Source organism: Ochotona curzoniae, unplaced genomic scaffold (genome assembly GCF_017591425.1).
Source record: "Ochotona curzoniae isolate NIBS_2020 unplaced genomic scaffold, NIBS_Ocur_1.0 contig_1, whole genome shotgun sequence".
Taxonomy (NCBI): Eukaryota; Metazoa; Chordata; class Mammalia; order Lagomorpha; family Ochotonidae; genus Ochotona; species Ochotona curzoniae.
Window position 1 is genome coordinate 35,498,817 of NW_024464918.1, and position 59,001 is coordinate 35,557,817.

At 48.3% G+C, this 59,001-nt stretch overlaps 1 protein-coding gene and 1 pseudogene across 5 annotated transcripts; both read left to right on the plus strand.

Moving 5' to 3' along the window:
* The first annotated feature begins 6,121 nt into the window (after positions 1-6,121).
* LOC121150501 (solute carrier family 22 member 4) lies at positions 6,122-45,336 on the plus strand. Of its 5 annotated transcripts, XM_040971454.1 has the most exons (11): positions 6,122-6,135; positions 6,368-6,370; positions 21,272-21,375; positions 22,352-22,506; positions 28,447-28,618; positions 33,287-33,413; positions 38,420-38,520; positions 41,061-41,275; positions 42,099-42,281; positions 44,101-44,236; positions 45,036-45,336. In XM_040971454.1, the coding sequence occupies exons 2-11, from the start codon at positions 6,368-6,370 to the stop codon at positions 45,109-45,111; spliced, it is 1,272 nt and encodes a 423-aa protein (XP_040827388.1). In that variant the 5' UTR covers positions 6,122-6,135; the 3' UTR covers positions 45,112-45,336. The 5 variants fall into 5 exon arrangements, with proteins under 5 accessions (XP_040827388.1, XP_040827371.1, XP_040827368.1 ...); XM_040971437.1 differs by lacking the exons at positions 6,122-6,135; positions 6,368-6,370 and adding an exon at positions 7,995-8,507 and having other exon boundaries at positions 33,287-33,407; XM_040971434.1 differs by lacking the exons at positions 6,122-6,135; positions 6,368-6,370 and adding an exon at positions 7,996-8,507.
* Positions 38,249-38,346, plus strand: LOC121154439 (annotated as a pseudogene).
* Positions 45,337-59,001: the final 13,665 nt, after the last annotated feature.

A 59,001-nucleotide genomic window follows, 5' to 3' on the forward strand; every position in this document is an offset into this window, starting at 1 on the left:
ACCCATCTCCGCTAACAGAGGTGTCTATGAGACTGCATTCCTGGTAGAGGGAACAGCAAACAAGGGCCCCGGCCTGGCATTGGGGGAGGACTGTGCATTCCGTGTCCCAAGAGGCTAGCAGCTTTGTTTTCTGAGACAGGTGGAAGAGAAATCCTTGTTGTTGTGCAAGAAAGTTTCAGACATGAGGCAGGGATTGGCAGTGAGCAAGGTAGCAAAATTTAATGAAGAGAGTGCATCTGGCAGTCAAGGCAGCAGACTGAAACCATTAAAGATAATCTTTCCCAACCCCCATTTCTCCTACCCCATTCTCATCTGGGATATTACTATGCAGAGTGTTTCCCAGATGCGGAAGCTATAAAATTCCTCTCAGGACTTTATCACTGTGGTATTATTGCACATGACAGCTCCTTGGCCCTGCATGGGAAAGGCTCCTTTAAGCTGCCTACCGGGCTGGGATCCACCTAGCAAGGTTATTGGACTCAGGTAGGACTTGTGGTATGCAAATGCTGGTCTGCTCCTGAGGTTGGCTTTTCTACTCTTCTCACATTATGCACCTGCACTGTAGCTAATATCTACCTTCCTGCCTCAGTAATGGATGAAGTGCAAGAGGTGTGGGGTCAGAAACTGGCCCTATCGACCCTGGAAACCATGGTAAGGACTTCAGCCTTTAATGTGCAAAGTCCGGGAGATGGCATGGTTTGGGCTTGGGTTTTAACCAGGATCGCTTCACCGGATCCATGGAGACAAGACAGCAAGGGGCAAAGGTGGAGGGAGGAAGACCTGTGAGCAGGAGAGACTGCCTCCTGGCAGCACTGGCCTCTGCCTTGGGCCAACTCCTGCTCAGGCTCCCCACAACCCTCTGACTGTGCAGTGTGACACCCTTGGCCTGGCTTTTGTCACCTGTCTGACCTTTCCATCCTTGATCCGTGGACAGCAAAGGGGGATTATAAAAATGCAAATCTGGGCCAGGCGCGATAGCCTGGTGGCTAAATTCCTTGCCTTCCCTGTGCCGAAATCCCATATAAGACTTGTTCATGTCCCGGTTGCTCCAATTCCTATCCAGTCATGTTTGTGGCCTGGGAAAGCAGTAGAAGATGGCCTGAAGCTTCAGTACACTGCACCCATGTGGGAGACCCAGAAGAAACTCCTGGCTTCAGATCAACTCAGTTCCAGCTATTGTTGCAACTTGGGGAGTGAACCAGCAGACAGAAGATCTTCCTTTCTGTCTCCTTCTCTCTGATATCTGCCTTTCCATTAAAAAAAAATTAAATCTTTAGAAAAATAGCAAATTAAAACCACAATTCTGTGTCCTGTGAAATTTTCCTAAATGCCTTCCTGCTCTTAGGACAAAGTTTAAACTCTCAGAGCCAGTTCACCAGGCCCAACGTGCTACAGCCCCTGCTGACCTCAGCTGGCCGCCCTTGCTCATGCCCCCCGCCCCACCCTGCACAGGTCGTGCTGCCTTGCCCTCTCCTCCAGCCTCCTGCAAGCATCCTTGACCTTCTATGGAAGTCAAAACAAGATGGACTCCATCCTTTGGCTTCTCCAGGTTACGAACTTTGTTATGCCCTATTCTTGTTCCTGAGAGTCAAAGAAAAGGGTACTTGCTGGAATAGCCTGGATGCTGCTGAGCCTAGCATCTACTCCTCAGCCAAGGACCCATACCATCTAGCAGGTGCACCAGCCTGGCCCTGGGCTGTGGGAACTAAGTTGGAGGAATGCCATGGTCACTCACATGGGGACAGCCAGCAGCATAGGCTAGGCTGCTTGACAGCCCCTTTGCCTGGCCATGTGAGATTCCTGCCTGCTGTCCACCTCCAGGGCTCCCCTGTCCTGTTTTTGCACACTTCAGCACTGTCCTGAACTGACCATTCCCACCCTCCTGATGTCTCTTCCTGGGGTGTAGAACTGGGGAAGCTGGGCTAAGATAAGATGACCCCTGAAGGGTGTATAACAGAAGTATAGTGGAGACTGACAGGTCCAGATGTGGAGACACAGAGCAGTATGTCTCTCATCCAGACCAAAGATGGACTCCCAGTGAAACTGTTGAATATATCCTGACAGTTGGAAGCTGGACTCTGACATTGTCCAAGCCTTCAATAGCAGGAAACACTTCAACAGCGGAATAACAGACTGATGGCTGTTCATAAAGGACCACCCATTGTACTACTAGAGGAGAAATCAGTAGTTGGGGGAACGGACTTGAGGAAGTGGATGGGAAATCCCAGAGCCTATGGAACTGTATCACAAACAAAATAAAAACACATGACCCCTGAAGCTTCGCGAGAGAACACAGAGAAGCCTGGGAGGGCTTGCTGACCATCTGCGCTCCTACTTGATTCGTTCCTGGAGCTGGATCACGGTCTCTGCTAAGTGGATGCACTAGCTCAGAAGGTGTCCAGTGGGGTTCTTGGTGCCAATGAGAGACGGGCTGGAGCAGTCCTTTCCCCCTCACCACGGAGGCCCAAGCTGCGTGCTCTGCTGACTTCTCTCTTTCTCTTTCTCAGAAGTGGACAAAGAAGGTTTGATAGATCCTCATCATTGAGTCATAAGAGAATGCCCCAAGGTTAATCAGTTCTCCCACAGGTTCCCCTTGCTCCAGCCAGAACACAGGACCTGTGATGGCTCCCGGGTGCTTCCTCTTCCCCAGAACGTCAGAATCTGCATCCCCACCCAGGCTGTGCTGATGTCTAACCATGCTTATTGGCCCAGAGGCAGTGGGGCTAGGGGAGCCAGAAGTATTTCTGTAGGGGAAAAAGGCTTCATCTTGGAGGCCTCTTGCTTTTGGTTGGCAGGACTCTGGGCAAGGGGAGGGTTTTTTCTCCTACAGTGAGGGGAGAACAGCTGTTTTTGCTGATCTTGAAGGCTTAGAGGCATCCAGGAATTCAAAATTCTTGCCCTAATCTACCCACATGTCTTTACTCTGTGTTCCAAGTTCCCACAAACCTTCTTGTCAGGGTCATGGCTTTGTGTTGTATATTCAACCTTTGCTTTCCCAAGTGACTGCAACAGCCGGACTTGAGCCGATCTGAAGCCAGGAGCCTGATCTCATCCTCAACTGCTTTTCCAGGCAGGGAAAATAAGCAGGGAACTGGATGGGAGGTGGAGTATCTGGGACACAAATCAGTGCCCATATGGGATTCCAGTGCTTGCAAGGTAAGGGCTTTAGCCACTAGGCTACTGCACCAGGCCCTAGCCTCCTACTCTTATCATTCAGTCTGGACATACTTTTCAATATAGTCTGCCCCAAGGCTGCAAGAGGTGAGGATTTCTTCTGGCCCAGGCTTTCACAGCCTGCCTTGCTTTATGAGGCTAACTTCAGATGCTTCCCTCCACCCCCTGCAAGGCTTTTAAAGCAGTTCATATATTCTAAGTGTTATAATCAAGCTTTCTTACTCTCACTGCTATTGTAACTTTGGATTGGAATTCTAAGCATTTTTTTTAAATCATGAGTGACTGCCTGTGTTCTTTTTTTTTCTTAAGATTTATTTTAATTTTTTTTAATTGGGGAGGCAGATACACAGAGACAAGAAGAGACAGAGAGAAAGAGAGAAAGATTCTCCATCTGCTGGTTCACTCCCCAAATGGCGGCCGCAACAGCTGCAGCTGAGCTAATCCAAAGCCAGAAGCCAAGAGCTTCTTCCGAGTCTCCCACGTGGGTGCAGGGTCCCATGACCTTGGGCCGTCCTCAACTGCTTTCCCAGGCCACCAGCAGGGAGCTGGATGGGAAGTGGAGCAACCAGGACACAAACTGGTGCCCATATGAGATCCTGGTGGATGCAAGACAAGGATTTAGCCACTAGGCTGCTATGCAGAGCCCGCCCTGTGCTTTTGAGTATGTTTAGCAGCACCTCAGGATCTGGCTGCATACTCTCCCAGCTGTGATTAAAAAAAAAAGTCTCCAGACATTGTCCAATTTCCTAAGGATAACAGTCTTCCTGGTTATAAACCACTTGAAATAACCAATATTTGACCCTGCCTTGTGTCTCCTTCTAACCCACCATTGATGAGTCTTAGTAAATGATGCTGCTGTATGCTAGGGTGGGAGATATTACAGCATGGTTCATCTACAGCAGTGCAGTCCATGGCTTTGTCCAAAAATGAGTGTTCTAGTTCTTGAATGCCTTCCTTGCAGATCTGCCTGCTAGGGACACCCTTGATGTCCACTGTCTTGGCCTGAGCTCTCCTCTGAATACAGAACCCAAGGCAAAGGTTTATGTGTTCACAGTTTATTTAAGAACTGGTCTGAGGAAATGAGATTGACTGGGGAAGAGTAAAGCATGGAAGATGAGAAACCAATTCAAAAGTGTAGCACAGGTTGCTTACCAAGCTGGTGGAATGGATCTTGCAAATGCCTACAGGTCAAAAGGAGGGACCACTTATGCATGCCTTGATTCCTGTCCCCTCTGGTCTTGGTAACCACAATCAGGTGCAGCTTTCCACACTTCCATGTGTGAGTTCCAGACAGGTATCTGTAGTGTTCCATGCCTAGTGTGAGAGAAGCCGAGAATACAACATGGCAACTAAGCCATGCAACCAAGGCAGAACACCTTGAACAAGGATAAACAGCACTTGCAGAGAGCGACAACAAGGATAGTGCGCTGTGGTACGCCCAGTCATCACACTCACACTTGGCTGGCAAGGCTACTCGTGAACACGAGGCAGGCAGTACTCTGTTCACCTCACCTCCTAGGTTCCATGCCTGCCTCCGCTTGCTCCAGCCAAGCAGGTCTGAGGTCCACACTGTGGGGCAGGAGGATGGCAGACTGCCTCCTGGCACTCCAACCATCTGGCCCAGACACTTGCCCCTCAGAATAATCAACCCGGGGTGGATGAGGGTGTGAGTGGAAGAATGAGTTTGGAAAGTCCAGCCCGGATCGTCTCATGCTTGGGCTTAGAAATTCTTTGATATCAAATGGCTTAGATTACATGAGGAATATAATGGGAGTCAGAGCATCACCTGAGACCTGATCTTTAGAAAGGTCCCTCTGCTGGCCAAGCTGGGGAATCCAGGGGAGGGAGCAAGCATGGAAGTAGAGGCAGCAAGAGACTTCTGCAGGTGTCCAAGCTGAGGTAATGGTGGTGACCAAGAAATAGATGGATTCCCTCACTGTAGGAGAAAAAACCCTCCCCTTGCCCAGAGTCCTGCCAACCAAAAGCAAGAGGCCTCCAAGATGAAGCCTTCCCCTACAGAAATACTTCTGGCTCCCCTAGCCCCACTGCCTCTGGGCCAATAAGCATGGTTAGACATCAGCACAGCCTGGGTGGGGATGCAGTTTCTGACGTTCTGGGGAAGAGGAAGCACCCGGGAGCCATCACAGGTCCTGTGTTCTGGCTGGAGCAAGGGTAACCTGTGGGAGAACTGATTAACCTTGGGGCATTCTCTTATGACTCAGTGACAGGATCTGAGCAAGGATGAATGAAGCCTTCTTTGCTTCTGAGATAACTCTTTGAAACGTGGCATACGGAAATGGAGGTGAAGAGGCCATGTCTTTCTTGGAAGAATCTAGAAGGACAGAGGCTCAAGGACATAAGATGATTGGGTTGTGGTTACCAGTTATCACAGACAACCAGAAAATACAAGCTCAAGGGAAGTCCAGAGCACGGCCCCTTCACCGTGGCAGCACAACAGGGCTCCCGTGTCAACAGGCGTGGGAGGATTCCAGAACAGCAAAGGTCAGAGTGTGAATTCCACAGATTGGACATATCACCACACAGAACAAAGATGGGAGAGCCTTTGGATCCACATTGTGATTGTGGCGATGGCTAATGGGACACTCCTGATGTCTGCAGGAGCTAAGTAAGTCAGTGGGCGTTACTGTGATGCTAGAACAGCCGCACTGCCAAAATCAGAATCTAGAGTGCAGAAGGCAGAGGACAGCTGCTACGGTGGAAATGATTGTTTCCTCAGGGATGTCTCAGCTCTTGGCCCGTTCTCGGAGCCTGGTGATTTCAAGGAAGGCAAACTCTCTGAAACCAACTCCCAGTGCTGCCAGAGGTGTATGTGAAAATTATTTCCCCACTAGGGCTGGGTTTTTTTGGATGGAGAAAGGAAAAGAACCAGATGTGCCAGGGGCTGTTGGGCATGGAGTACAAACTGGGATCAATGCCGACAAATGGCAAGCACCATGCTGAGTCCCCGGCGAAGTCAAGGGCTTTTACAAGCCAGGTGACATGTGGGGTTCTTGTGCAAACCGGCCCAGTGAGCCTGAAGATCCACAATGGAAGGCTTACCTGGTCCCTAAGCGAGTAACTGCAGTCGACCCACTCAGCAGCTGGCAGTCCAAGCAAGAGTTGGTATGGTAGGAAAGGCCAAATGGAGAAGGTTCTGGTACTTAGTCTACCTTTCTGACCAGTAGAAGCACAGATGGTCACAACATCAAAGACCTGCTTCTTGATAGCTCGAGAAAGGAGTGAGGGATGGTTCAGTGGGCCCCTGCACCTGCATGAGAGACCTGGAAGAAACACTTGGTTCCCAGGTTCAGATTGGCTCAGTTCTGGCCTTTGTGGCTCTCTGGGGAGTGAACCAGTGGATGTTTGCCTTTCCTTCTCTCTATGACTGTGCCATTCAAGTAATAAAAAAAAAATTAAATTTACAATTTATGCAAAAATTATTGATGAACACAATATGAAACAGGACCAAAGCTGGTATTTGTTCCTGTAGCCTCAAACTCTAGTTGGAGCCCCTGGTTTAGCATGGTTACTAATCAAGGAGTAGCTCAATTCTCCAGTCTTACACTGATTTTGCCTAGTTTCCTGTTCTCTATTTAAAATAACCCACCTCACACATGCGCTGGTCTCAAGCTTAACTTTATTATTCGGGGTGGAGGCAGAGGGATAAAATGCAAGCTCAGTCAGCGATGGTAAGATGTTCAAATAGAGTACTTGCGGACGTAAAGATAATTTGTTAATAATAAAGATAATTTCGTCGGATTAATAGGCATAAAGCAAAGCGTTCTGGAACATCAGGACAAGGTGGTCTCGCTTTAGGTGAAGAATCTAAGGCTCCAAGGCTGTGGGAAGCCAAATTAATTAAGAGCCGCGGTCAGACTGGAAGGCTCAGCAGGAAAGCACAGACGCCCCTCTGCGTTTTCATCCGGGAAGCTCTCTCTAGTGAAGAGCTCCAAAGTGGTGTCGGGGCCACCTGCCGCGGGCCCCAGGCAAGCTTGGGTCTGGGACACGGAGGGGGAGGTTTCAGGGGAGGGGGAGAAGTGGGCTGAGGTCTCTGCCAGATCCTAGCTTCAAGTGGGGCGTTCTCCTCCTCCCTCTGTTCCTGCACTGGGGGCAGGCCTTTTTGTCAACCGAGAACTGCCGGTCCAAGACAACTTGGCGGCCTGCCCGGATCTAACGCCCCGGGGGCCGTGCGGAGAGGAGCCGGGGCTTCGCACTCAGAAGTCTGGTGTGGCGGCAGCAGCTCTCCCCAACACCCCGCGGTCTTGCAGGAGGCCAGGCTTGATGTGCAAGGTTTCCCTCAGGGCGAGCAGGCAGCCCCTGTCAGAGGCCCCAGGCGCCTCAGACGCAGCGTGACTTTGCTCATTTCTGCCAGGCTCGGGGCCCGCGTCCTCTTTCCAAGGTGAGGCTCAGGCTGTCCCGAGGCCTCCCGGGTCGGTGAGTTAGCTAGCGCCTCGTAGGGTTGAGGCTGCCCGCAGCGAGGAGTTTCCTGGGCGCCCGGGGACTCCACCGCGGCCCACCGTGCCCTCGGTGCTCCAACTCGGGGGCCGGCACGTCGCAGAATCCGCGGCCCCTGGGCTGGGGCCTCTCCGAGACGGCGCTCGTCCGCCCCTGCTCCTCCCCTGCGCCCGCCCTCCCACGTGGGCCTGGGCCCGGCCGAGTCGCCTCTGCGGGGCTCGCCGGGGACGAGCGGGCGTCGGAAGCCGAGTGGCCCCTTCGGCGGAGCGGGGCTCGGGGCCGGAGCTGCGAGCCCGACCGCGCCCCGCCGCCGGCCCGGGGGTGTGGCCCGCGCGCCCTCTGGAGCATTCTCCGCGTCACTCACTTTGCCGAAGCCGACAAGTCCCCTCACATGCTCCGTCTCCCGGGAACGTTCTGACCTCAGGAGACGCCTTGCGGCCCCGACACCCCTGCCCCAGGACGCTGTGTCACCCACGACGGGAAGCATGCGGGACTACGAGGAGGTGACCGCCTTCCTGGGCGAGTGGGGGCCCTTCCAGCGCCTCATCTTTTTCCTGCTCAGCGCCAGCATCATCCCCAACGGCTTCAACGGGATGTCAGTGGTGTTCTTGGCGGGGACCCCGGAGCACCACTGCCGGGTGCCCGACTCGGCGAACCTGAGCAGCGCGTGGCGCAACCACAGCGTCCCGCTGCTGCTGCAGAACGGCCGCGAGGTGCCCCACAGCTGTCGCCGCTACCGGCTCGCCGCCATTGCCAACTTCTCGGCGCTGGGGCTGGAGCCTGGGCGCGACGTGGACCTGGAGCAGCTGGAGCAGGAGGGCTGCCTGGATGGCTGGGAGTACAGCCAGGACGTGTACCTGTCCACCATCGTGACCGAGGTGAGTACCACGTCCCGCCCCGGGGGTCTGAGGCGCAGAGACATCCCCCGCCTCACCGTCCCCGTCCCCAGGCTGGTATCATAGGATTCTACAGGTGCACAGGTTCCCAGAGATCTCGTGGCAGGGCCTGGAGTCAGCAGAGCGCCCTCCTCCTCACCCCTGCCTGGTGTGAGACTGGATTGTACTTCTGGGGACAGCGAGCAGGACACCCTCCCACGAGTCTCATTCTCACCCCTCCCATCGTTTCTGTCCAGTAGAAGCGATGGAGAGAACGTGGTCGCCAACTGTTCTTTTCCTTTCTGAGTTTCACAACAGATGGAGGTATTTCCTAAGAGCCTATGGTGCTGTGCTGGCCACAGGCTGCCTAAGATTCACAACCTGAGTCACCTTCCTTCCCCGGACTGGGAGGAGGGGTGTGGGGAACTCTACTGTACCCAGGTGCCCAGAGATGGGAGCTAGACTTTCTCCAAAAGCCACCGGGGGGGGGGGGGGGGGCGGAGAAGGGCTCCTGGTTGCATGGGGAGAACTGGAGGAGGCTCTGAACACTCCACTAACTGGGGGACAGGGGCTCCCCACTGTGCAGCCAGCCCCTTGGCATCCTGGCAGTTTCCTGAGTTGCCAGAGTCAGAATTCCTCCTGACACCTGGTGAGGGCCAGGAGCACGCTGGCTGTGTTCCAGAGAGGACTACTTCAACCCTGGGGAGAGCGATGGGATGCTGGCCACTGACTGCAAATCCTGGTACGTGTCCTGTATGACCCAGGATGTATAAACCACCTCTCTGTGGAATAGCAAGATGAGGAAACACTCCACCAAGGGATGTCAACGTGTAAGCTAGGTTTGGAAATAGGCATTAAATCCATCCAGGCACAGAGCAACGTGAGGTCCAGAATGGAACTGCCCCAGGTTAGGGTGGTTGGAGCCAGGGGGTACCAGCTAGGACCCTTCCAGCGGCTGGCTCCCAGTGGGCCATGCAGTTACAGTGAGGTGATGAGGACAGTGAGACCTGATTTGTGCCTTTCAAAGGAGTGTACTGTAGCTGCTGTGACAAGAAACAAGAACAGGGAGGCCGCTTGGGAGTGCCTTCTGCCAGAGCATGGTGGCAGCTAGCGGGGGCAGCTATGGGATCTCCAGGACCTCTAGAAAAGCAGGCTGAGCCCATGGGCCACCTTGGATATCCCCCGTGATAGCACCTGCCTTCTTTGGTGACCGTGTCTCTCTGGTTTTGATTTCCTAAGTGGGGGCTCTGGGTGCTCGTCCACTCGTGCAGCCCTGGAGGTCAGAAGCTCATCCCATCCACTCCCGCAGCATCTGCTGGGGAGGCAGGGCGCAGTGGCCACAGCCCTCCCTGTCAGCAGGGCTGACCTGCCTGTTTGCCACTTCCTTGCTGGTTTGGTGGATCTAAGGGTGTAAGAATAGGGATCTACTAGTCCTGAGTCCTTAGCTTGTAGCTTAGCTTTGGTTACCTGCTGTGATCTGTTCACATACACAGGCACCAGGATTAGGTTTCTTCAGTAGCCTTTCCCGTTCTTGCTTCCTTTATTGGGGATGGGCGGCAACAGCAGAATAAAATGCTCAGTTGGGCACTGGTAGCTGGGGAGGAGGAGTGAGGGAAGCAAGCCTGAGGGGAAGTGTGCAAGAGTTCTGGCGTCAGGCTGGCTGGAGTGCCAGTCTCACAGCACTGCCAAGCGCCTGGCTAACTTCGGGCAGTTTACCTTGGGTAGTGCTTGTTTCTGTACGTGTGAAGTGTGGCTCTAAGGTGCTTACCAAAAGTAACCATTAAGAAAATGCAAATCAAAGTCACAGTGAGATACTGCCTAGAGGCCACAGGAGGGCTAATACCAACAGCAGAAGAAAGAAAGGGAGGCAGGGGGAAAAGCAAGGCAGGGGGCGATGGTGGGAGTTGGTGAGGAAGTGGGGGCATTGGAGCCCTTGTCCGTTGCAGGTGGGGTGTCACATGATCGCAGCACTGTAGAAGCCAATTCAGCTGTCCCTCAAAACACCACACTTCTAAAGGTTTGTGGAAAATTCATATTATGAAAACACTGCATGGATTTCAAAACATTTTTTTGTGCCAAAACAGACTTATCTTTCACATCCACTTTTCCATGAGCCTTTTGAAATGCTCTCATATTTATAAGATAATTGAAAACAGATTCTCAAAGAAATATTTGTATCCTCATGAGTCATACTAAACAAGACATAAAAACAATGCTAACAGTGTTTGAATAGATTTTAAAAAAATGTGCTCTCAGGACTGGCGCCATGGCATAGCACGCTAAGCCTCAGCCCACGGTGCCAGCATTCCATATGGGCACCAATTTGTGACCTGGCTGCTTCTCTTTCAGTCCAGCTCTCTACTAGTGACCTGGGGAAGCAGTGGAGGCTGGTGCAAGGCCTTGGGCCCTGCACTCATGTGGGAGACCCGGAGGAAGCTCCAGGCTTTCAGATAAGCCCAACTCCCACCATTGCAACCATTTGGGAAGTAATCCAGTGGATGGAAGATCTTTCTTTATCTGTCTTTCCTTCTCTTGGTAACTCTGCCTTTCACAAATAGATATTAATGAATCTTTTTAAAAGGAAAAAAAAATGTTATGATTGAGGTTTGCAAAGGCAAGAAGAGCTGATACAGGCTACAATGTGTATGAACTTGAAACCATAATGCTTAGTGAGCTCAGCCAGGCACTGAAAGACAAATACTGTGTGATTTCATGATGTAGACAGTGAAGGGGGGTCCCACTCACAGGAGCTGACAGAGGCTGGGGAAGCGCCAGGACGGAAGGGTATTGTCTAGCAGATCCTGTGTTTTAGTTTTGTAAGACACAGAGAATGTTAGAGATGGCACAATGTGAACTCTATGAGCAGATAACATGGTAAATTTCCGGTTGCATGCATTTTATCACACTCTTTAAAATAAAGGATAATAAGTTGCCCATCTCATCTGAATTGGAGGGGGGCAGAATGGAGAGACTCGAAGAGTCTGTGCCCCAGGCTATATCCCTTGATGGCATACACAAAGTCAGGCACCAGCAAATGAACTGCTGGCTTTGGCCCCAAGCTTGTCTGTTCTGCCCATCAAACACCATTAGGTAGCCTTAACTCACTTGGCTCAAGGGAGCGGGAAACTGAGAAAGACATCTCTGAGCTGGTCACTACTCCTCCTGGACGCTAGATGCCCTGTCGGCTATGTGTGCTAAGCTGTGTGTTGGTGGCCACCAGTGGTGTGGGTTGGGTGTACCTGGTACCTTGTTTAGTTTTGTAGCTGACTGCATCCTCTAGAAGACCCAGAGTGGAGCTGCTGGTGGCTACCGACTCAAGTGTGAGAGGACCCAGGCATGGGCTCCTGGACACACTGGCTGAGCTACCTCTCTGGGACCTGGGTCAGAGTGTGAACAGCAGCCCCACTGGTTCTCCACCCACAGCCCAGAAGGGAGACCTGGGCAGAGAGGAACAAGGAGATCCAATCTCTTGTTAACAGAGAGCTTCAAGACGGCACTGGGGGTAGCAAGAAATAGTGAGATCGACTAAGCCTGTCATGTCTCTGGCACCTGTGTGGGACTTGCTACAGGAACCCAGAAGGATGTCCTTGCTCTAGCTAGGCAGCTCTAATAGAGGGGAACAGCTTGAGTGGCAAGCAGGTGGGTGGCGTTTCCTATTCCTCCAGTGTGCATACCGCCCCAACACTGCCGGCTGGCATGGAAACTGGCACGTTGGCTGTCATGACAACATTAATATTAACCGAATTGCCTCACCAGATCCACACTTAGATGTGCCCTTTGGCAGGCACCAAAATCAGGCTTCAGAAAGCATATTTGGCAGAAATACAATTGGAGGAGACTAGGGGCTGTCCCCAGTCCTGGTCCCAGAGTGCTTCCCTCTGATTATCAGAGGCCTTGCCCCACACTGTTTGTTGCTTCTCTACAATGTTTCTCTAACAACCAACACTAGGACCTCAGAATGTGGCTTTCTTTGCTCAGAGGTTGCTTTATTTGCACCTCCTGCCAACTTTCTGGATAAACAGACTGCCCATCCCTCCTGGTGAACAGCAGAATATTCAGACTCCCGGGTAGAGTTTGAGCAATAAAAAGGGAGGGGGTGGAGCATGGCAAGCTGCTCAAGAGGAGCTGCAGGTGCATCAACCCCCCTACCCCACCCCATCTTGTGACAAGCTACATCTGATTTATGTTTAAGGCTCAGGCAGCTGTCCTCTAAAGTCCTGGTGTGGTTTGGTTTTATTTCGTTTTACTGATGTTGTTCATTTTAATTTTGTTTGAGAGGCTGACAAAGATAGCTCCCCTCCTCTGGTTCACTCCTCAAAGATGCTTGACAAAAACTATGAGGCCAGAACTTGATCCAGGACTCCTTTGTGGGTGCTAGGAACTCAGTCACTTGAGCCATCGGCACTGCCTTCTAGAGCATGCAACAACAGTGAGCTAGAGTCAGAGTTGGTGTCAGGATATCCACAACTATTATTTTTCTTCTATTATTTATTTGAAAGACAGTTACAGCCAAAGAGAGAAATCTTCCACCTGCTGGGTCACTCCCCAAATAGGTACAATGGTTGGGACTGGGCTAGCCAGGAACTTAGTCTGAGTATCCCAAGTGGGTAGCAGGGAGAGTCCAAAGCACCTGTGGGTTCTGATACTTTCCCTACAGGAATTGATCACGGATCCCCTGGAAAGCTCTTGCAAACATTGGACACCACTGATGAGGACAGCTAATCTATCAGAAAAGAAAAACATACAGAGAGGTAGCTAAGTCCAGCCCTTCCAGAGTCAGAACAAACCACAAGGGCTTGCCTCAGAAGCAACTGCAAGGGATTTTGCCTTCACCTGGGGCAGAATGTGGGACAACTCATGAACCAGGAAATTGCCCAAAAGAGCAAACCAATCATGCAGCAAAGAGTAGGGGCTTAACAGCTGGATGTGATGCTAGCAGAAGCTGACAGCCTAATGGAAAAACAGGGGGATAGAGAATGCTCATGTTACCTCAGATGCCCCCTTTTAAACAAAGATTACAAGACATGCACAGAGACAAGAAATTATGATTCACCCATAGTGGTTAGGAGAGGGAGGTAGCAAGCAACAGAAAGTGCTTGACTTATGGAGACTAAAAAAAAAAAAAAAAAAAAATTACATGCAAGTTTCAAAGAGCTAAAGAAAGTCACACTTAAAGGCAAGACACAGTATGATGAAAAAATGTCATCAAACACCAACCAAGAGACACAAACCATATTAAAATGTCTGAACAGAAACCGTGGAGTAAAAACTTGCACCAACTACAATTAAAAATTTACTAGAGGGTTTTAATAGAAGATATGAACAGGCAGAAGAAAGAATCAGCAAATTTGATGAAGAGGATTAGAAATAGTGCATTCCAAAGAGAAAAAAAAAAAGAATGGGGAATAATTAACAGGGCCTCAGAGAAGCATGGTATGCCCTCAGGAGCATCAGCATATGCATAAGGGGAACACAAGAGAAAAATACTGAAGAAATGATGGTTGGCAGTTTCCCAAATTTGATGAAAAACATTAATCTACACCTCCAAGTAGGATAATCACAGAGAGATCCCTACCCCATTCCATCACAGTGAAACTGTTCAAAGTCAAAGCAGCACAAAAATGACCTGTCACCTGCAAGGGAAGTCAGATAAAATTAACATTTGAGGACATAGTACAGTAACTGAAAAGTGGAAACAATCCAGGGTTTGCCAATTGATGGATATACCCAGACTGTGGAATACTATTCAGCCACAAAAATGAGTGAAGTTTTGGCAGCTGCTACAACAGCATGCCTTTATCAGCACAGCGCTGAGGGAAAGAAGCCAGGCACAAAAGATTACATGAATGATTCATTTCACATGAAATATCCAGAATAGGAACATTCATGGAGACAGAAAGTGGGCTTGTGGCGACCAGGGCCCGAGGGAAGAAGAGAGTGGAGAGTGACTGCTATGAGTGGGAGACTTCTTTCTGCGGTGATAAATTAGGACTAATGATTGCAAAAACTCTGTGAATAATAATAACAAATATTGAATTTGACACTTTACAAGTGAATTTTATAGTGGATAACTTTTAGCTCAGTAAAGCTGCTATAAACAAAAGGAACCAGAGCTTTTTGGTTTTGTTTTATGTTGCTTTTACAGATGGTTCAGCAATTGCCAATTTTAAGCTAAAAAAGGAAATGGGGTGGATATAAATTGCTAACTAATTCTTACTTCTTACTTCCCTCCTAGAAGGAAGAATAACTAGGTTGTTGCTAATTTCTCATTCATAGTCATTTCTAGGATTAAGGTCTATTTGTAAAGGGATTTTTTACCTTATAAGAGAGGTCTTCCTTTGCAGTAATCTAGTGGAAGGAACTTGTTTCTAAGAATCTCTTTCATCTGGTCAGGTTTAAGTGTAACTTGCTTTGCTTATTAATCCAGGCTATGCTGTCATGATTTTAGGACAAAGGCATGATGAGGCCAAACAGAAAGAGAACCACCATTTAATGAGGTCTATGCTTTCAGTCTCAATACTGTCACCTCGTTTACAATGAAGACACAGGTGGGGAGAGGTGAATGAAGGGCCCCAAGTCATACAGAGAGAAGTGACAGAGCCTGAGGAAGCAGTGCTGCCTTCCGGAGGTTCTCTGCAGGTTGTGGGGGTTCACTTACTATTGTCCTTCATGGCTGTGGGAGAGGCTCAAACTGCCATCCTCTACTAATCAGGTCACAAGTAGAGAGCTAGAAGAGAAGTGGAGCAGCTGGGACATGAACCAGTGTCCATATGGGATCCCAGCACATGCAAGGTGAGGATTTAGCCACTGGGCCATCATGCCAGGCCCATTTTTTCACACTTTAAAACTCTGTCCCAATGGAGGATGATGGGGATGGTGGGAAAAGAGGCAAGCTACTTCCTTTCTTCTCCAGTCAAAGACCAAAAGCAGAGTGGCCCAGAACAGATCTGCCCTGTGCAGGATCCCTGGTTCATGCATGCACATGTGCATACCTGATGTGTCCTGTAAAGTATGCTTGACCTTGAGCTTGGTGAGGTGGGGACTGTGTCCTTGTGTGCTCAATGTCCATTGAATAAATGACTAAGCAATCCCTTTGGCAATTCCAGTAGAAACTAGGCTGGTCATGGCCTTGCTGACAGCTTTTAAGTCCTCCTTTGTAAAATGACCATGAGAAGGATACAGGTGTCACATGGCAAGCTTGAGGTCCCCTGGGATAATACAAGACATCCAGTAAGCACTCAGTACACTTGACAGTTCTCTAATTGTTACTTTTAGGAAGGGGCTGAAGCCTCTCCTTGATGCCAGGAGTCATTTCTCAACCATCCTATGATACTCTGTCCTGAATCTGTGTTTTCTGAAGCAAAGCTGAAAGCTCAGCTACACAGGTCTCATTGTCTCTATTGTGAGAACCTTGAGCTGAGCCCCTGGGGGCAGGGTGAGCACTGTAACCCTGGAAGGGCATCCCCAGTGCTCGCTGCCGTGCCCCATTCTCTGCCCAGAGGAGGCAGGCAGGCTGCTTTGGAAATGCTAGTGCTCTGCTATGATGTGGTCAGTTCCTCACCAGGACATTGACCATTATTAGCCACTGAGCTGGTCGTGTGCAGGTGGTTATATGTTGCACATGTGGGCACATGTGTGCCAGAACCCCTGTGGGGACAATTCTGTCCCCATCAAAGAAGACAATCCCTCAGCACCGCTACAGGGAGTAGACCCAGTCACTCTTAATCATAGGGTATTCTCTAAGCTCTGGCTACTCGGGCCTCCAAGACACACCCTTCAAGCTCTAAAGTGTTATGACATGGGACAGGCAAGGTCTGGCTTCTCAGATAACAGTCCTTTGGGCCAGAGGCTGATTTACTGGACTCCAGGAGCCCCAAATAAAACTTTGTCAGCCTCCTAAGCCGTGTTGTCAGGCCCTTACAACTCTCCCCAAAAAGGCCTTGGACATAGTAACCAAAGCAGAGCGCAGCCCCAGAGCTAACCATAGGCAGCCATGAACTCTGGCTGCCCTCCCTGCTGGTTGTAAGCACAATCTCCCACGACAGCCCCTGCCTAGGTCCTCCTCTGAGCTGTGTGACGCTGGCAGGGCACTTAGCCTCTCTTCAGGGAGGAACGTGGAACCTTGCATCACAGCTGCACAGCCACCAGAAGGAAGACCACTGAGGAGCTGGCCCTCATCTTCCCAGCATGCTAACTCAGGACTCTGCCATCTTCATGGGCCTGTACCCAGTGCACACACACAGAGCCTCAAGCTCAGGGCTCAGTGTCCTTTGACTCATGTCTTGAAATTTTGGCTAATTTTTTAACAAGGGTTCCTGCCTTTTCAGGGTGCACTGAACCTACAAATTGGGCAGCCATTCATGCCTACTCTCCATCCCGGGCCACTTTAGCTCACATGGTGCCTGGGCTCATATCTGGCAGCCTTCTGCCTTCCTTTCCGTCTCATAATCCTCTGTATCATATCCTAAGGCAAAATCCAGCAGAAAAACCTTGCAGAAAACCTCAAAGGGAAGCACATTACAAAAGGGTATGTCAAAAAGTGGGTGAAAAAAAGCAAGTGAAAGATATGCTTATTTTGGTACCAAAAACAGTTGGGCTCCATGCATAGTTTTCATAATGCATATTCTTTTGTGCATTTTCGGAAGGCTCTCCCCCCTATTTGGAGGATTTGGAGGAGTTTTTCCACTCAACTGCAGATGGAATGGTGAAGTTGGTAACGGGTATGTTAGCTCTTCCACAGAGTTTGAGATTTGCTTGGTTCTGTCCCAAATCAAGGCTGTGGTGGAGGCCTTCTACCCCTGGCCATGGGGTCACATTCCTTGTAGCAGTGCGGGGTATCTTACTTACAAAACTCATTTTGTCCTCCCTTTGGAGCGCATGTCCTGAGTAGGACTAGGGAAGAAGGTTGTGTTCTGAGACCCATGTTGGATCTAGCATGACAATTTGCTTACTGTGATTTCCATCTCAGGGTCTTGATTGTGACCCTCTGCAAAATGGGTCACATTCCTCATCATGAGGCATTGGGGCTTCAATCTTCCTCTCCATTGTGTCATCAGGGACAGATCCCAAGTTCTTTTCTAAAGCTTGAGCTCATTATTTTCTCTGGTAGATGCCAATAATTCATGCACATGTCTTGTCTACCATTTTTTAAAATAAAAATATTTATGTGTTGAAAGAGCTATACAGAGAGGGATAGAAGAAAGTTATTCCATCTGCTAGTTAATTCCCCAAGTGGCTGTGATGGCAGGAGGTGGGCCAGATCAAAGCCAGGAGCTTAAAAATTCATCCTGGTCTCTCACATGTGTGCAGGACCCAAAGTACTTGGGATATCACCTGCTGCTTTCCCAAGTGCGATGGCAGGGAGCTAGATTGGAAATAGAGTAGCTGAGTCTCAAACCAGCATTCCTATGGGATGCTGGCATTGCAGGTGTTTTTCTTTGAAAGGTGGATTTATAGAAAGAGGGAGAGTCAGAAAGACAAGTCTTTCAGCTGTTGGTTCACTCCCCAAATGCCTGCAATGGCCACATCTGAGTTGATCCAAAACCAGGAACTTCTTCCACATCTCCTGTGTGGGTCCAGGGGCCCAAGGACTTGGGCCATCCTCTGCTACCTTCCCGGGCCATAAGCAGAGAGCTAGATTGGAAGTGGGGCAGCTGGAACTAGAACCAGTGCCCATATGGGATGTTGGTGCTGCAAGGTAGAGGATTAGCCTGTTGAGCGACTGTGTCAGCCCCTGAATGTGGTATCTTAATTTACTCTGCCGTTGTACCGGCCCCCGCCTGCCACTTTTGACCTGTGGGCTGACAATGTGTATTTGATCTCATTCAGCGACCCCAGTTATCTCAGTTCATTTCCTGTCACTGTAACAGAGTCCTCAAGATTGGTAATATATATATATATATATATATAAAATTATTTATATATTATATATATATTATATAATATATATATTATTATAATTATATAATTATATATAATTGGTAATATTATATATTATATATATTATATATAATATATAATATATAATTATAATATAATAATATTATATATATAATATATATATATTATATATATCTATATATATCTCTCTGGCTCTCTTCCTCTCTCTCTATATATAATATATATATATATCTATACATACTATATATAAATATATATTATTTATTTATAATAAAAATAAATAAATCTGTAAATGGGTTTAACCATTGTGTGTGTGTTTTAAAAAAGATTTTTTTTTTAATTGCAAAGTTAGATATACAGAGAGGAAGAGAGACAGAGAGGAAGATCTTCCGTCCGATGATTCACTCCCCAAGGGGCCACAAAAGCCGCTGAGTTGAGCCGAGCTGAAGCCAGGAGCCAGGACCCTCTTCCAGGTCTTCCACATGGGTGCAGGGTCCCAAAGCTTTGTGCTGTCCTTGACTGCTTTCCCAGGCCACCAGCAGGGAGCTGGATGGGAAGTGGAGCAGCTGGGATTAGAACTGGCACCTATATGGGGTCCTGGCACATTTAAGGTGAGGACTTTAACAGCTAGGTGACCATTCCAGGCCCAAGATGGTAATTTTTAAAGAATAAAGGTTTGTTTAGTTCATAGTTTTAAGGGCAGAAAAGTTCCAGATGGGACAGCTGGTTCCTGAGAGAGCCTTGTTGCTATTAACAGTGTCCCAAGGCCACACAGGCCCTCCCATCGTGAGACCAAACTTGCCAACTAGAGTTGTCTTCCTCCAGTTTAGGGAGCCGCAGCTCCACTGGAAGTAAGGCTCTACTTATGGCCCCATTTTTAGTCCAATCACTGCCCTGGTCCACTATGCAAATGTCATCACTGGATTAAGTTGTTACGTTTGTCCTACTGTATAATGAGGATTTAATTTCAATGAGAGTGCTGGTGGGGACAAACCGCTGCAGCAACTGTGTCTCCAGCATCGACTTATTTTCGTCCTGGGATTGTCCTGGAGTGAGGTAGGGAGGGGCAGGCATGTCCCTCCATGTTTTTCCCTCTGCAGAATTGTGCTTGGGTGGCCACCTGCAGCCTGCACTGCTTGCACAGTGGCTTTTGTCCCAGGATACTTCATAGAGTGGTCTCTTTGGGGAAGTGTGTAGGGGAGGCTCACAGACTTCAGGATTCAGAAAAGTTGCTAATCCACCAAGAGCTCATTCGCTGGGAGACTGATCTTTCTGAGAGCTGACAACTCCCCCACCTCCCTGCCCCTGGGCAGGACAGCATGGGCTCAGGGCCACCCTGGCTTGGGTTATGCAACCCCTCCTCTCTTTCCCTCACATATGTCCTGATCCCCTGGGTTTAGCTGGGGACAGCAACTGCTGCTGAAAGTCTTGTTGGATGGGTGCACCAGCAGGGACTTGTTTAAGAAGACAGCAGCCCACAGGCCCTGGGTCATGGGAGGGACCCACAGCTTGGAAATGAGGGTGGAGGCATGGAAGGGGAGAGGAGCGCCCTGGCAGGCCCCTAGGCTGGTGTGTGTGTGTGTGTGTGTGTGTGTGTGTGTGTGTGTGTGTGTACCAGCGAGCATGGATTTTTCCAGAACAGTCTACTCAGAAAACAAAATCCCATGGCCCCAGGGAATGATGTGGGCAAATAAATATATATATTTTTTAAACTGAGGCTTTACCCTCCCACAGAGATAGAAGTACTAAGTGGAGGCCGGACTCCTAAGTGAACAGGAACATACTTTATTTAACAATGAAGGAATAAGTACCCAATCACATATGAGTGTGGGCTGCCTCTGCCCAAAGAAATTACCCAACAGCAGCCAACAGCAGCCAAAGGCCAGTAAGGGAAAAACACTGAAAACGGTAGTTGAAATTTGGAAGCTCCGTCCGAGATGGCTCCATGGCGGGAAAAGTAGTGGCGATGGCCCTCTTTTTTTTTTTTTTTTTAAGATTTATTTTTATTATGTTTTTATTGGGAAGGCGGATATACAGAGAGGAGAGACAGAGAGGAAGATCTTCCGTCCGATGATTCACTCCCCAAGTGAGCGCAACGGCTGATGCTATGCCGATCCAAAGCCAGGAGCCTCTTCCGGGTCTCCCACGCGGGTGCACGGTCCCAAAGCTTTGGGCCGTCCTCGACTGCTTTCCCGGGCCACAGGCAGGGAGCTGGAAGGGAAGTGGGGCTGCCGTTTAGAACCGGCACCCATATGGGATCCCGGGCGTGCAAGGCCAGGACGTTAACCACTTGCGCCACCGCGCCGGGCCCAAGATGGCCCTCTTTTTATACGGGGGTGATAACCCAATCGGCTAAACCCATGGGGTGGGGTTTCAGCCATCTGATGGTCCTGATTGGAACAAGTGCATCCTGGGAAAGTGGGTGGGTATATCAGACCCATGTTAAAGTGAGAGTCTTGTGGGGCGGAGAAGCTGGAGTTCCTACTCTCCTCAGCTCTGACAAGTTACCCCACACCAGACTCAGTCGGATTTTTCCTCGTGAGAGAGGGACGGGCCCGTGCCCTCCACCCGCCCTGCTGCTTTTCAAAGACTCCCGCCTTGCACCCGGCGGCCCCAGAAGCGGCGGGCGCCATTTTGCTTCTCAAGTGAGGGTGAGCTGGTGACGAGCTGGGCCCAGCTTCGCTTCCTGCTCTTCGGCCTGAGCATGCTGCAGAAGGGAGCAGAACGCCAGCGAGGGCAGGGCTGGGCCCTATGGTGGAGCACGGAGTCCTTGCCTATGCCCTGGGCCACCCACCGGCCCTGGGGAGCTGGGCCTTAGTGGGCGCCCGCCGCAGGGCCTGGCTCACCGTGCCATCTGCCCTCGACAGTGGAACCTGGTGTGCGAGAATGACTGGAAGACGCCGCTTACCACCTCGCTGTTCTTCGTGGGCGTTCTGTTCGGCTCCTTCGTGTCCGGTCAGCTGTCCGACAGGTAGGGGGCCGTCTGTGGGAGGACGGGGGAGGCAGGTGACCAGTCACTGTGCCCTCGCCGCTGCAGGGGCTGCAGAGCTGAGCCAGGCTGGAGGTGCAGGCGGAGACGGGCGCCACTGACCCGTGTTTTTCCCCCCCACAGACTGGAGCAGGAGGGGGGCAGGTAACTGGCAGTGATGGGAAGGCTCCCCAGAGCAGTCCCTGTCACACTTCCAATTCTGGGGACCTCGCGCCAAGGGCCTGGAACCTGGATTTTGGAAAATGGGTTAAGGGGGTGCTTGGCTCATAGTTGTACTGGGTTCTGCCCAGCGGTCGCTACTGGAATGTGACAGAAACCCAGCCTCACGGGCAGACATTGCTCAAGTGACAACTTCCCCTCAAGCAGTGGTTTCCAATTCTGCTTAGGTGTAACAGAGGCTTCCTCTGGTGATCTTGGGGCCGACAGGAGGGTGTGCCCCCTGCCTCTGTCCAGCCTCACCATTGTATGGTTAAAAAAATCACCAGGTCATCTCAAACCATTGTGAGCCTGGAACTGTCTGTGGTTTGTTTGTTTGTTTGTTTGTTTTTCCTTTCAGAGTACTGTAGGTGACTCCAAAGGCAGACAAGGTTAAAAACCACTGCTCTGGAGAGCCTCTTGGTTCTGGCATTCCAGAACGCCCACATCCCTACCAAAGAAGCACCATATCCACTCTGGAAACGCCCCGGCGGCTGCCGCCTGTGGCCCCTTCTCCAGAGCAGTTGGGTGCCTGGCCCTTGCAGGGGCTGCCCTGGGGCTCCTGAATACGGGGCTTGCACAGGGAGCTTAGATTGTCAGCAGGAGGAGCCTGGAGCCTGGCAGAAGAGAAAGATGGGAGGACTTGCCAGAAAATATGTCAGAGCCCTCAAAAAGAGAAAAAAAGACAAGTGTGCCATGAAGGCTGACTCAGCTTGCCCCACGCCCTGTGCGTCATGTGTTGTGTTCTGCTCTGTCCCTCTAGGTTTGGCAGGAAGAGCATTCTCTTCTCCACCATGGCTGTGCAGACCGGCTTCAGCTTCCTGCAGATCTTCTCTGTCAGCTGGGAGATGTTCACCGTGCTGTTTGTCATCGTGGGCATGGGCCAGATCTCCAACTATGTGGTGGCCTTCATACTGGGTAGGCCTGGCTTCCCCCAACCCTCTCAAAGGCCAGGGAAGGTGGGCGACCGGGGGTGTGCCTCTGCAGCTTGATAAACCTCCAGCTATGCTTGTGGCTGTTGGGGAAGGAGCCTGGAGGCCCTTACAGATGCTCAGGGGTTTTGGTGAGCCCAGCACAGGGTTAGGGTAGGCATGTGCCAGACAGGGGGAGTTTGGTCATGGCCTGCCAGGGTTGGGCAGATCTAGTGTGCTCTTAAGTCAAAACCCACCCCCTTAGCTATCACCTGTGCCTAGGCATGCCTCAAGCTCTGATAGCAGCCTTGTCTCAGACAGCAGCCCTGCTGCTGGGCATATCAGGCTGCAAAAGGAACAGTAAACAGTGACACAGCCATGGGAAGGCCTCCAGGCCCTTTAGCGCCTTTGGGGAAAACTGAGGTGAGCTCCAGGCAAGTTGATCAGAGCAGGTAGCAGGAGTTGTCCTCTGAGCTCCCCCTATGGACAGAGAAGAGAGCTATAGACAGCAAGCACATGTTCCTGGGTTCATGGCCAGCGTATCCCTGTGTCCCTGTAGTTCAGGCACAGCTATTCCTCTGTCTCCAGATGCTAAGCCTGGTCAGATGATCCTAAGTGCCTTTAATGACTCACTGGCCTTGGAGATGCCACATTCACTTAGTTGACATCCCGTTAGGCTGCCAGTCTGGCATTGTTCAAATTCCACTCCTTTAATTACAGGAGAAGCTTCTTACCCTGGGTCCAGCCTCAGTGGCTCCAGAGGCGGGGGAGATGGGGCATGCCCAAGGCACGTGGCCCCAGCCAGTGGAGCACCTCTCAGCAGACCTCAGTGGGAAAGGCCGTGCCCCCCCACTGCAGAGGAATAGGGAACAAGGTTTTCCAGAAGGTTGTTTGTGTAGAGGGCACAGAGAGCTTTAGGTTGGTAGATCACAAAACGGGAAAGTGGAGGGACTTAGGACAGAACTTGCAGCTTCTTAGCACAGTAAAAGAGGCAAGGCATAGGCTCTCACGGTCATGTTCTATGTCCTCGCAGTCCCCTCTTCCTTATGGTGACCCTTCCAGCCCTAAATCTGCTTGGGCCAGACTTACTGCAGAAAGCGTTGTATCTGAGGGCAGAAGATCAGCTCCAGGACCAGAAGGACCATCTGAAATCAAGGGCAGCAAATCACAATGGGGCCACAGAGCCCTGTTGCTGGACAAAAGAACAGCAGGCAACTGTGCTAGGCTGTGGCATCACTGGGCTCTGCAGAAGGGCCTGTGTTGAGACCTGCCTCTCCAGAGGTACAAGGCTCTTCTCTTTGGGGCCTCTCTGGCATGAGCAGGTGAGGCAGAAGGCACACCCTGGCCCTGATGCTACTCTCCATTCTGCGCCCTCCTCCCCATGCAGTTGTGGTCCTCCCATGCAGGGCAGATGAACATTAGAGCTGGGGTATTTCAAGCCAGCTGTCAGTGGATAAGACACTGGGCACATGGGCTGTCAGGGCATGTCCCAGGAACTTCACTTTGTGTTGTTTTACTCCCTGTGGTCTGCAGGAAACTTATGACTTCGGTATCTTGTTAAGGTTAGGTTCTGGGGTCTGAAAGTCTGAGAGTGTCCCTGAACACTGCCTGGGAGCAACGGTGTTCTTCAGTGCAGGACACAGTGTGAAGACCCCGTGGCTAATGGCCTTCTAGAAGTGCAGCAGCACCCTCTAGTGTCTTAGGGCTAGCACAGCCAACGCTCAAGATTTAATTTGACAGAAGTCAACAGAATAGCTCTTTCTGTATTTTTCTTCACTCTGGATCTAGGCAGTAGAGGGGCTGAAAAGTCCCTCAGTGAGGATCTCCCGTCTCACGTCAGGTGAATTTGAAGGCTCAGTCACTCCCACTCTCAAGTCAGGGCAGAAATTGTCCTCTCCTTCGGCCACTGTTTAAAAATAATCAAACCTGCCAGCCATAAGAGTCTAGAAGAGGGAGGAAGCTAAAGCATTGTAAGTGACACAGAGTGGACTACCTGTAGTGACTGCGACAGAGCAATGGTATTGAGGAGGAAGTGACCACTCAGAACCAAGGACACTGGCCCTACCCCGTCAGCTCCTTTAGTAGCTCCGTCTGTTTCCCAGAAATGATGCCCTCAATTTGTCCACCCAGTCTGCTCTTTCATCCCCATAACTAATGACTTGAATGCATTCTGCATGGAAAGTGACTGGCCCCTGGCCTGGCCAGTGTGCTCATGCAGTGTTTCCCAGGATTTGTGCTAGCTCTCCCCACATGACTCTGCCTTAGACATGCCGAACCGTCTAAGGCTTTGCTTCCTCAGCCAGTGAGACATTCCTCCCTTTGATAAGGGTGTAACTGGCGGCAACTTCCTTTACCTTTGTCCAACAGGAAGCTCAAGCAAACATGAAACCCAGTTGCGTCAATTCGGGAGTTTTTATCAGCTGTGTATTGTTCAAAAGTTTTAAAAAGACTTTGAGAGGCAGAGTTGCATGAGAGGGAGAGAGAAAGAGTGAGATCTTCCATCTGCTGGCTCATGCCCCAAATGGCCAAGACGAGGCTGAGCCAGGCCAGAAGCTGTAACTCCCATTCGGGTCGCCCATGTGTGTGCCAAGCAGTTCAAGTAATAGGGCCAGCTTCTGCTGCTTTTCCAGCCACATTAGCAAAAAGCTGGATCACAAGTGGAGCAGCTGGGACTCAAACCTACCCTTACATGGAATGCCAACATCACAGATTAATTCAGTACCTGGCAGTACTGACCCCATATTGAAATAAACTTTTATCTTAGTTTGCTTGAGATGCCATTTTAAAAACACCACAGTCTGAGTGACTTAGACAACAGAACTTTATTTTTCCATAATTCTGGGGAGTGAAAGTTGAACAATTAAGGTGTTACCAGAGGTCAAATCTATTGAGAGCTCTCTTCTTGGGTTCTGTGTGTGTGCTCATGTGGTCCTGCTGCTGGGCAGGAGCTCAGGTCGGGATGGGGACAGAAGAGAGGGATGGAGTCACTGCTTTCAAAGTTGTCAGTGGCGTGGCTTGGCTCTTCCCCACGTGGCACACTTTTGTAACTTGCCTTTCTGTTTTACTATAATGCTTCCAGTCACTGCAGTATGAGTGGGAGCTGCCTCAAAACTAGGATGAATTGGACACAAATTTAAAAAATGATGCAGAAATTTGGGGATCTCAGGAGGAGTGAGAAGCCACTCCTGTGGCCATCAGCACAGTTGTTAGTAGGATGTGGGCATGGGAAGGTGGCATTGCTGCATACAGGCAGAGAGAGGAAGAGCTCCTTTACAAAACAGCATCCTTTATTTTATTCAGAACACAGAGGATGGAGCCAGAGGCAGAAAAACCATCCATTCGCTGGTTCACTCCCTGGAGATCCCCAACGACTGGGAGTAGACCAGGCTGAAACCAGGAGCTGGAAATCAGCCCAGGTTTCCCATGTGGGTGTCAGGGACTCACATATTTGAGCCATCCCTGCAATGTCCTCCAGGACACCTTAGCAGGGAGCCCAGAACATGGAACAAAGCTATGACTTGAACCCCAGTGCTCTGACGCAAGATAAAGACACTCAAGCAGCTTGCCATTGCTTCAGCCACCTTCCCAGAGAGCTTTCTTCTGACCAGAGTAGTCTGTGGGGGATTTCAGAGGAAAAGGGGGAAGCCCTGAGCCGGACATTGTCTACAGATTTGATGAGAAGTCTGGCATTTTCTGGGGAGCACTAGGGTGCTACTATTAGTCTCTTGGTCAAGGGTTCTGCAGTTTTGATCACTTCCCAACTTTCAGTCACTGCAACTGCTTGAGCAAGAGAAGGGAATGAGTACGGCTGAGCACCTGCCAGGCACCTGCCAGGCACCTGCCAGGCACTTCACAGCTCACATCATCTCAGTCTTTACAACAGTCATTCCAGAAAGAAGAACTTAGCAAACTCACTGACACCTTGGTGTCAAGGACCCCTGACCAAGACACTCTTAGCCCAGGTATGGCTGGACCCATCTCCATCCTGGCAGCGGCATCACAATCTTTTCTCCCGATCTGTGTCTGCTGCTGGCCTGTGTTGGCTTTGCCTGCTATGTGGAACTGACACACACGAGCCCTGTTAACCATGGAAAGAAGCCTGGCCTCTTGGATTTGCTGCCTGTTGGAGCCAGTGCTCCCATTCAGGTGAATTCAGGTGGAGACCACAGCCAGCAGGCAGGCAGGTCCTCATGCTCAGGTCCTCATCCTGGTCAAGACATGTCACTTGTGGCGTGTGGATCAGAATTTCCTCCCAGGAGACACTCAGATGCTGGAAGACACTGTAACTGATCAAGCTTTGTGCATGGAGCCTATATGGCAGAGATGCCAAGGACAGGGATCCTGTCACTAGAGCTACTCTGTGTGTGTGTGTGTGTGTGTGTGTGTGTGTGTGTGTGTGTGTTGCCATGAGAGAGTTTGTAGCAGCAACAGGCCAGGGACATCTGCAGGAATTCAGGCTGCTCTCCTGGTGTTCCTCAGAGGGCTTGGGGGCCTCAGGTTGGTTCAATGACCTGCCCAGGAAGGGAAACCCGGGTGATCCCCACCCCTTCATTTCCCCTAGAGCCCAGCTGAAGATTGCTTTGCCCCAGGCAAGCTTTGCGTGTGGACTGGAAGCTTTAAATCAGATGGGTCTAGTTCAGAACCTGCTGTTACTTCAGATGAGGCTTGAATGCATTCAGGCAACTGGCTTTAACTCTTTCAGCCTCAACTGGTGTGTAAAACACAAGTCATTTTACTTGTTGCATGACTGTGGTGAAGAAAGGAGATGCTGTTTGTAAACACTTGGCCTGGAGCCTGTCTCTGAGTAGCCACTCTAAACATGCTGCTTGAAGATGATGATGACGGTGATGGTGGTGGTAATGATGATGACCGAGGAGTTCAACTGCCCACAAGTTGGAAAGCAGGGAGCAGATCCCTCTTGCTTGATGCACAGAAGACAGAGTGGCCAGTTGGTGAAGAGTCTACCCCCACTGGTGCTCTGCATAGGGATGACTACTCATCTTATTCAGGCTTAAGGAGTTATCCAGGACCCCCTTGCATAACCTCTGTCATTTCAGGCCAAGGTTATGCAGGGAGGATGGAACTCCCGACCTCATGGCCCTAGGGGACTGTCACCTGTGCTTTCTCTGCTGTGGTCACTTCCTCCTTCCCTTCGCAATCTGCTCAGGAGTAGAACTGCCCTTCCCTGCTTTGGTCCCCTACTCTGCCGTGCGTTCCATAGCATAGCCACAGCCCAGAACATGCCATTCATGGAGGAAGAGCTGGAGTGCTCACATCCCCTGCAGGTGGCCAAATCCTATGTGGGAAGAAATGGTGGCCTGGGATTCACAGGGCGGAGCAGAGCAGGGGTCGGAGCAGTGCCCACCGAGGAACAGCCATGGGCCTTTGTGGCCGCTGGCCACAGGGGTAGCCAAATGGCTCCGTTCTTTTCTCTATCTGAAGGACCTGGGGCTGCCCTCCAGACATCCTACGGTTGCACAGGAATCCAGCTTTGCATACTGTGGGGCCTGCCCCTGGCTCCTGCTTACTTCTCAGAGCTCAAGGGTGGACAAGGGTGACCCAACATGTGGTGGGCCCAGGTCTGCCTATGGGAAACACATTAAGCACAAGCCACCAGCCCTGGAAGAGCTGGCTGTGGTATCCCACAGGGCTCCCTACCTGTCCTGCTGGGCTCCTTCCTTGAACAGGTGGCCTTCCCAGAGGAGTTGGGCATTCTAGTTCTGTGATATGGATGGTCTTGACAAAATCAGTCCCTGGCTTGTTTTACAACCTCCTAAAAACTCAACCCTTGGAGCAGCCTGGAATCCTGCGCCATCGTCCCCTACAACCCCTGCTGCCACCTGCCATCGGTGATTGTTGTCTGGGCTCCAGCCGCCAGGTAGTGATGGAAAAAAAACAAGTATTAAAGTGGGTTAAGATGCTAATATTCCTCCCTTGTTTTGAACAGGAACAGAAATTCTTGGCAAGTCAGTTCGTATTCTATTCTCTACGTTAGGAGTGTGCACATTTTTTGCAGTAGGCTACATGCTGCTGCCGCTGTTTGCTTACTTCATCAGAGACTGGCGGATGCTGCTGCTGGCGCTGACGGTGCCGGGGGTGCTGTGTGTCCCGCTGTGGTGGTGAGTGTGGCTCGTCCCCAGCCGGGCCCTGTGCTGTGGGCCGGCACACCTGGAGCCGAGAGCCTGCCCCTGAGCTGGCCTGGGCTTGTGTGCGCTCCAGTGCAGCTTGTTGAGGCCGCTGTGGGTGGGCCTGTGTGCCAGGGTCTGAGTCCATGAACTTCAGAGCATTGACCTCAGGAATTCCGCTCCCTCCTGGACTCTCTCCCATTTTTAAAAAAGATTTATTTATTTGAAAGGCCGAGTTAGAAGAAGGGAATGTGTAAGTGAGAGAAAGTCACTCCCTTCTTGTCCACAACAACCAGAAGTCAGGAACCCCACCCCATTCAAGGTGTAGGGACTCAGGTGTCGGGGCCTGTTGAACTTTCCAGGCACATTAGCTGGGTGCTGGACTGGAAGTGGAGCAGCCAGGACTTTAAGTGGCCCCCATGTAGGATGCTGCCATTGCTGGTGGCATCAGCTTAACCATCTATGCTACAATGCTAGTCCCTGTCCCCACAGTTAGGTCTTGCTGGTGGTGGCTGGCAGTACTGGGATTTGCTGTTTTTACTGTGCCCCTAGATGGCATTGCTTTCCTCGCTCCAGCACGTCTTCCTTTCTGGTGGATTACAGTATAGCACGCTCTCAGGATCTCTGGGCTCTACATGTTCAGTGAATCGAGGATGGAAACACACATTTTTAAAAGTAAATGACACCGGTACAGCTGACCGTGTACAGGCTTTTTTTGCTGCTATTTCCTAGACAGTGTAGTGGACACCTGCCTCAGTAATGCTTACACAGTAATAGGTATTAAAGCAACCTAGAAATGCTTTAAAGTAATCAGAAGGGCACATGGCACCACCATACCATTTTACAGAGTATATGTGTACATCATCGGCTTGTATCTGTTGAGGCGCCCAGAACCCATTTCCTTTTGAATGCTGTGAAGTATTTCTAAGTGATAGCTCTAAGAGGTGCCTATTTACCTACTTTGTCTTGAACAGAGAATTAGTTTAAGAAGCTATTAGAAAAGGCCTTCCTTTTTCCCTTACATACACCCCTGTTGAATTTTGACCCAATATTTATGAGAATAGCAATGTTTGAAGGTTCTGGCCCTGACCTTACACAGTACAGTCAATTATCTGGGCCGATGTAGGGGATGGATTCCAGATGAAAGAATAGATAAAAAATAGCAGAGTAAAGTTCCAATCATACCCCATTTTTGGAGATTTTTACATTTCTTGACTTTTTCATATGTAAGCAAGTGGAAACAGGATTTCTGCCACTGGAGGGCCTGGTCTTGGGTTCTAGACCCCCACCAGCCCCTTTTAGTTCTGCTTGGTGTGGTTTCATTAAATCAAAGTCCAGTCTGGCATCAGTGACCCGTTATACTGTACTGCTTGACCTACGCCTGCTGGCACTTAATACAAATTTCCTTGATTGTTTTTGTAACTCACTATTTAGACTTGACCTCAAGGCTTTCCTGCCGCATCCCACCTGGGAAGTTAGATATGAGTAATCCTTGGTCCTTGCTGTAACTGTTTGGCAGCTGTAGTGGTTGACAGGTTTGATCAAGTAGTTGGACCACCCCAAGCCACTAGCTTCTTATGTCCTCTGAGATACTATACTTTGATAGTGTGAGCTTTGGATGTGAGATGGAGAAAGCTTAGGTTTCCCGCAGCCCTTCCTTTCTTTAATAGAATTTGAGAGAAAAAAGTATTTAAAAGCTGATGTAATCTGATTTGGAGGTTTCTCCTGGAACTCAGCCCTGTGGTCAGTAAACAAAGGCAATGTGTCGCTGACACAGCTCTGCCTTCGTGGCTAGCACCCAGATCTCCAAGAGCAGCGTAGTTTTCTAGAATGGGAGTTAGCAGTAGCATCACCACCAACACCACCACCATCATCATCATCACACCACCCTACCATGCCCTTGATCTTGAATTTGTCAGAAAAGATGGGGTGACCAGAGATTGTCTTAAGACATGGACGAGATTCTTCACAAATTACTTTCTGCCTCGTCACGTAATTGATTTTTGTTATTGTTTATTTTGTTTATCTGAAAGGTAGAAACAGGGACAATGACACATCTGATCTACTGGTTCACTTTCCAAAGACCCTCAACAGCCAGAGAAGAGAAGGGTCAGGCTGAAGCCAGGAGCCCAGAACTCGATCCAGGTTTCCCACCTGGATATAGGGTGCTGTCAGTTAATTGCCTTCCAGGAAGCTGGAATGGAGAGCTGAGCTGGGACTCACCCCCTGGTGCTCTGATATGGAAGGTGGGTAACCCAAGTGGCAGTATAACCACTACACCGAGTGTCCACCTCTCAGAGGAATGATCTTAATCATGCATGCTCTCTGACTTTAGTTGTTTTTGGCCTAAGAGATCAGTACCTTCAGAATATTATAAGATTATCCTGATCATTGCATGAGTTTGTCTAAAGCAGAGAAAGTGACAATAGCAGAGCTCCATTGACCACACAGGTTCTCAGCTCGGGCCCATATCCCTGTGGGGAACGACCCTGGCCTTCTGATTTCCCGGCAAAGAAGGACCATCCCACAAAGAGCTGCTCGTCCAACCAAAAGAGAATTCTTCCCTCTGTTGCTCGTGGGCTGACGTATGAGAGCTGTCAGCCATGGTGGGCATCCTGTACCAGCACATTGCTGCCCAGACAGGGGCAGCCCTGGGGCCAGCACTAACAAGCCGAGTGCTCAACCTGAACATCAAACCATAGCTGATCATTTTGCTGTGGAAACCAAATGGCTTGCTTGTGAACATTTTGTTCTTGAGGGCAGGACTTCTTGAAGCTCTGCTGGACAGTCACTGGACTGGGGCGATAGGGTGACATGGGAGCTGCTGTGGGCCCTGCGCACTCCTGCTCTGTGTGATCTGAATTAAATCTGCAGAGAGTGCAGTGCGCGTTCTTGTGTAGCAATCCTTCAACTTTTGAAATGATCAGTTACACTGGAAGGTCTTTAAAATATATTTATTTATATGAATATCAAAGAGTTAGAGAAAGAGACTAAGAAATCCTCCCTCCACTGGTTTATTCCCTAGATGGCAGTACTGAGGTAGACCAGAACCAGCAGACTGGAACTCCATTAGGGTCTCACATGGTACAGGGGCCCAAGTACTTGAGTCATCAGCTGCTGCTTTTCCAGAAACATTAACAGAGAGCAGGATCAAAAGCCAAGCAGTTGGAACTCTGTCCTCCAGTATGGGGTCATGGCGTCACAGGCAGCAGTGTGATTTGCTGTGCCATAATGCTGGTTCCTAGACTTGAGGTTTTATGCATCTAAAAAAAAAAAAAAGAGTTTAGAAAGTAGGGATAGCAGTGGCCCTGGGGTTTGTAGTGAACTAGAAATGAGAGGGGGATGCGGGTGAGTCAAGTTCCCTTTAAAAGACCCGGCAGTAAGAGAGCAGAGGTGTGATGGGAATGTGTGTTAACAGGTAGAGCTTGGTGAGAAAGGAGCATGGGGACACTTCAGGAGTCAGAGCCTGGTAGGGCTTTGCTGGGGAAAGGCACTTCTCAAGGGCAGAGATGTGGGTGAGGTGTTCACATGTATGGTGGGTACCCCTCAAACCCGTAACTGCATTTTCTCACTAGCCACATGCAGCTCTGTCTCTGCCAAGTTCCACTAGTCACACTGTCTCCATGGCTGTGACTGCTGTGCCATGTGGCACAGATGCAAGATGTTTCCGAGGTAGACAGCACCACAGTAGTTACTGAGGGCAGTGACCTAACATCACACTTCCTGTGAACACCACTCTAGGCATCCTGCAAGCATGCAGACCGGTAGACTAGGCAAGGGAGCTAGGGGTTGGTCATTTGTCATACTGGGTTTCACTCTAAGCTAATTCCTCTTAGAGCGTTGGAGCCTGCCCATTAGAGGAGGCGTTTGTATTTGCTACTTGTAATTTATTTTCTGGGAAAACCAAATACTGATAATTAGGTCAGGCAATTAAGAGCTGGCAAGAGAAAGGCTTGGAGAGTCTAAGAAATGAAATTCAGGCAAGAAGCCTTCCATTTGCAACAGTTATCAGAGCATGAGTTATAAATGTATGTATGCTAATTTTAAAAATTAAAATTTTAGACTTTTTTCTTTTAAAAAAAGGAAAACATTGAAGGCATCGCCTCAAAACCAGTTTGGCACTTGCTGATTTGGGAAGCTATTAAAAGCCACAGGGATAGCCCACAGAAGGGCACACATCCCCACCTTTTCCACCTTTAGGAGAAAGGGGGTGACACAGGTGCTCTGGGCTTTACCTAGTAAACTTGTGGCCAACCCCAGCTCAGGCACCAGGAATCCTCAGAAAATGGACATGCTGAAAAGATGATTTTTCCTCCTGGACTCAGGGCTACAGAATGTGATTCTTCTAGGAGCTTCACTGCCTGTCCAGTTTTGGACAGCTTCCCATGTCTGGCCTTGCTCAAACACACCCACCGTCAAAGGCCAACCTTTAGGGTCTGGTCTCAAGCAAAACCAATGAACAGTGCTGCAATCAGATCTGAAGTTTAGTACTTGAAGGTGCTTGTATTTATTCCTGTGATCCCACGGAAATCTTTTGAAGACTTTTAAAAAGTGAGAAATATCTAAGATGTTACAAAATTAGTGATCTGGGGACAGCTTAGAGTTGATAGTATCATACCCACCTGCTGTGTAAAGTTATAAACTATTAAAAATGACTTCTAGGTTTATTCCTGAATCTCCACGGTGGCTGCTATCCCAGAAAAGATTTAGAGAGGCTGAAGTTATCATCCAAAAGGCAGCAAAAATGAACAACAAGGTGGCACCAGCAGTGATATTTGATCCTGCGGAGGTAAGTGTTCACTGGTATTTCTGGTGGGTATCAGCTATGCATTCTTGGCTTTATGGAATTTGATTTAATTCTGTATTTGTTAAGCGTCCACAATGTGCCAGGCACTGTGCTAGAACTTCGGAACATAGTCATGAATAAATTTTAAGATAAAATTCACCTTAAAGAACTGTTTAAGAATGCAGTGCTGGGATAGATGTTTGGTAGAGTGGCTGACACTGCTCAGGACATCCCAGTCCTATGTTAAGGTGCCTTTGCATCCTGGTTCTTTTCCCAGATCTAGCCACCCATGTAGGAGATGCAGATTGAATTCAAGGCTGTGGGCTTAAAACTGGCCCACCCCTACTGTGCAGGCATTAGGAGGGTGACCCAGTAGATAGGAGATCTCTGTCTCTTTGTCTTTCAAATAAACACACATGAAAAGAATTCAGTGCAATTGTACATGTGAACTGCTTAATGAACACCAAACACTATTAAGTATTAGCTGTCTCTACTTTGCAAATTTGTCTTCAGTGAATTTTTTTTGACATTGCTTGTTTGTACTGATTATTTTTTCTAAAGATATTTATTTTTATTGAAAAGCCAGATTCACAGAGAGAAGGAGAGACAGAAAGATCTGTCTACTGGTTCACTCTTCAAGTGGCTGCAATGGCTAGAGCTGTGCTGATCCAAAGCCAGGAGCCCAGAGCATCTTCCAGGTCTCCCATAGAGGTGCAGGGTCCCAAGGCTTTGGGCTGTCCTCAACTGCTTTCACAGGCCACAAGCAGGGAGCTGGATGGGAGCAGCCAGGATTAGTGCTTGAATGTGCCAGGCACATTCAAGGTGAGGACTTCAGCTACTAGGCTACCCTGCCGTGCCCTGTACTGATTATTTTTAAATGTGCAAATTAAATGGGAAAACTTTGAGAGCTAGTCCACCCTGGGTCCCCTGCTGTGCCCAGAAGCTTTCCTAAGCCTGCAGATGGTCTCTGTTCTATGTTTTCAGTTTTGCTATGAGCCACATGTGGAGCAGTAAGACCTGAGAATACAGGCTCAGAGACCCATTCTCAAGGTGGTGGTCACAAGGAAAGGCCGATATTCCGTGGCGGCAGCCACACAGGCTAAAGACATGGTGTGCTGTTCACCATTACAGTCCCTTGAGAAATGAAAGATGCCACTCTTATGCTAAAGGAGTACAGAATGTTATGATCTGGCCAAGAGAATAAGGTGAAAAGACTAATGATGACATACGGGAAGAAATACCAAAGACCCCGGGAGGTAACACTGGGCTAGCAGTTCAAAGAAGGCAAGCGAGGTGGCCTGGGGCAGAGGAGGCAGGTGCATACCAGGAGGGACTGTAGGGTTCACTTGGATGACTGCAAAGAATGGAACAGGCCGTTCCTGGCTGGAACGATAGGGGGCTACTTAGAACACAGTAAGATGCTGGTGGCTGTGCCCGTGGTTTGCGTGCGTGTGCTGGGGTCCATGCTCAGCTGCCCCAGAAAACAGACTGTGGAGGAGGTGGGCGTGCTGTGCTGTGTCCAAGGCCTTCACGCACACTTGGCCTCCTGGTGCCCTGGAGGCTTGATTACGGTGGTCATAAGCCCTACTCTCAGGCATCTCTTAGGCCTTTGGTTTCAAATCCAGAAGTCCATTCTCAGACTTAGTCATTTTCACTGGAGGCAGAAAAAACAGTGGGAGTGCTGAGAACCTCTTGCCTTTCAGCAACACACCAAGTCTTGGTATTTATTGGGATGTAGTCTGATTGTTATCTTGCAGAGCTTCCAGTCTGGGGGTAGAGATCAGACCTACACAAATTCAGAGGAGTCGACAATAAACAAATAAAAGATGTACAGTGATAGACAATAATGATCAAGTCCAGGGCCCCGTCACATGCTCTACCCACGCCTTGCTTCTTCAGGCATTGCTGTCCTTTGACCTGGACAAGCCTTCTGGGGGAGGGGAGCTTGTACTTGCTTGCCACCTTGTCTTCCCTGCCCAGCTCCCAAGGCCAGATCCTGTTCACGATGCACGATGCACAGAGCCCTGTGCCAGCATGTGCAGCCGCACAGAATGCCAACCAGGAACCCCCTAGGTGGCTGGCAGTATTGTCAGCTCAGATGACTCTCACATTGGCATCGGTACCTGGTACTGCCAGTAGCCCGCTTTTCAGGAAAAGTTAGCAACTTGCCCAGGTGTATACACAGCCGTTAAGCTGGAATTTACAACCAGGATCTCTCTGATGTGAAAGTGTGTGCTGTGAACAGCAGCACTCATTCTTCGTGTTAGGAATAGGGACTTTGACTTGGACAGGAAGCAAAGAGCAGCCGCATGGTGGAAGGTGACCTGAGTGTCCCTCGCTTCGGGTGTAGGCGTCTTCAGCCTGCCCACAGCATCTGCCACAAAGGCATTGCAGAAGAATATTTGTGACCTGAAGTTTCCAAATCTGAATCATCGTTACAGTTATGTAGGAGCTTTAAAAATACAGATTCCCTGGGCTTCAGGCCCCGGGAGGGTCAGAATAAGCAGGCCCATGGTGGGACCTGGCTATCTATGTTTTTTTTTTTTAAAGATTTATTTGTTTTTATTGGAAAGATTTACAGAGAGAAGGAGAGACAGAGATGAAGATCTTCCATCTGCTGATTTTACTCCCCAAGTGGCTGCAACGGCTGGAGCTGAGCCGACCCAAAGCCAGGAGCCTCTTCCAGGTTTCCTAGGCAGGTGCAGGGTTCTAAGGCTTTGGGCTATCCTCAGCTGCTTTTCCAGGCCACAAGCAGGGAGCTAGTTGGGAAGTGGGGCCGCCTGGATTAGAACTGGCACCTATATGAGATCTTGACGTGTGCAAGACAAGGACTTTAACCACTAGGCACCTTGCTGGACCCAATCTGCATTTTTTAAACATTTATTCTGCTTTGAAAGGCAGATTTATGGAGAGAAGGACACACACACACACACACACACACACACGAAGAGAGAGAGAGATCTTTCATCTGCCGGTTCACTCTCCAAATGGCCAGAGCTGGGCCTGTCTGAAGTCAGCAGCTTGTTCTGGTCTCTCAGGGGGATTCAGGAGCCCCAAGCACTGCCATCTTACATTGCTTTCCCAGGCACATGAGCAAGAAGCTGGATGGGAAATGGAGCAGCCAGGACTTGAACCAGTGCCCATATGCCCACATTAGATGATGATACCGCAGGCTGAGGATTAGCCTGATATGCCACTACACTGACCTGGCAATCTGCATTTTAACAGGAGTCCCAGAGAAGTATCGAGTGAAAACGGAGTCTGGACCATAGGTCCTGTATGTGTGCCGTGCTTGAGACCCTCAGTGAGGACCTCCAGCTCCCCTGACTCCCAGAGTACGCAGCAACTTTGCTTTGTTGTCAGAGTGCGGTTACACTGCAGGGACACCTTCTGTTGCTGTGCCCTGCAGGGAGTGTGGCAGAGAAGCCAGTCTGGCCGTGAGCCATGTGAGTGTCTGTCCAGAGAGCAGGCTAATGTCTGGGAGCACCTGCCACAAAGGCAGGCCTTGCTCTCCACAGTCAGGAACGCCTTCCTCACTCCACACGTGCCACGGCTCAGAGCAATGTAACTTTTATTTTAGCATCAATTTTAACCAGCCTGGTTATCATGATTCATAGTCAATTTTTAAAAGTGGAGGGGAAATTGGCATAATGGTTAAGTTGCCACTTGAAATGTTTGAATGGCGTATGACAGTGCTTCGGTTTGAGTCGCAGCTCCACTCCCAATTCCAGCTTCGCGCCTGTGTGCACCCTCGGAGGCAGGAGGTGCTGGCTCAGGTTCTTTAGTTTCTTCTACCCACATGGGAAGACCTGTGTTGATTTCCCAGCTTCAGAGTCTGTCCAGAGTGGTGGGTGTTTGAAGAGAACCTGTAGATATAAAGATATTCTCTCTCCCTCCTTCACTGTCCATCCCCACACACACACTCTTTCAAACAAACAAACAAACAAACAAAGCAGACATAACCTCAAAGCTGCTGGGGGCTCTGTCACTCCGCCCCCCCAGCAGACCCTTGGATCCTGGGTCATTCTGATAAAGGCCATCCGCAGCGATGACTGAACCAAGAAAGGCTACAGTGGCTGTCTGCCAGGCTTTGTGTTTGGAGCTGATGTCACGTATTTAAAAAGCCAGGGCAGGCATTTGGTGTAGCAGTTGGGTCACTATTTGAGACTTCTGTGTCCCATATCAAAATGCCTGATTGGACTCTGGCCTACTCTGTTTCTGATTCAGCTTTTTTTTTTTTTTAAAGAAAAAACTCTATTTCTGTTTTTTTGAAAGACAGATCTACAGGTAGAAGGAGAGACAGAAAGAGAAAAAGCCCCTCCATTGCTGGTTCACTCTCCAAATGGCCATGACGGCCAGAGCTGAGCTAATCTGGAGCCAGGAGTCAGGAGCTTCCTGTGGTCCTCCCATGTTTGTGCAGAGTCCCAAGCTTTGGGCCATCCTTCACTGCTTTCTCAGGCCACGAGCAGGGAGGTGAATAGGAAGCAGAGCAGCCGGGACACAAAGCAGTGCCCATATAGGATCCAAGAGATTTACAGTGGAAAGATTAGCCAATTGAGCCATTGCACTGGTCCCAGCTTCTTGCTGATATATACTTTGGAAAGCAGCAGATGATGGCTTAAGCAGGTGGGTTCTTGCTACCCTTCCTGGGAGACCCAAACAGAGTTCTGGAATACTAGCTTGCACCTGATCCTGGCCTGCCTACTGCAAGCATTTGGGAAATGAAGCACCATGAGAAGATCTCTGCCTCCCTGATTCCCTGTTCTTGAGTTTTTCAAATAAAATAAAAATTAATCCATCACACTTTAAAATGACTGCATTCTTTTTAAAGTGTGAGAATAGTTGCTCTTGTCCTTTTGGCTAAGATCAAGTGAAGTATCTGTTCTTACCAGTTTAAAGTGTGAGAATGATTGTCACATGTTTGGATGCACTCATTCCCATGGGTCACTGCCGAAGAATACCTCTTAATCTTACTACCTCTTATCTCATGCCTGTTTGTATTATTTTAGCTGCAAGATCCATACCCCCTGAAGGAGCAGAAAGTTTTCATTCTGGACCTGTTCAGGACTCGGAATATTGCCACACTAACCATTATGTCTGTGCTGCTGTGGTAAGTAAGGAATCTGGAAGTGCAGCCGTGCAGCACCTGAGCTTGCAGCTCACTGTCTCTCACTCAGAGAATCACACAGACAGAGGACCAAGTGCAAAGTCCGTTAGAGGTGTCTTCTTTCAGTTCACAGCACTAAATACTGGGAAAAGTCACTAGGCCTGCTGTTTGGGTCTGCATTGCTGGGACCCTCAGGAGAAGGCTTCGCTACTACCCCACCCCTGTGAGATACAGTGCATCTGCTCTGGGCACAGATGTTCCTTCAGCTCCTGCTTCCTGAAGCCGAGCCAGCCATGGACAATGAGGACAGGAGCACTGGGTTCCCCACTGCCTGAGTTAGAGTCCTGTCGAGCTTTTTATTCCTACACTTGATCTTAGCCAAAAGGCTGAGAAGTGAAGAGCTTTATATTCCTGCCAATAGCAAAAAGTAAGGGCTTGTAAGGCACACAGGTGATGAGGTGGTTTTGTAGATTCAATGGAATGAGGTGGCGGCCAAGAAATAAAGGACAAGAACACACATAGCTTATAGTGAGTGCAGAGATGTGGGTACTGGAACTGGCAGGTGCAGACTGTAGCAAGCATGTTTCCAAGGCCATTGTGGTTTACAGTGAGAAATCGCGGGCAGGGAGTAAGCTGCAGAGTTCAGCAAGTGTGTCCCGCGCCTCCCACGGTCAGCAGACCTTGTGGACGTACACACCTGTCCAGCAGTGGTGCTGCTGGGCCAGGTACCAGCTCTGTGGGCACTGCTCCTTTGGTTAGACCGACAACCAGATCACCAAGATCCCTCCAGCAGTAAGGCTTCGTTTTTTCTTTTATTCTTCATTCTGTCCAATGTGGTCCAATCTATAGAAGAAGATCCAACGTAGTTCCTGAAACCCTCGTCCAGTGCCACTGGCTTTCATCTGTGCTCGTGACATGCAGATTTCTGCAGTGGGGCTCTTTGTTTTTACAGGGAAGCGCCTCTGTGCATGTTAGTTGGCACAATAGGGTGTGCCCTGTGCCTTCTGCTATGTTGTGGAGCATTTTGAAAGCTTCACTCCTCTCCCAAAAGTGAGCTTTGCCAGATCAGTTTCCAACAGCTTGATCCCATAGTACCACCTATGCACCTGCTCTTCTTTAAAAATAATGAGATCTGCAGTTTGGAATCTCATTTTTTTTTTGTCTGATAATGACAACTCTAAGAAGTAATAAAGCACAAACTGTTCAGGAAATACTGATTTTGAAGTCAGCTAGCTGGGATTGGGTATTATTGAATATTGCTATGTGTACACCATGCTGCCCAATAGAACTTTCTGCAGAACTTTTTGTCTATTGAAAACATCAACCACTAGTCCATGTGGCTGGTGAATTCTTCAAGTGTCACTAGTGTGATTGAGAAACTGAATTTAAAATTTTATTTAACTTTCAAGTATTTAAAAATTTATTTATTTCTCTCAACTATGTAAACAATGTGAAAAAATTTCTAAAAGAAATTTTAGAAATTTTATTTGATTCTAATTTATACACAATTTTTTTAACAAAGTCAGATATACACAGAGGAGGAGAGACAGAGAGGAAGATCTTCCATCCGATGATTCACTCCCCAAGTCACTGCAATGGCTGGTGCTGCGCCGATCCTAAGCCAGGAACCAGGAACTTCTTCCAGGTCTCCCACACTGGTGCAGGGTCCCAAGGCTTTGTGCTGTCCTCGACTGCTTTCCCAGGCCACAAGCAGGGAGCTGGATGGGAAGTGGGGCTACTGGGACTAAAACCGGCACCCATATGGGATCCCGGTGCGTACAAGGCGAGGACTTTAGCTGCTAGGCTACGCCGCCGGGCCCTATACAAAAATTTTTAAAGCTAATTTTTTTATTGACAACAGATTCATAGAGCTCTTCCATCTGCTGGATTACTCCCCAAATGTCTGCAGTGGCCAGAGCTGAGCCAATCCAAAGTCAGGAGCCAAGAGCTTCCTCTGAGCTTCCCACATGCTTGCAGGATCCCAAGATCCTAGGTCATCCTCTGTTCCCTTCCCATGCCACAAGTAGGGAGCTGGATGGGAAGTGGAGCAGCCAGGGTTTGAACCGGTGCCCATGGGGAGTGTCAGTGATTGAAGGTGGAGGATTAGCCAGTTGAGCCATCACGTCAGGGCTCACATTTTTTTTATGTTCTTTATGTGAAAGGGAAACTGATATCCCATGCCCTGATTCACTTTGCCTATGGCAACAATAGCCAGAACTGAAGCAGGCCAAAGCCGGAAACAGAATTCAGGCCGGTATCCCAGGTGGGCGGCAGGGATCCAAGTTCTTGAACCATCGTCAGTTCCCTCCCTCAGGGTGCATCAGCAGGAAGCTGGGATTTAGAGAAGAGCTAGGCCTTGAATCCAGACATTCCAATATCGGTTATGATTGTTCCAAGTGGCAACCTAACCCTCAAGCTGACCCCTATTTAAATTTCAAAAGCCACATGGAATTAGTGGCTGTTTAACACTTTCTTGGTCATCTTGAAATTTTAGAGTGACTGAGGCCGTCCTCTGGTCATTGTATCTGGTTTTTATCTTTCAGGATGCTAACCTCAGTGGGTTACTTTGCTCTTTCTCTCGACTCCCCTAATTTACACGGCGACGTCTACCTGAACTGTTTCCTCTCAGCCTTGATTGAGGTCCCTGCCTATGTCACAGCCTGGCTGCTGCTGCGAACCCTGCCCAGGCGCTATATCATCGCCGGGGTGCTGTTCTTGGGAGGAGGGGTGCTTCTCTTAATTCAGCTGGTGCCTGCAGGTAAGCAATTCACTGGGGTTGGCCGCTTCCCAGAACAGACCCACGCTTGGCCAGGCCACATGTGCATGACTCACTGCTCTCTGTTTTGCTGCCTTGACATCAGACCCCATACACAGGTTGATTAGACAGGTGATAGCTAATTATGTGATTTTCCATGATCAAAGCAGCCACCCGAGTCAGCCCTGGAGGCGTCCCCAGTGAAAGGGAAGAGCCCCCCAAACTCTTAAACCAGTGTCTTTGAGTCACAATCATGATTTGCAAATTTTCAGATCTTCCTCAATGTTTTGAAACCTTTTCTCTAAGCGATATATTCAGTGTTGGAGCTGGGAACACATGCTGGTTCAGGTCTAAGTCCAGTGATTTTGTATCTAAAATGTGAAGTAGTTAAACAGCACACAAAGGGACATCAGCTGCCTTCTCCCCTTATGGCTATCTCTCATTTTACAAAAATGCTAAGTTGAATTACTAACATAGGCTAACTTTCATGGAAATGTGCATTGCTTCATAGCAAGAAGCAAGATAAAAAGGATTGGCCTTTCTCTTCCAAGATTAAGCTTAACCATATTAACATGCCTGCAATTTGCTGGGGAACAAAGATCACTGGCTGCATTAATGACCCAGAATAACAACAGGCAAAGTGCAAAGGCACGCCTCACTCTCCTTCTTTGTCCATGTCCAGTTGCTAGGACATTTGAAGAAAAAATGGTGTTTTGGGAATAACTCCATGTTAATAAAATGATTCCCTAAAGAAGTGAAAATGACATTAAAAGCAGCTGAGTGTCCTGTCTGATGGCACCTTATTTACACCGGGTCTCCTTCCTAGATTACAGCTTCGTGTCCATTGGTCTGGCGATGCTGGGGAAGTTTGGAATCACCTCTGCCTTCTCCATGTTGTACGTCTTCACTGCCGAGCTGTACCCAACCCTGGTCAGGAACATGGCTGTGGGGGTCACATCCATGGCCTCCAGGGTGGGCAGCATCATTGCTCCCTACTTCGTTTACCTGGGTGAGATGCATCTTGTCCATCTGCTCTTTCTTTAAATCCACCTTAAATATACAAGTAATACCTTTTCATAATGAAAAGCTCAAATGGTGTGGAAAATAATGGGAAAAGTATAAGTTTAGCTCTCTTCTTCCAGCTCTCCAAATAGCCCTAGAAGCCCCAATATTCATGACTTGATGGGTAACCCTTCAGTAATTTTTTTGTATAGCATATGAATGTGAATGTACACACAGAGACATATGAATAAATGTGCAGATATCATATATAATAACATTTTAACCAAAATATCCTTTTCAATGATATGTGTTGCTCTTTTACCATCTTTGTAATAAACAGTTTTGTAGATAGGCTTCAGTGACTGGGCATTTAGGCCATTTCTTTCTTTTTGCTATTAAGGTTGTACAACCTTAAGTGAAAATCCAAAACCAAAAACTTTCTGAGCACTTAAGTTTCAACATTCTAGAATGACGCCACAGAGGAACTTCAGCGGGATTCAGGGGGATGTAGGGTCTGGTACTTCAAACTCAGTTCTCCTGAAGGACTCTCCTGGCAAGAGATGTAGACACACCTCATTCTTTCTGGTCGTCCAGTGATAACCTACTCTTTCCCCCTCACCTATTCCCCTACACATGTACATGAAATCCCAGGGAAGGTGCCTGCACATGCTTGCAGAGAGAATCGTTTCCTGTCCTGCCATAGCTTGAGAGAGTGCCACACAGGCGTCTGCTCTCCTTTCACCCCACACTGATGCTTAAGAAGCAAAGTCCCAGACAGAGCTTTCCACGCCACAACAGCAAGTTGTGTTAGCGGAGTGTTGTCTCCATGCAGAGGAGGCAGGATGAGGGTCTGTGATTCTCCTATCTGAGTAATACCACATGATCAAGAGGGCCAGAGGAGGAGGGATGTTCCAATTACATGTAAAACCAAGGCATGCAATGCTCTCAGAAGAAATCAAGGGCCCTGGTCATGGTGTAACACATAGAGTTGCTGCCTGCAACACTGGCATCCCTCATGGTTGCTGGTTCTGTCTGCTTCCTTTCCAGTCTAGCTGCTTATTAATGTCCCTGGGAAAGCAGCAGGGGATGGCCCAAGTGCTTGGGCTTCTGAATTCATGTGAGACACCTTGATGAAACTCCAGACTCCTGGTTTTGGTTTGCCCCAGCCCTGGCTGCCACAGTCATTTGGGGAACGAACCGTTGAGATAAAATATCCTTCTCTCTCTTTCTCTCTACCTCTGACTTTAAATTAAATAAATCTTTAGTAAGGAAGGAAGAAAGAAAAAAGAAACCAAATCTAAGCGTATGTGTCAGTCCTCATTTATGGATTCAAACTAGATTGAATGTGTCATTTAAGTTTCTGTGGAACCAGCTGTCCCCCACAACGGTCGGGGGTGGAAGGGGACACACTACACTCACCATGACCAGAACCTGAAACATGCTGGCCAGCCTCTTTTCCCTGACGTCATCGCAATGCTCACCTCCAGCTGCTCCACATTTAGAGGGCAGCTTGGGGCAGCAAAGACTCCTGTCACAGGAGCTGCTGTCACTCCTGAGGGAGCAGTAGCATGTAGGACACTAGCTGACAGGACAGAGTAGGAAACCATCTCAGAATTAAAATCAAGCAGGTACATCACTACAGAAACACAAAGTCAACAACATTTATCATCAAAGAAACTGACACTTAGCTTACATACCTCGCTTGTGAAAACATTCCGATTGAGAACTGCTCTCGCACACCATTTGCTGCCTTCACAGCAATGCTTTAGGAGCTCAAGAGCGTTAGAGTCCCTGTGTTGACCTGATCTCGTGTTCGCTGCCCTCAGGTGCTTACAACAGACTCCTGCCCTACATCATCATGGGCAGTCTCACGGTCTTCATCGGAATCGTCACCCTTTTTTTCCCTGAAAGTTTTGGAGTGACTCTGCCGGAAACCCTAGACCAGATACAGAAAGTGAAAGGGTAAGTGGAACTCAGTGACATGATGTTGAGATCACACACACCAGGAAGAGTGGCATGGATGAGCAGCGAGAGGAGACCAGCTGCATCAGATGATCATACCTGTTGTCCAGGCAGTGGTAATTAACACTGTGGAGATGGCACGGACATGGAAATCAATGGAATAGAATAGAAATCAGGAAATAAAAACATATGACAATGTGAAAATTCAATGCGTCACAAAACGTAGCAGCTCAAAATCAGTGGGGGAAGAGTTAGATTATTCAGTGAAAGGTGTTAGAACATTCAGCCAGACATCTTGAATATTTAAAATAGTTGATTCCTACAAAAAACACCAAGATAAATTCAAGAGAGAGTAAAAATCTAGATCTAAAAATATTAAAAAAAAAAAGCAGCTGTAACCAAGGAACAAATACTTTTATAACTGTAGAGGAGAGGGTCTTTCCAAACAAAAATCTGAATTACCTGGCAGCAGAGATGGAAGTAGGGACTCGCTACCCACAAGGGCAAGGCGTGGCACCTTCAGCCTTCAACCACAGCCATTCAGGGCATTCAGGGAGTGAGCTAGCACATGGGATTGCTGTCTTGTCTGTCCCTCTTTCTGACTCTCCCTCCCTTTTTCTGTCCCCAAAATAAAAATGTTTTTAGGCTCAAATAAGATGACCCCAGAAGTTGTTCAAAATCATAAAATACTAGAACTACGCTCATGAAGTTCTTTTCGGTGTTAATGATTTTCAGTCTGGCCTCGTGAGGACCAAACTCTTGAATGTTTCATTTTATGGAAAAGCTATTTTATTTACAGGTTCCGATCTGGGAAAAGATCAAGAGATTTATTGGAGAGAGAAGAAAATCCCAAAGTTCTAGTGACTGCGTTCTGAGAAAATCTCTCCCTTATTTGAGCAAACTGCAGAAACCAGCACCTTCCCTGAAGAGACGGACACCTCATTCTAAAGTGGGCCTCGTTGTGGAGAAACACCTGCCGAATGGTAAACTCTGGACCACTTCCAGATACTCTTGTTCTTAGCAACTACTGTCACTAGGGTGTCCTTCTTACGAATGAACTTGATGAAATGAGGTTTATAGGATTTTTTGAGAATACATAATTTGAGGGCCTGGTGCAATAGCCTAGTGGCTAAATCCTCATCTTGCATGCGCTGTGATCCCATGTGGGCTCTGGTTCAAATCCCTGCTGCTCCACTTCCCATCCAGCTCCCTTTTTGTGACCTGGAAAAGCAGTAGATGTCCCAAGGCTTTGGGACCCTGCACCCATGTGGGACACCCGAAGAAGGCTTCAGATCAACTCAGCTGCAGCCATTATGTTCATTTGGGGAGTGAACCAGCAGATGAAGACCTTTCTCTCTGTGTCTCCTCTCTGTAAATCTGCCCTTCAATAAAAATGAATAAATCCTAAAAAAAAAAAGAAAGAAAATATACGGATTGAGGACTGCTAAAATCCATACTGAAATTAATATTCCTTTCCAAACACAGAAATACTATCTCAGCAAAAAGAATGTGTTTAAATTACTATAGCTTAAATGACAAAGTCTGTGTGTGTATGTACAGCGTGTGCACTCGGGAAAGTGACCGGTAAACCATACATCTAAAATCACAAGGTTTGTTTTTTACCATGTCCTCTTACCCTACTATTTATAACTGAATGGTTACGGGAGTCAGGTTTGCTCTGCAATTAGTCCTGAGATGGTTGCTTCTACACACAAGTGCAACGCCTTTTCCATGTTCATATTCCCTATGCAATGTAATAAATATTTATGTTGTAGTTTCTGTTATAAGCCATCTGGGGGTGATTTAAAGCATACCGGAGGTGCGTGCGAATTGTATGCAAATACCACATCATTTGACATGGGAACTTGAGTATCCTGCGTCCTGGTGTCTCTAGGAGCCTTGTCCCGCATTGCTGCTTCCTGAGAGATGGCTGCACGTGCTCTTCCTAATCACAAAGTACTCTATACTCCTTTTGGTTGAATAGATGTCTGTCAGAGAGAGAGAGAAAAGCAATTTTCTTCTGTAACCTGACTCTTCACACAGAACACTTCTGTGAGCAGATGCTTATGTGTGTGCGCGTGTGTGAGTGAGTGAGAGACCCGTAAGTCATGTTTCCGACCCGCTCACCAGGTGTCCTGTGATTCAGTACTGTCCCGCACTGTCCCCAAGTGGTGTTGGTGTCGGATCCCTCTGTCTCCTGAGACTACTCTGGCTTCACTGATCACAAGGCCAGGCCACTGTCCTTCTATCAGACTGGCTACAAACCCCAGAACTCCCTTTTTGGGTTCATTGCCTTGATTGAGATGGCTCACAGAACTCGGGGGAACACTGGTGTTTGTGATTTTATTACCCAGGCCACAGAGGAGCAGCCAAATGAAGACATGCACAGGGTGGGATCTAGAAGGGGCTTGCAGCACGCTCCTGTGGCTGTGACAGTGGAATGCTCGGGGTGCATCCCTCCCGCACCCTGGCCTCGGGTGCCGTCACCACCTAGGCTCGTTATGAGTAACAAGAGGTGTTCCCATCGCTCAGGGAATCCCAGAGGCTTTAGGAGCTCTGGAACTGGAATTAGGATCCAAGACCAAATGCATGCCATATTATTCTGCAATGGTAGACAAGATGAGTGTTTTACAGGTGAAATGCAGCAAGAAGTCAAGTAGCTTGTCTCATGTGGCTCCCTGCCTTCTGGAAGTGGCTAGTTTCAGTCCCCAGAGGAAGTCACTCGTGCCGACTGGGGACAGTGCCCTTTCCTGGAGAGTGGCATTTCCTGGGGCAGTACTGTGAACCCTTTAGCACATTTAGGGTGGCAGCACACTCATAGGAACGGGGTGTGTGTGTGTGGTGACACACATACACACAGAGACAGGAAGTCAGATTTCCATGTGTTGTTTGGTGGCCATCACCCCTACTCTCCACATGGTCTTTTTGTAGGACATCCTGATGTACTGCTGCTATCTCAAGAACCTTTTATGGAATTACGACCATTGGTTTGATTAACTGGGAATTGTTTCCACTATATTTTATCCACTGAACTAACACACTGAGTCTGCTTTTTCTTTTTTTTTTTTTTGGCTATTACTTAAAATAAATCAACTATATTAGAATAGTTTATACTTGGTCATTGGGGATGTAGGGCCACAGGCTCAGCTGCCCCATGTTTTTCTGTCCTTCCACATTACCACCTGCCAGCCAAACTAGTGGGTCAGGCTGCCCCTCTGCTGTCCTGGTTCCTGTAGGCCTGGCTCAGTCGCCTCTCCGTGTGGCTCTCCATTCTAGGAGACCAAGGATGTAGTTTTGTACCCTCCACAGGGCTGCACAGCATAGATCTTTTTTACATGTAAAAGGCATGTGATAAGCATCTATGTTCATTAAAATAATAGAATTTTGTTTAATTTTATCCAAATATTCATTCTAATTAAAGTGCCTTATAATTCTATGTGAATGAAAATACTATGTTTGATACATAAACTTTTGAATCTTTCAATGTCAAAATATTACTCCTAAAGTCTTTTCTAAATATAAGAAATAAGGACATACTGTTTAACTATCACTGTTTGCATAGGTGTTCTGTAATTTGTAACAATAAATGGTAACTTTCTCAAATCTGTTTATAAAAAGGCAGTAAGTACACAAATGATTTTGTTTTTGTCACTCAAAGACCAAGTAGGTCTATATGTACCGAAATGAGAGTTTATTAAATTCAACATCCAAACAAATGCTGATTTTTAAAAACTGCTTTTTGTGATTTATGGCATAATTTGTGGATAATTTTTTTTTTACTAGAGATCTTTAAAGACTTCTATGTATCAATGTTAACAGAAGTGGAAAAGAGTACTAACAAAAATACATCAGATACAGTTACCATTCTTTGATATTTGCATCAGTTGTTAAATGCCCAACAGTACTCCAGCTAGCACAGACAGTATGAGGGCTCAGTATACAGCCTTTGGAGATGCGTGTCCCTGGACTCCAGTGCTGGATCTGTCACTTACCCAGTTCTGAGATCCCCGAGGAAGCAACGGCCTTCGTAATGCTTGGTGTCTTCACCCACTCAGGGAGCCAGTCATGATCTCTGGGGTGAAGATTACCCAGCATGAGGCACATGTGCCATGCCTGGTACAGATGTTGGTGTTCTCTCTATCCCCTACTTAATTCCCTTCTTGTCCACCTTAAAACCAGGCTTAATCATTACAGCCAGTATTCTTGCCTCTTTCTTAATCCACCTCATTCTTTTGAGCAAATACAGTGCTGGTTTAATCCAGTCCTCTCTGATGCTGCTCACTGGCACCTGCCCAGCTAAATATCCCTGGAGAAAATGTACAAACCATTTGGCTGGTTTCCCTTTAAATTCATTCTCAGTAACTTCCTGAGGACCTTGCTGGCCTGCCCCTTCCTCTGTCCCCAGGGTCTATTTTCCCTTGGGGATACTAGTCTCTCCCCCACTCCAAGCCTCTGGTTTAAGTCTGGGCTTTCTGTTTCCATCCAGGAAATTTGTAACACAAGAACTCGTAATGAAATGAAAGCAAAGACAGTGTTTATTTGGGTGTAGAATAGATTTGTCCATCGGGAGACACAGGGTCAGTTAACCAGACAGGCATTCCCTCAAGGGTGGCCAGGAGGACTGGTGTTTGGAGGGGAACGGTGAAGCTGCTTGGTTTTAAGAACCTTCTGTTGGCCCAGTTAGTTACACAGTTGTTTTGAATGAGGGTAGGTTGGTGCTGAGGGGCTGCCCAGATGGGAAGCTCTCCAGGATTGTCCTGAAAGATGATGCCAGACAGGCAGACATTGCAAGGTGGGCCGCTGTTGCCATCTGAGATCTTGAGCACATCCTTTGCAGTCTCTGCAGCTGTCTCCATTTTGATTTCCTCAACTTCCAAAGCTCCCACCACCCTGAGCCCCAGCCTGACTGCACCGTCCTCAACACTGCCTTCTCTCCTCCCTTGACATGGATGCTCTCTGCTGCGAGCACAGGGTGTGCATTCTCCTGACCAAGCCCTCCTCTGTCCAGGGGTCCTCCTGGACCTCATGGTCTGTTCCCCCTTTCTGCTGGATCTTCCTCACTCAGCACACCATTGACCCCATGACTGCTGCTGCTCCGTTTCTCCCTGTCCCCCTGTCCACGATTCCTCTAAACAATTCTATTGATTGGCTACTCAGCCTTTTCCTCCAATTTTCTCTTGAACCTGCTATAATTTAGCTTTAGCTCCCACCTTTCACCCCAGCAGCTCCATCAAGGACCCCCATGACCTCACACTTCTTTTCTGATCAATACTTTATTTCTATAAAGAGTTCAGGTTTCTGAATTCAAGTCAGTGCATAGCCTTTGAATTCATCTCCCTTCCTTCCCTGAAATGTTGCCAAGTACACTACACTTGCTTGGTTTTCTTCTCCCCTTGTTGGCTTTTCATATACCTTCTGCTTATCTCTGGGCTTCCTAGAACTTAATCTTTGGGCATACTAACCTGACACAGATGGGCAGGCCCTTAACTCCTTTAGTGCAGGGCTGTTACTAATAGCTGTCACCCCACCTTCAGCCCTCGAAGCTTCTCCATTTGGGTCTGTTTGGGAGGCTCTGCTTCCCCTGCAGTTCCCTCTCCTGGCTCCCCAGCCTCATCCCCTGCCACTCTCTCCATGGCTTTCTTGGTTCTGGTTGCCAGGTTCTGCTGATCACTGGACACGCTAGGCAGACTTCCCAGGTTCCCTCTCAGGAGAACACTCCTGCTGTATGTCTCCATGGCCTGCCTCCTTTCTGCCTTCAGCTCTTTGCTCTGGTGCTGCCTTCTCCAAACGTACCTAGCTGGCCACTGTCGACACCAGATCCACTTCTGTGTCTGCCCCTACCCGACTGGCCCTGCTTCATTTTGCTCCCTGGCATTGGTCATCTGCTGACAGCCTAAAGAGGCTTCCTCATTTTGCTGATTCTCGTTCTCCCCTGATGGCGTAAGCTCCAGAGGATCACTCAGAGCAGTATTGTGCACAGAGCAGGTGTTCAGTTAAATATCTGTACAGCAAACATGGAAATATGCTGCCATTATGAGAATTGAAGGGGCAAAGCTAATTATTCACTTTCAAAAGAGAAAACATTGGCTAATAAATATACAAAAGCTGCTCTGTTTCACAAACAATCAAATGAACACGAGTTGGAGAGAAAATGTCGTGCTGTTTTCCCACATATTAGCAACAATTATAAACTGATAATATACAGCATAGAAAAGGGTATAGCAAGGCTCTATCATGCTCTTCTCATGGGAATGTAAATTAGTTCTTCTGGAAAATGAAGTCTTTCTAGAGCCTTCAAATGCTTGGCTTGTGACTTTGAAAAAAATTTTTTTATTTGTTTGCTTGAAGAGTTACAGAGAGAAAAGACTGAGAGACCTTCCATCCACTGATTGACTCCACAAAGCTGGAAACCAGTAACAACTTCTGGGTCTCCAAAACGGGTTCAGTGGCTCAAGAACTTGGGCCAGCCTCTATTACTTTCCCAGGCCCATTAGCAGGAAACTGGATCAGAATTAGTGCAGCTGGGACTCGAATGAGTGCCCTTATGGGGGGTACTGGCACCACAGGTAGAGGATTAGCGTGCTGTGCCACTGTGCCAGCCCCCTTTGTTTTTGATGCATTCACTCTACAACTAAGAAATAAGTAGGGATATCAAATATGCTTATAGATGTTTATGACAGCATTATTTATCGCTCTTAAAAGTAAGCATGCAGGAAGGCATTGTGATGCCATGGAGTAAGCTGCCACTTGACCTGCCTGTATCTCATGCCAGAGGGCCTGGTCCCAGTGCTGACTGCCCTGCTTCTGATTCACCCTGTTGCCGATGCACCTGAGAGATAGCAGGCGATGACTCAGGAGCGAGTCCCTGCTGCCCCTGTCAGCGGTCAGCACAGATTCCCTGGCTCTGGCCTGGCCCCATTCTGGCTGTTGCAGGTATTTGGGCAGTGAACCAGGGGATGGAATAGAGTCTGTCTTGGAATTGCTCTCTCTCTCGCTCGCTCGCTCTTTCTCTCTCTGCCTTTGTTTTTTCAAATACATAAAGCTAAAAAGAAAATTCTGAAAATAAATAGTAGTGACTTCTTAAGGAGGAACATTATGCAACTTTCACAAACAGTTTAAGGATTATTTCTAGTAACTTGGTAAAATTCTAAGGGTAGAATGTGAGTATTTAAAACAGTTTATAAAGGTTAACCAAATAATGAATGAATGAATAGCTGTGGGAAAAAGACTGGGGAGAAAAGAGTGTGCCAAGATATTAACAGGAGATTTGCTTGGGCAGTGGGATTAGAGATGGCTTGTTTTAGTGTTTTTCTATAGCTTTGCCTACTTTATAAAAGCTTCACATGTCACCTGTATTACTTTTTAATGATAAAGTAGTTAAAAAAAATAGAAACATTTTTTTTCAGCACGGACTTAGCGTCAGATCTTGAGCTTGAAGAACTCGAATTCGAACCCCTTCTCGTTCAGGGTGGGAACAGTCCAGCCAAACACCAGCCTCCTGTCTGCAGCCTCAGCAGCCAGCCCAGTACCCCTCCCGGGCCTGAACTCTGTGTGCCGGAAACGCGGGTCAAAGTCATTTTCTTCCAACCAGAGTTGGGTGGTGTGGCACCACCCCTCACGCTCAGCGTAAGCAGGGCTCACCTCTACCCTGATTTGACCCAAGCCAAGCTCGTTCTGCTGAGGTAAAGCACCTTATCAACAAGGTTATATTTAACAGACTACTGAACAGACTGTAACCAATTTATGAGGATTTGAACTATCACCCAGTGTCTCTGTCCCTGTTGGAACTGAAGTCTAAACCTGGCTCTGAGACTTTTGAGGCAATCTGCAGCATGGCTGCCTTGGCCCTTCTCGTGCCTCCCTTCCTGTAGACCCCTCGCTGTGACCCTGCTGTCGTGTGGCCGGCCAGCGTGCCCACCCTCCACTGCCTTCCTCGTGTCCTCCGAGGCACCTGTTCCATTGTGGACAGATGGCTCTCTGTCCAGTGCAGTCTGCTGCCCTCGCCATCTCCTCTCCTTTGCAGAAGCCTGGCTTTCCCTGAGTCCTTGGCCTCCCAGTCTCTCACGTGGTGGCTGGTCACTTTCCCCCTGCCAGTGGGAGAAGATGAGGGCAGGCAATGTTTCCCAGTGCTGACTCTAATGATGACACCTCCAAGCTTCCACAGAAAATGCTTCCCTCGCATTCCTGCTTACGCATGCTCTGTGAACTCCCAGGAACTCAGCCCAAGGCCCTGATGTCTCAAGTGCACAGCTGGATGCGTCACTTTCTTCCTGGCCTCACAGCATCCGATCTTTACCTGTACTTCGTTCTCCGGCTGCCAAGGACACACCCTGCACTGCACCGCATGTCACAGGAGCTCCACCTCGCTCCAGATCCACAAGTCTTTCACCCAAGCCTTCAATTCCAAGCTCACCTCCCATCCTCTCTTCCACCTTATACCTCATCACCTGCTCCTTCCACTCACACTCTTGCTTTTGTTCTCTTAAAAAAATCTATGCCCAACTCAACCCACTCTCCTCTCCTGTCTCAAGCTAGGCTGATTTAGGGTGGAAGCAGACTGTATTAGGGTGTTTCAGAATACCAATGGGAGAGAAGTATAGATATAGAGACATTATGGGAATTCACTTATGTGATTATCAGAACTGAGAAGTCCCAAGATTGCAATCTGGGAGTTGGGAAAGCAGGCAAGCCTCAGGGCATGGATGTGGCTTAGTCTGCCAGAAGACCAGAAGCAAGTGGGGCCTGAGAACCTGTGCCAGGGGCAGGGGAAGATGGACAACCAAACTTTAGAAGAGAGAAAAAGAAAATGAGAGAATCTGCCTTCCTCTGCCTTCTGGTGTAAGCAGGTCCTCAGGCTAGATTGCACCTGCCCACACTGGCAGGGTGGAACTTATGTACGCTGACTACTGGTTCAAATGTTGTCTGGTCTCTTCCAGAAAAGCCCGCACAGGCACACCCAGAGAGCCATACCAACTACCTGGGCATCCTCTAGCAGAGAATTAACTATCACACAGACAGTCCTGAGCTCCAGTTTGGAACTGTCACACACACAAACCATAGCAATTGGGTAGCTTTACTGTTCTTCAGTTTCTGTTTAGAGTGACGACAACAAGAAGAAATGAGGGCACGGCCTGTTGCCAGTTAGCAAAGGAGACATGTTGCAGGGCCTGTGTCCTTATTGCAATTCATCATGGTGTGAGCATCATGAAAGCACTTGCATACCAACTGGAGTGAGAAACGCTTCTGTGTGTAGGCTTCCATTACTTCTAACTGCATCGATGAAGCACCGTTACATTAACTAAGCTGAAATCACAGAGCCAGGAACAGTTGTTATTGAAGCTCACAGGCAGGCTAAACAAGTGTGTTGTGATCAGCCCCAGATAGGACGTACAACACCTGGGAAAGACCTGGGAAAATGGTAGAATAACCTGTTCTCCTGCTGTCGGCTTGCATCCCATCTCCCAGCTGGCATCATGGACCCAGAAGAAGCAAGACGAAACACATGGGATGGGAAATCCTAGGATTCCGTTTTTAGGACTGTGATACATCCATATAGTTAACCTGACTCAGGGGACAAAAAAGGTTAAAAAAAAATCGATGCAAATGAACCATGTGAGTTCAAGTTGATGGAGAAGTCATTATGGAACACAACCAAATTACCCTCTTACAACACAAGCACGGAGCCACTGATGCTTGCCCAGGACCTTTTCTCTAACAATGCCTAATCAATGAAATTAAAAAGGTTGACTGAGCATCTGCAGAGTCCTTCAGTCCCAGCTCCTGGCTTGGAACTGATGGGAGTTAACCGTGAGTCCATCTCAGGATCATGCGAGTTGGTGAGTCACCCATGGAATCTGACCCAGACAAGTGTCACAACCTTCATGTTTCCCGGAGCAGTTCTCAGCCTCTTGGGAACTGGCCCTTTGCTTTGGGCCTCTGCTCAAGCTCGCACACACCTTGGGGATTTTACACTGCTGCTGGCTTGATTCATTCTGATGGGCTGAATAGCCACCTCTGATCCCAAAGGGGTCTTTCTTGTATAATTTTAGAGCCATGGCTGAGGTGTGCTTCCTGATCAGCTTGCTCCACAAGGAGATCCAACAGCAGTGAGGAGCCCCCCAGCACCCTTGACCATGTCTTCCACCTGGATATGCTTGTCCAAGCCTCCTAATTCCCACCAGGCATCATGCTCAGAAGAGCATATTAATGCAGACCTTACACACACACACACAATCTCCACATTTAACTCAGGCAAGCCCTCCTGATGCCTGTCCATGGATTTTAAGATGCCTGAATGCCACAGAGACTCTCCATTTTCTTAGGTGTCTTCTCTCCTGGGTGATCTCATCCAGACCCTGACTGTAAACATTTTCCATTTCTAAGTAACTCCCTTAATTTTCAGCTCATTCTGATCTCTCTTGTGATCTTCAGAAAATATTTCCAACTTGGATGTCTAACAGGTGTCCCAAACTGATACTTAAATTAAGAAACAGAAAATGTAGATAAATTGGAATACTCAATATGAAAGCCTGGGGGTGAGGGGGAAGGAATGCATATGGCGTAGCAATTAAGATGTTAGCATGGGATGCCCTAAGGCCATATCAGAGACCCTGGGTTTACATTCCCTGGGAATAAACTCCTCTATGAGGCAATCAAGGGCAAACCATACTCAGGCCATCATAATACCTACTAGGATGGCAACTAGCAAAAAGGAGTAACAAAACAGATGTTGCTGATGACATGGAAATATCAAAACCTTTGTCTGCACTTCTGATATATAAAATGATTTGGCATATAAAATGGTATGAAAATTCCTCCAGAAGTTAAAAAGAATTACCATCTGATCCAGCAGATGAGTTACCCAAATACAGATAAGTTACACAAGTATACTCACAAAAATTAAAAGCAGGTACTCAAATATGTATTTGAACACACGTGTTCTCAACAACGTTACTGATAATAGCCCAAAAATGGAAGCAGTTTCTGAGACTATCAAGAAAAGAATGGGTAAACAAGATGGAATTTACATGTAACAGAAGACTATTAGCTGTTAAAAAGGAAAGAAATTCTGACACAGGCTATTATGGGACAAACCTTGAGGATGTTACTGTATGTGGACACAAGCCAGTTACAAACACTGTGTCATTTCCATTATAGAAGGGAAGTACCTTGTCAGATTCAGAGACCGGTGGGGGGGAGGGGGAATTAGCAAGAGCAATAGTTGTTAAGCAGCGTGGCTTTGCAGGCTTTGCAGGGAAGGAGTTCTGGAGCTGGGTGGTGGTGGCAGCGTGCATGTACTTAATGCCACTGAACTGTGACCTAAAATTGTTAAAATGGCAAATATGGATATTGTGCTGCAGTTTTGTTTAATAGCAAAATAATTTAAAAATTTCAGTAATGCTCTTAATTAACAACCCATCAACCACCAAATTTGTCCCTTTCAAAAACTGACTTAAAGGGTGTTTCTTTCTTTCTCTCTTTCTCTTTTTTATTTAATTTGAAAGAGAGACAGAGAGAGGGAGAGACAGAAATCTTCCATGTGCTAGTTCATTCCCCAGATAGCTGGAACAGCCAGAGCTGGGTAGGTATGAAGCTGGGAACCAAGAGCTCTGGATCTCCCACGTGGGTGCGGACGCCCAAGAGCCTGAGCCTTCTCCTGCTGCCTCCCAAGGCATGTTTATGAGGGGCTGGAGAGGGAATTGAACCAGCCAGGACTTGAACCAGTGCCCATATGGGCTATTGGCACTGCAGGTGGGGTTAGTGTGTTAAATCACTGTGGCTCCATAGCTTAGCAAGTTAAGCTGCCACTTGAAATGTTAGTATCCCATAATGATAGTTCAAGTCTCAGTTACTCCATGTCCAGTCCAACTCCCTGCTAGGTACACAGGAAGACAGTGAATGGTAGCCCACATACCTTCTGTGGTCTCTACATGGGAGACCCAGATGGAATTCCAGGCTCCTGGTTTCAGCCAGCCTAGCCTAGCCTAGCCATTCAGGAAATGAACAAGTAGATAGGTTTTATTTCTCTCTCTCTGTCTCCCTCTTTTTTTCTTTCCCTCCCTCTCTCCTTCTCCCTCTTCCTCTCTCACTTTTACCCTTAAAAATTAATTTAAAAATTAATTTTTAAAAAAGTTAGCCCAAAAGCCACCATGTTCCTTGGGCTAAAAATTCAAGAGACCTCTTTAGCTTCCTTCCCATTTGCCTATATCCTACAGTACATCCTGTCACCTTTGGCTTTAGAACATGTTCTGGGTCCATCCACTCACTTATGCCACCAGGTGCCACCCTGGCCAGCCAGCATAGGTGTTTCCCTGTGACACTGTATTAGCTTCCTCGTAGGTTGGCTTGTTTTCATCCTTGTCACTTTTATCCTGCAGTCAATTGCCCACAAGGCCGCTAGAATACTCATGTTATAAGTCACACTCTCCCAATGTTCTCTCCTGTAAATATTCCAGAACTTTCCTACGTGGAACAAAATGCAAACCACTTCCTGCAGTCTGCAAAGCCCTGGATGGACTGGCCCTCTGCTGCACCTCTGCCTTGCGTCCGGTGGCTGCTCCAGGTGCCCACTAGCCTGCAGGCGCTCCCCTGTCTTCCCCTGCTATTTCTGTACCCACAGCGCTTCTGTTTGGTACCCACCCTCACGTGGTGGGTTCTGGCTCATCCCTCACCTCAGAGCTCGGATACACACTCGCTCACCGTTCAGTCAGTCTAACGCAGGCCGCTCCTGTCGCCCTGATGTTGCCCTCTCATTTCTTCTTGCCATTGATCACCATTTGAAATCTGTATTTAGTTGTACTAGTTTCATTGTCAGTGTCCCTATCCTCACCTAGAATAAGAACCCTGTGAAGACAGAGAGCACGCTTTTTTACTCAGATCCCAGAACCCAGAGTGATTGGCATGTAACAGCCTGTGCACGTTTGCCGAACAAATGCAGACTTAGCTAACATCAGCCACCCAGTATTCCTGCTATGTCATATGTGTGAGTGCATGTCTTTAGATGTCTAACATTAGCTTTTACTAATGTCTTTTTTATGTAATCTAGAATATGATAACCGGTTTTAAAATGCAGGTAACACATGTCACATCTCATTTTATGCAGATATACCTTGAGGGAATGAGCTTATGTTTTTAGTACTACTTAATAGGATGGTCAAGTTCATGATCATTCAGAATTATTTCTATAAATATTAAAATGCCTTGTATCTTTTGAAGCCAGATTAATTTTTACATTTGAAATTATACTCATCCAAAAACAAAGTTTGGACATCAAGTCCTTAAATGATTATTCGGAGTATTTGATTATATAATCTTTCTGTTCTCCACAGTGGTTTAAAGCCCCTTCTCTTCCTGGTTAGTTACCTTTAGACCAAAACAGACTGAAGTGAAAAGATAGGTTCACAGGTGGGCTGCTGTAGTGCAGTGGGTTAAGTCACCACCTGTGATACCAGCATCCCATATGATTACTGATTCAGGTTCCAAAGGCTCCACTTCCAGTCCTGCTCCCTGATGATATGCTTAGGAAAGCAGCAGAAGATGGCCCAACTGCTTGAGCCTATGCCAATTGGGACACTCGGATTGATTTCCAAGTTGCTGACTTCAGTCTACAAGCCCCAGCCTTTCTCTTTTGTGGCCACTGGAAAAGTGAGCCAGAAGATGGAATATTCTTTCTCTCTTTCAAATAATTTTTTTTTAAATGTAGGCTCATGTAAGAGTGGAAATATGACTTCTCCAGTTCTTGTAGTTCAATCCTCTGCAAAATCTAATTTCCAGCAATAATTGGGCTCAGTATACAGACCTCTCTATCCTTTTTTGCTTGTTCATCTAAGACACGTTTACTGCGCACATCCACCTCCGGCTCAGGTCCAGTTGTGCCAAGTTCCATGGGGCTGCAGCTGTTCTCCTCTGCCCAAAGGCCCACGCACCCTGGGCTGATGACATGCCAAGTGTCTGGTGAGGTGTGCACACGGCTGTTGCACCACCACTGGGGCACAGTGTGATCCTCTGAGGCCAAGGCCAACAGTCTGGACCCACAACTGGCTGGGCAGCCCCCAAATCGTCCTCCCCTTGGTGCTCGCACGAAAACAGCCAGCGAGGCCTGTGCCCTCTGCTCCTTTCCCCGAGACAGAGTTATTTCTTCTGAGATGTCCTTTCCTCCGCAAGCACTTGCTAGCCAGCAGCTTTCAGCCCAGACAACCCCTGGCCAGACCTGAGGCTATGGAGGGCATGTATGATGCTTGTTTAGGGTCGATAATCAAGATAAAAATAATGATTACAGATAACATGCACTTTTGCATTTGGTTTGTGCCAGGCATCTGAGCTAAGGGCTACCACTTCAGGAAAAGGAGGCAGAGAAAAACCTGAACAAAAATTGGAGGGAGAAAGTGACTGAATGCTGATCTTTCTGTTCTGTTCCATGGCCACATCGTCATCAGTTGAACGCACTAGCTCTTAACACATGTGGCTAGGATGAGCTGTTGGCCTCGCACATAAAATGGCCTTATCTCATTTTGGATTGGGTGGCAGTCCTGCCTCAGTCTTCCCGCTAATGTGCATCCTGGCAGTGAACAGGTAATGGCTCAAGCAATTGGGACCCTGCCAGCTGTGTAGCAGACCTAGATTGAGTTCTCAATTCCTGGATTTGGCCCTGGCCCAGCCCTGAGTGTGGGCATTTAGGGACTAAAACATACGATAGGAATCCCTCTCTGTGTCTCTCTGCCTCTGAAATAACTTTAAAAACAATTCCATTCTGTGGAATATAAAGG

Bases quoted from the DNA above. Each gene is read 5' to 3' on its own strand.
- LOC121150501 (XM_040971434.1), top strand. From the start codon at position 8,115: ATGCGGGACTACGAGGAGGTGACCGCCTTCCTGGGCGAGTGGGGGCCC. The intron at 8,508-21,271 runs GTGAGTACCACG...TGCCCTCGACAG, and splicing joins TGTCCACCATCGTGACCGAG to TGGAACCTGGTGTGCGAGAA. The intron at 41,276-42,098 runs GTAAGCAATTCA...TCTCCTTCCTAG, and splicing joins AATTCAGCTGGTGCCTGCAG to ATTACAGCTTCGTGTCCATT.